At 45.4% G+C, this 72,089-nt stretch overlaps 1 protein-coding gene across 2 annotated transcripts; it reads right to left on the bottom strand.

Annotated features, from left to right (window-relative positions):
* Nucleotides 1–25,079: 25,079 nt before the first annotated feature.
* Nucleotides 25,080–71,123, bottom strand: LOC144132431 (uncharacterized). 2 transcript variants are annotated; one of them, XM_077664838.1, is made up of 7 exons: nucleotides 71,002–71,123; nucleotides 64,074–64,224; nucleotides 60,617–60,768; nucleotides 33,000–33,067; nucleotides 31,785–31,868; nucleotides 29,974–30,061; nucleotides 25,080–25,413 (listed from the first exon to the last, which is right to left on the bottom strand). In XM_077664838.1, exons 2-7 carry the CDS (start codon nucleotides 64,188–64,190, stop codon nucleotides 25,392–25,394), a joined length of 531 nt encoding a protein of 176 aa, XP_077520964.1. In that variant the 5' UTR covers nucleotides 64,191–64,224; nucleotides 71,002–71,123; the 3' UTR covers nucleotides 25,080–25,391. The 2 variants fall into 2 exon arrangements, with proteins under 2 accessions (XP_077520964.1, XP_077520963.1); XM_077664837.1 differs by lacking the exon at nucleotides 29,974–30,061 and having other exon boundaries at nucleotides 25,094–25,413; nucleotides 71,002–71,122.
* Between the last annotated feature and the right edge of the window lie 966 nt (nucleotides 71,124–72,089).

The following is a 72,089-nucleotide window of genomic DNA, read 5'->3' as shown; positions in this document are numbered from 1 at the left end:
ATTTAGACCTGAAAGGAAAGCAAGTTACCTACGTGGTCTTGTCCAAAGGTCACCATGGCACATGAAAGTAAGTACAGCTCTTAAATTTTATATAGCTGTGGTGTAGATAAAAAGGTGACTTCGACAGCACGAGAAAAAAACGTTGTAATTTTGCTTGAAAAGTTTTTCTTTTCTGTTACACTATGCGTGCAAGAATTAAAGTCGTGGTAGCAATTAGCGTATTTTTCGTGTGTAGGTCGAATATAGGGAGAGGGGGGCAGAACACGTCAGAAAGATGCAAATGATCGTTTCTTTTATTTTGCGCTGTTAACATGAAACAAATATTAAATACGTATCTGCTGTTGTCCTGGCATCATGCTTAGAAAGTAGGAAAAGCCCAGATGAAGCGTAATTTAGTAAATATTTATGATAATAAAAGTTAGAAATGTCTTTTTCTCCCAGAACGTGGGGCAAATTGACAGACTTTTTGAATGGCATTACATCACTCATTCTTACAATGAATTCATGCGAAATCAGCTGCATGGTGATCTACACAGCCTTTCTGAAGCTGTCCGCATGGGAAATGCCATGTCCAGTCTGAAACGGCACATTATGACTAGTTCAGCCACAACAGCCAGGCATTTTAAGAGCCAGGCTTTGCATGCAGTCAGGCTGCCCGGTCCTTCTGAATTTCTAGCGTTCGTTGCGATTTTTGTGTGTGTTTTAGTGTTACAGCGGCAGCTTTTTTATTTTTCTGTGTCTAACTGACATCGGATTTATTTTGACTCGTAGCATGCCAACACGAGCTTTTGGATGTGACTGTAGGTTTGTATGGCGGAACACATCTCGCTCCATTGTTAGAATGTTATAAAATAGATGTCTCGGTCGCCGAAATGAGTGCGCTGCTTAGGCTCCTGAAAAATCTCGTGGACTTCCTGTTCATCACTTCCCTTCATTTTCTATACTTTTCTGTGGCGCGCGCCAATAGGGACACCAAAACGGTAGGTGCAACCGCCGCTGCACGATGCGTACCAAGAGCTTTGCTCATATATCTTCTTCGAAGCAATCTGTTTCCCTTCAGTACGATCGGACCACCCTAGAGAGCGACAAAAACAGGTCAGAAGTGAGGAACTTCGGGACTGCTTACCCACCACCATCATAAATCCACAGCCTCATCCCACCCTCCTCCATGGTCACCCTCCACAGGTGCATCCCACCACCAACCAACCTAACAATACCCTGCACAAGACCTCCACCCACAAGAAGTTCAAGAAGTTCAAAGCAAGTTATGAGCGTTATTAGTGCAGCATATCGATTCTTTGCACCGAGCTTCACGAAAAACAAATATGGCAAAAACGATAGACAACAGAACGATAAGAGCGCAGCTTACAACTGCTTTCTCCTAGAAGAGCCAAGCGACAGGCCGGGGAAGCCTTGAATACGTAAAGAACAGCTGGTTATCCGGCGGCCATGGGGATCGAACCCGGCACTCACCTAATGCGAGGCTGAAGCTCTCTCACAGCCTCATGAATATAGGTGTTTATTCGTCCTCCGGACAAACCTTAGCACAGACAGAAATAGTCAGAACAACCAATTTTTACTGGGGAAAATTGCTGCTCTCTGTGTCCCTTGCACAAATTAAGAGTCAGGCCTCAACGTAAAAAGTCACAACTCTATCTGCTTTCTTTGCTGAGAAATCAAGCGCAATGTGCCGCTGCTGACGGCTGGTCATTTCGGTGATTATCAAAATGCCACATTAAAGTGTTGCTTTATATCTACGCACCGGCTAAAAATAATTGTTAATGTGACCACTTAGAAAGCCTTGCGTCTGAGTAGTAGTGCCAAAGATAATGAATAGTGAACGAGGTGGACACGTAAAGCGTCTTACTTCGCTCGCTTTCGAGATGTCCCTAAACGATGTCACGACGAAAGCGAAATTAGCCGTTGTGCCTTTCTGGTGCAGCCAGGACACTACAGAACCCTAGAACCCGTCAGAACTTGTCAATAGACGCGCAGCTGCTGTACGGCAGCATCAAACGTCAAAAAGATACAAGAGGTACCGCGACTGCCGTTACCACGAAGAAAACAAAATTTACCGTACCTGCTTCCAATCAAGGTATTTACATAATATGCATCCCACAGGAAAGAAAAATGGCCCACGACTGTCACTCTAATATGGCGACGCGAGGGAAAAGAATTATATGGCTTTGGTCAAAAGCGGCCATCCCCCTGAAAGCAAAGGCGTTGAAATCGGTGAACCCTGTTCAATCCAGAAAGCCACGACCGCGTGAATTAGTGCGAGCTAAAGAACAAAAAACCAGTCGAAATTAATTCAGAGTGTTACAAACGGTGATTGTTACCCTCTTGTTTTGTGAATAAAATCTTTGCCCTTTTCTCACGTCATTCAAGAAGAGGCTGACGTGTGAAACTAGCGAAGCAGTTGCTCTGCCGCTCCTTTCCTAAGAACAAACTTACTCGTCTATTTCTCTTCGCCTACTCTTCTGCCTCGTATAGAAATGGTGACCACGACATTGCGGACTCCCTTCTGCTGACGCGGGCTTCCCTCAACCGGGGGAGCTTGCCACTAATAGGTATTGCTGTCAAACATAGCGGCTCTTCATTCTGTCCAATATTCTTTCAGGAAACATGTTGCCTTCCATGTTGCCGTGGGGCCTGTGCCGAACAAAGCTCTTTCCACGGAGGATGAGCGTAAGTACCAGAGCGCGCAATCTCCCAGAAATAATAAGCCGTACACCTCCTAGCGATGAATACTTCGTAATCATAAAGCAAAATCACGTGGGAAGATTGCATGGTAAGGAGGACACCACGTTTGGCCAGTATTTCTATGCATGATCTGTACTACCAAAAAAATTACCGGCCGCAGCAATAGGTCGTAATAATCATAATCATCATTCCCCGCATCTAGGTTCTCTGCAGGACACGGACCTTTACATCGTTGATTTAACTACTTTTTTTGTCACCTACAGACGCAGCATGCTGCAGCAATAGGTCGTAATAATCATAATCATCATTCCCCGCATCTAGGTTCTCTGCAGGACACGGACCTTGACATCTTTGATTTAACTACTTTTTTGTCACCTACAGACGCAGTATGCTAGCGAAATTCGTAATTTTATGCATCCACATGAGTTTGGCTACCACGGTCTATATTTCCTTTGTTATGATGTCAGATCCATTGTCGTAAGAAACCTTCGGACATTTCTTCACATTAAATTCCCTGGCAATGCCCATTTCATTTCTTGTACTTAGGCCCGTTTGCGAACGAATGGAGGGGACCGCAATAAAAACTGTCTTACATCAGATTGAGAGGTCACTAAGCCCTTCTGCATATTAGCCTGTGAGATTGAAACACATTTTTTAAAGAAAGAAATACATCAACATCACCATTATCAGCCTCACTACGCCCACTGCAGGACAAAGTCCTCTCTCATGTAACTCCAATTAACCCGGTCCTTTGCCAGCTGCGCCCACCGTATGCCCACAAACTTCTTAATCTCATCCACATACCTAACTTTCTGCTGACTCCTCTTACGCTTGCGTTCTCTTGGAATCCACTCCGCTACTCTTAAGGACCGGCGCTTATCCCACATTCGCATTGCATTCCTGGCCCAAGCCATTTTGTACGACACCTCATGGAGCCTTCAGCGTGGCCACCGTGGCCACCCCTGGTCACATGACCAACCACATGGTTGGTCAAGTGGTGCGGAGCAGCTGCTCCTGCCGGTGGCGCGGCGCGCCGGCGAACCCGAGCTGCAACAGCTGTGCGCAAGCGCCGTGTCAATTTGGGAGGGGGGGGGGGGGGGAGGAGGAGAGAATGAATCCACGTCCAGGGACGAAGATGAAGAAGGAATGCCCAACGAAACTGACTTTGCAATTCGACTGCGCGAGTTCCACTCGGCCAGATGTAACAATCGCGTCACTCCAGGTTTATCCAGAGCTAAACCACAGCCTTTTTTCTCTACATTTCGACTTGGATATCACTAACCCGCGTTTGTTCCCGCACCATCTCCGCTTGCTTTTAGTCACTTAACATTGCAACTACAATTTTTCTTTCCATAGTTCGCTCCGTTTTCGTTAGCCTCCATGTTTCAGCAGCATAGGTGAGCACTGGTAAGCTACAGCTGTTGTACACATTTCTCTTGAAGGAAATTGGTAAACTGCCATTCATGATCTGAGGGCACCTGCCATATACGCTTCATCTTATTCTTCTAGTTATTTCCCTCTCATGATACGGATCAGCGGTCACTACGTGCCCTAAGTAGAAGTATTCCTTTACCACTTCCAGCACTACGCTACCAATTGTGAACTGCTGTTCTCTTCCCAGACTCCTGAACAATACTTTGGGTTTTTCCATGTAAATTTTTAGAACCACCGTCCTACTTTGCCTGTCTAGCTCAAAAATCATTATTTGCTGCTCATATCCTGAGTGACGTAGTAAGGTAATATCATCAGCGATTCGCAGATTACTTAGGTATTCTCCACTACCTCTTCTCCACGACTTCCCGATTCAGGCGCCGGAATATTTCCTGTAAACAGGCGGTGAACAGCATTGGGGAGATTGTGTCTCTGCCTGACGCCCTTGCATGCTGCAATATTATTACTGGCTTTATGGAGGACTATGGTAACTGTGCATTGCTATATATATGTTCCAGTATTTTGACATATGCTTTTCTACACAATGATTCCACAGTATCTGTATGACTGCTGAGGTTGCCACTGAGTCGAATGCTTTCACGTAATCAATGAAGGCTATATATAGAGGTTGGTTATATTCTGCTCATTTCTCTATCACCTGATTGATAGTGTGAATATGATCTGTTGTGGAATATACTTTACAAAAGCCTGCCTGATCATTTGGGTGATTAAAGTCTATGGTTGCCTTGTTCTATGAGCGATTACCTTACTAAGTACCTTGTAGGCAACGGGCAGTAAGCTGATCGGTCTGTGAGTTTTGACGTCCTTGGTGTCTCCCGGGATTGTTATGAATTAAGATATTGAAGTTCTGAGGTTCTGGTACGGTCAAAGTCATATGGCTTTGCATATATAGGGGGGCTAATTTTCTTAATACAATCTCCCATTCGTTCGTCAACACAGCTGGTGTTACCTTATCCTCACCACCTGCTTTTCCCTTTGAAAATCAAAGCCATAAAGCGGCTTGCCGAAAGCTTTGAAGAATGAGAAACAACCACAAAAAAGATTCCTAGCAATGTACTTTTTTCTTGAAGGGTACTAGTAAATTGCCATAAATAATTGGAGAGTATCTCCCAAAACCATTCTACCGCAATCTCATTCTTCGAGTTAGTTCACTCTCATGGCCCGCATCTGTGGTCACTACCTGCCCTAAGTATTCCTTTACCACTTCCAACGCCTTGTTACCTATCGGAAAAATTGTCAACGCCAATGTATGCAGCCCACATCTCTCTGTCTCACCACCCCACATGCCTCAAAGCGGGATTGAGTTGTCCACTGAGCCAGGGAGCCAGTTATGCGCCTTTCCATTCCCCAAGCCACAAATTGCAATGACACGATGTTTTTTCCGCAGCTGCCAATTATAGGCACTTGATTCGAATCTCTGCCGCGAGCTAGGCTCTAACTTAACAAGACACTTTATTCTGCGTGAAAAGTGAATCGTATACGACGCCATCCGGAACATTTTTCGGCAATTAGCCTGATAGGAATGCAAGGTTGGCATCATAAGACTGTATACGCTGTCACGTAACATGACTTAATTGGAAATCACACCCTGTACGATATCTCACTGCAGTACCATTTGTTGACGATCCCTTAAACATGTTCTTTCTAGTTCGACTACACAGCCTCTCCAATATACGTGTAATGAACGGACATTGTAAATCTATTGTTTCTGCAAAAGCCACCTCAACAGAATGATCGTTCCTCTAAAGGAAATGTATGCAAAGACCAAGTTCGCACTTGAGTGGTTCTGATTCTTAGAGCTGTGCTCCCTATTGCCTTTTTTCTAGTTAGGGGTTGCTTAGGTGTGTACTATTATGATTTGTGTTGATTTACCACTGTTTTTCTCATGACTTGTACATAGGCCATGATCATAGAACGTGTCATTAGTGTAATAGATACCACGCAAAAAATGTGACGACATTGACGTGGTCTATTGCAGTGGACAACAAAATTTATCTCATCGCGCCACCCCGGTTTCCAAACTAACTCACGGGCATTAAGTAATTTATTTTACTTTATTTTATTTCAGGTCAAGCTGACTTTTGACGTAAGGAAAGAAATCCACGAAATTCAATATTGGATGCCTTATTGGCGCTCTAAATACGCCTACTTCCGAATGCGAAGCGCTGCGAGATTTCCCTTTCTACCCCCATCGCGGCAGCCTGTGATGTAACTTGTGGGGCGAGCGCTCTCTGAGTGGCCGCGCCGCCTGTGACGTCACGCATGACGCCAGCTTCTAATTGGGTCCTCAGTGCCGCAGCTGTGCTCTTGCTCCTTTTTCCCGTCTCTGTTCGCGAAGGTCAAAGGTCAAATCTGCTTCAGGCATCCGGTTTTTTGCGATAATGCGGGTAGGAGTGCTACTGCACTAAAATATGATTGCTCACCTCAACTGCGCGGGTGAAACTTTCCGTCCGGTCTTCTCAGTCACTTTTGATGGATTTCGCTAACAGCACTTTAATAAAACACGTTGCGGGGCAAGGTGGTGATGCGTTTTTGTTTTCTTGAAATTAAACAGCGCTACATGTATTGAAGAATACAGGGAAAGACATGACAGGACGGGCGCCCTTTATGTCATGTCTTTCTGTGTATTCGTCCATATATGCAGCGCTGTCTAAATTCAAGAAAAGAAAAAAAGCACTTTAATATAGTGTGTTATCTCGAAGCCGCTTCTAGTAAGCAGAACTTCTGATTTAAGGTCTTTTTGTTTCCAGATCCTGATGCCACCGAAACAGCCGAGATGATGTATTCAAACTACGACCAGAATTGTTTTGTACTGCATTTTCTTTACTTCGGAGAGCGTGAGTCGCGCATTTATTTTAGTGACGTGTACACATAACTTGCGCTTAGTAATAACAGTGCCAGTAATGTACCAAGAGGAACCAGTTTCGCGGTAATAATTAATTTGTCTTCCGTTATTATTCCACGAACAGAGCGCTAAGGTGGAACCGATATATTAGTATTCGCTTCTAGTCGTTCTTGCAGGCTGTCGCAATTAAAAAATTGCGACAGCCTGCCTCCTGGCATAAGGTACTTACAACTGTAAGTGGACACTGAACTCTCGAGGAAAGTCCAGTAAAATTGTGTGGTTGCTCAATGGCTTTACAAACAACCCTTGGGAATCAATACCGCTTCTTCGCATTTTTTTCTTCATAAAATCGAAAAAGCGACTAACTATTAAATCAGCAGTTTAAGTGAGCTCCGTAATTATCTAGTGTCTGCTCTAAGTATTGAACAACGCGGCAGAAAGTTGAGTGGATTCGTACACATTCGTATTTGAACTACGCAGAACAACGCAGAGGACGACGCTGACTGGTATGTAACCTGAGTCGCATTTATTTGGTGTGTTTCGACATCGGAAGCTTTAAGGCCTTATGTCGCATATTTATGTCAACTATAAATCTGCTGTTGCATTTACCGAATATTTTATTTTAACCATATTTAAGCAGTTAGCATTGGCGTGTGCCGGAATAGCGCAGAAATATTATCATAATGAGAAGTTTTCACACGTATATCTTAGTGTCTCCTGCCCTGAACAACATGTCTGTGAAAATGGTGTTGAATGGTGAAAATCGTGTTAACTTTGTTTTATATAAATTTTAGAAATGCATTGAATACACCCCCTCAACCTGCATGTTTACTATGTAGATAATTTTTTTGTGTGTACTCAGCTTGTTCATTCTATTCGCCACTGGCTGGCATTCTCACGCAGCCTCCAAGCTCGCGCTGCTATTTGTGGGCGGGTGCAAACAATATTTTCAAGTGATCGATACAATAGTCTACACACAGGACTGTGAACAGATCGTCAGACTCGGAGCAATAATGTTCTCGGATAAGATACGACCATCTTCTAGTTACATTAGCTATGTTAATTAGCATAGAATGCTTGACTACTTTAAATGGCCATCGTTCTCCCCAAGGCACCCGTACATCAAAAATTAATGTTTTTTGCTTTATAATTGTAACACCGCGTTAACTGCATAACCTTAAGCAGTAACATTTTGCATTCGAGAAGGGCATACTAAAAGGTCAATGAAAATATTTCTTTCAATACTATCTCTTTGGAGTAAATATTCTCCATTTTGTAAAGCGCTGCTCTTTCCGTAATGTTCTCGTCTGTGCAAGCGTGCTTAGAAAACGCTTTGCAAAAAATTTGCTCTCAAGTCAAGTTAATGATATAAGGAAATTCGAAAAACGTTCAGGCAGCAAAATGTATTGAAAAAGGTGTTTTCGAGATGAATAACGTTGTTTTTTTTAAATCTGAGCTGGCAACGTCGTTCTCCTTTATGCTTCACTTAAAAGCTCTGACATGATATCCTACTGTTTACTCTTCTGCTTTACTTCTTTCCTCAGAATGCATTCTTTACGTGTCCAAAGGCTTGGAAGACGATGTTCCACAGGACTGTATGGAGCATTTTTTTTTTTGTGGACATCTGTGGCGTTGTCGTTCTTGATTAGAGCAAGGATCTGTGTGCCGACGACAAAGAAGATTTATAGTGCGCGCTTGAGGATGCAATGTTCTCATTGCGCCAGCTGTTTAGAGTGCAGAAGAGTGGTGTTTTATTTAATGCACAGTGATTCGACACAAGACTCTGCCATGCAAATCGGATCCTGTGGGCATCATCAAGCAAAATAAATTTCGTAGATTTATAGCTCAAACCTGCACATTCCTTGGTACTGAAATTCAGCCCAAGCAACAGCACGGTAAATACGTTAGTTCCATGTTGTTTGTCGTATATATTATAATAAGACCACCATTAATTTCTTGCTGAGGATTTCCTGCCTACATAAACTTTATCCGCACTTGAGTCTTAGAATGAAGCAGCGGCCTGAGCGGGATGGGGCTAAGGCAGTGGAGGGGATGGCGGCATGTCTGCGCGAGCAGTACTATCTGCGCCCGTGTCAACTGCTTGCTCCTGCTAACCGTTGCGGAATGAACAGCCGCTTGCAACATGCAACGAGTGCCGTCACTTCCCTAGCTAACCTCTGCTTCCTGATGCCGTATGCAAGATATGTAGGGCTTAACAAGTGGTGGGCAAGCTGGCCTCGGCTTCGATTCTGACTAAAGTTACTTCAGGTTGATTGTAATAAATCGCGCTCCCAGAGTGGGTAAATAGAGCGGTGTTTGCAATAGTGTGCATGCGGTTCCACTAGTAACATCAAAACATCAGGGTAACGCTGATCCATGTAACACTTGCCGTGATTTACGAACATCCGCCATCCGCGGCGGCAACTTGTTGTTTACTTGAACGTAAAAACATCTCTTCTTATGGTGGTATTTAGTGAAGATTTTCAAGACTTGCCTGGGAATCTTTTTAATGCAGACGTTTCCAAAAAGTTTCTTCGACCTTCCCAGACGTTAAGGAAACTTTTTCCCGCAAATATCAATGAAGCGTTTCGGTCTAGCATTTAATCATTTTCTCTATGGCAGGCCGTTGTCGCTGTGCAGTCCCTGTAGATATTATCCAGTACTCTTAGAAATGCCTCTTTTACAGTGTGGTTAGGCGATACCGGCATGACAGGTGGTGTTTGAACTAAATCAAACGCTTTCTCGTAATCTATGGAGGCTATATACCCCCCCAGATTGGTCACACCGCCCATCCCTCACCTACCCTTTAAATATTGTTGCAACATGACTATCCACAGGTAGAGATAATCGGCGAGACCAAGGACTGGTGGCCCAAGACACCTGATCCGCTCACAAGTTCGCATAACAGCGTCATCACCGTCTAAATGAGCACTGTGTGGGTTCATTAACCTCAAAGAGTTAAATAATTCTACTTAGCATCCCCCCCCCCCCCCCTGCGACAAAAGTACAGTGCTGGTGTGTATTGCACTGGCAAGGCAGATTACTGATAATAGCGCTCGAGACGTGCGACATGGATGATCTGAGTATATGGTGTAGCGGATGGGAACTGCGGATGCTACGGTGCAAATTTCTACGTCACTGCGGTCACGAAAGCTTTTAACAAAGGTTCCCAAGGTGTGACGGAACCCCGAGGAATACAAGGGAGCCCGGAGAGTAGTGACATCTAAAGTCGTCGTTCATTACAGGGTTGTAAGAATCTCTTGCGAGCTACAAGGTATGCAGCATCTGGGCAGGCGATGTGGTTCTAAGCATAAGTACTTGTGGCGGAGGCGGTAGATAGTATACACTCTATGAGTGCAGCAATTAGTCGCACTGAAACAGAAGTTTAAAACGCCTAAGGACTAAACTGTGGATGAGCGGAAGCTTGGCCAAGTTCGTACTGCTTCATAATTTTGCAACAGCGCAACACAACGAGGACAAGAGCAAGAAGTGACACAATGACAGCGCTAACTTAAAACTATGTTTTATTGGAAAAACACGCATCAATTTACAGTCCAAAAAATCTACGCACATGCGCATCGTCAGTAAAAGCATGACACCCAGAAGTGTCTATAACGTATAAAATCACCAAACATCAAAGGCGTGTAGACAGAGGCATTATCTACCATGCAGCATGCTCATTTATTTGGCTGATATCGTTGCAGATGATGCACTGGCACACCTTGTTTCCTTCATAATAATGTGTAACGCTTCGGCCAGTTCCCGTTTGCGCCTGTCTGTATGCCGATACGGCTCCTCTGTGTCTACAAAAAACGAACTGCAGCCACAGGTGAAGCGGTGCTTGCCTAGATTAGTTTCCATACTTTCTAATGAGTTAGCATGAACCATTAGCCTCGCATTAATACATCGGCCAGTCTGGCCTATGTAAATACGACCACAAGAAAGAGTAATTTGATACACGGCACCGTTCCCACACGGAACATATTCATTTACTAATTAACATGACATCTGCTCCTCCTGAGTAATTCATACGTCATTTGAACGGCCGCGCCTATTTTTCCTATTTTGTTAGGGGGTCAAGAAAAGAACGTTCGCACCGTGCTTAGCAACAATTTTATTTAATCTGTATGATAGAGCATGTACAGATGGCATGACCACCACTTGCTTGCGCTCTCTTGACGCCCTTCGCCTTTTCAAATCATGTTCCGATGACTTCAATATGCGAATGACTTTGTTCGCACTCGACACCAGAACAGATTCGGGGTACCGCGCTTCTCTGCACCTCTTAATCTGCGATACCAGGATATTTCCCATTTGATGAGGACAGGACCTATTCACTTCATTGCTTGAATAACTTCTAAGAATCCCGGTTTTCGCCACGTTGAAGTGAAAAGGCTTATAGTTCAATAGCGGCTTTTCGCCTCTAGGAGAATGCTGCAAACATATATGGGTTGCCTGAACTGTCAGTTTTAAATTAAGGAACTCAAGACACCTTCCTGCGGGACTTCGTGGGTGAATATTAGTCTCGAATAATTGCTTGCAATAACGTCCAGGGCCGTCGTCACATCTTCATCCTTCAAGGACTCAGCAAGCACTATATAATCGCCTCCATAACGGAAAATGCGTAAAAGTTCCCAACAGGTCACTTTCAATCTTCTTATCAACCTGGCTTAAAAAAATGTTGCTAAAGACTGGGGTTACCCTTGGCCCTATGCACACTCCGGACTTTTGCATGAAGATGTAATCATCCCACTTGACGTAAGTGTTGTCGAGGTAAAACGACAGCAGTTCCAAAAAAGCCTCAGTTGTGATCCCGCGGTTATTTTGAAACTAGCATTCATCATTGCCGCCGTCAATACATAGTCTTACATACTTCAGGAGTTGACTCTAGGGGAGTGAATAATGCATATCAACCACATCTACACTGAGGCAAGTAAGGGGTGCAGGTATATTATCCAATAAGATCTTTGTCACAACTTCGAAATTTTCAAGAGTGAAATTAGCCGAGCCAGTTCGTTCATGACACATGATTAACAGCGCGACAGATGGTACAATAAGGAAGAGACACAAACACGAGCGCTGACTTGCAACTGAAAGAAATATTAATGCAGCGAAGCAATTTGTATTCCGTGGTCAAGCCCACAGCATAAAAACAAAAATGAAAAAAAAAACATTTAAAAACAAACAGCATGATTCCCCGCGTTCTTAGCAATCAAGGGAACTAATCTCTTTTCTTTTCAAAGCTATAGAAGGTGAGCTCACGCACTTCACTCCTTTTTTATTAATGACATGTGCTTCGAATAATTTGCGCAAAACCTGTTCCTTATCCCTCTTGAGAACATTGCTCTTGACAAGATTTGCAGTGCACTTGCAGGTGGCCACGTCTTCAGGCAGATTCTTTCTCGTGCTATCTTTGATATCTCTGCTATGTTCTCGAAGCCTATCATTTAAACAACGTCCAGTCTGTTCGATGTAGGATGATCCGCAAGACAGACACATCGTAGACCTTTCTTTTTTACATTCGGTGCAAGGCCTCTCGTGTTTCTTTTCGCACTGTTTTGGCGTACTTTCTTCCCGACTGACTATTTTGCAAAGTTTCTCTAGTTTGTTAGGTGCAGTAAAAGCCACCCTTACGTTGGACCGCCCCAAAGCTTTCTTCAAAGGATGACTCACGCCATGCACATACGGGATCACAAAAGTTTTTTCACCACGACGACACGGGAACAGAGGAACATGAAAAAAACATTCTTTTATTGGCATGTTCAATGTCCATGGCTGTGTGGTGGAAGTCGCTGACTGAAGAGTATACCGAGATGTGGGACAAAAAAAATTACTCATCCTCCGGTCATAATGACTTTCTATAGTTAACAGGTTATCAAAACGCATTTTTTCGATAGATGGCTCGTTTTTTTTTTCTACTTCGACTGAGTTTAGAGATAGCGGGGCTTTATACTATTAGTCTCGTTTGAGAAAAACCATGCCTCATCTACGAGGATATCTTTAAGTTTATTGTAACAGATAAGAGGAAGAAAAAACTTTATTCTGAAAGGTTTTTCGATGGGAGCAGTGTGGTTGTTTCCGATTTATTTCGTCTAGTCCATGGCACCCACTAAAACAGCCGCCGCACAGGCTGAACTGGTGATCTGGCCTCCAGGACTGTGCTGTTCAAGGCCGCTTCCTATGAGTGTAGCCCTTTCTCCTCAACGTGGAGTTCTATCCGCACAAGCGGTGGGATGAATTTTGCTATGAATAGGCATGGAAACGTGCCTGTCTAAAGCTGGCGCTAGCGTGTCGCCTCCTCATTGCTGAGCTAGAGGGCAAGGTGGTGGGTAGTCTCCTATTGCCCCTTATGTGCTCCAGCAGAAGACGACACCATTCCGGCCGCATCTATCGACACAAGATACGCTCCTTCAGCTGAAAGATGTGATAGACCTTCCTTGTAAGACTAAGCTCGTGCTGTGCTGGTCTTAGACCTAAAGGGGGCCTTCGACAACGTGTCGCATGATGCCATCTTGGCGGCCCTAGTGAGCTCACACTGTGGCCAGCGCACTTACGGCTACGTAAGCGCCTTCTTCTCAGATCGAACCGCTACCCTGGGCATAGGAGACTTGCGCTCCGAACCAATCCGCCTCACAGGTCGGGGCACCTGACAGTGCTCGGTGCAGCCACCCACGTTGTTCGACGTTGCGATGACTGGTATTCCCCCGCTGCTCTATAGAATTCCTGGTGTGCACCCTGCCCTTTACGCCGACATCAAGATATGAATGACGACAGGCTCGGACGGCCACATCCAAGATAACCTTTAAGAAGCCATAGAGGTGACACAGAACTATGCGACTGAGAAAAGGCTTACATGCGCAGCTGAAAGTCGGGACCTCTCGTTATCCGCCCCACTCGAGAACCCAAGCAGTCGACCCCAATATCACCCTCCACCTTGAAGGCACTCCCATCCCTAGAGAAGACAGCCTGCGGGGGCTGGGCCTGTACCTGCAATCTAGCGGCCGAACGACCTGCACTAAAGCTGCTCCAGAAGCAATCTGCTCAGGCAGCACACTAGATCCGTCGCATCTCCAAGTAGCGCGGGGGGCTCAAAGAAAGTGGCAACATGCGAATCGTGCAAGCATTTCTACTGCGCCGTCTTACTTTCCACGCCCTTTATCAAAGATTCAGTCGAAGCGAGATGAATCGGTTGAATGTCCTCCTGTGATCGGCGGCCAAGACAGCCCTCGGACTGCCCCCATACACCTCGACACACCGCTTGCTCCAGCTGGGCCTACACAACACGACAGAAGAGCTAGTGGAAGCTCAATAGACAGGCCAGCTGAAGCGTCTTTGAGACAAGACAATAGGCTGGACCGTTCTGCGGCGTTTAGGCTACCTGGGTGCGACCTCTCCATTGCAGCACCGGTACCACGCCACCCCGCCCCCACTCGCAGCTAAGATTAGAGTCGTGCCAGTCTCGAAGAAAATGGACCCCGCTCACTTCACCGGCCGCAAGACTGCCAGATTCAAGTCACTCATGCGGCAATACGGCTCTGACCAAAACGTATAATATGTCGTTGCTGGCAAATACCCGTCCGGCACAGATGCTATGGGGCTAGCGGTTACAAATGCCACTGTCTCAATTCAGATGACGGGCTCCGTTCGAGGCGCTGACCTCGAGCACGCCAGCCTAGGAGACGGCTATAGTGGTAATACTCGCTTTTATACACCACACAGCCATACGTGACGAGCACCACACCAGTCTGACATACACTGTTTACAGACTCACAGGGTACGCGCCGCGCGTTCGCGAAGGGCGCATTATCTTTGCAGGCTGCGCGCGCACCATCACCAATCAATCTTGATATATTCCCCACTATGCGCATTCTCTGGACCCCTCGTCACGCCTTCCTTCCAGGCACCTTCCGGATGCTTTCGACGGAAGCGGAAGAAGCAGACACTGAGGGCGCCTTCGTGGCTCTGTACACTTACACGTATAGGACCGCACACAAAGAACACTGCCAATACCCTATTGAATTTTGAGCAATTCGGAGGCTGTGGCAAGGCGTGAACTTCAGACTCACACGTATCCTAACCTATATCACAGGTACTTGTTCTTCTCCACCGTCTACCTGGACACACGCCCGAGCTTTCAAGAACACCGACCTCCACTGTACCATTCTGCTTGGCCCTGCACAACACCGCCTGGCGACGTCCCAAACATATCTTTCTCCACCCCTTCCTTTTGGGAAGATGTCCTGTCAATCAAAGGGCCGACCGACCAGCGCCGGCTCATCGAGGGTGCCGAAAAATTTACGCTGGCAAATGGGGCTATAAATTGAGAGCCCTTCTTGAGACCGCTCTGACCTGCACGAACCTGCAACACTAGCGACAGCTGTGTGTCGGGCACTAAGGATTGCTGCGGCTCATTGAGCCTTGCACTCAGGGCTCCACTCAAGAGGACGAGATTAAAGTTTTCCAATTAATGTTTTTCCTCCTCCTTCTCCTCCTCAGCAGATAACGAGTATCACAAACTCCCCAGCACGTTGAGGATTGTCCCTCTTTCGATTGACAAGTGCATTTGTTAATGACGATTTAAGTGCGAAACATGGGGGCAGATGGGAACAGAAAGCATGGAATACGCTGAGCTGGCGACGACTTTTTGTGAAACCTGCATAAGAAGCTTATGTTGCCTAGCACATCCAAACAATAAATGAAAATCTACCTAAAAAATAAAACACTGACCCTCCAAGGAATGCAAATCAACTTGCATGTCGATTTGTGCACTGCAGCACTGTTCACGATCTGGAAGTTTCATAACATCTGGTGTGCGTCCGTGCTTTCATTGTTAGATATGGTTTTCTTCTTACCTATAATTCCTCATGTAATAAGAAATGAAATCATCCGATCAGCTCCTTTAGAGGGTCGTGATCATTCGGAATAAGTTTCTTGTCTGGTTTCGCAAATTTCGTGATTTCGTGCATGCGTTTGCGGGGATATTAAGTGCTCATGTGTCTTCCGCCTTCGTTCCTCTAGTCTTGCTGTGCGCTGCATTTTATTGTCTGTCGTGTGCATATCACCGCGAGTAAGGTACCTTGGACCGTTAAGTCTGGAATAGCAACCATGTAGACGCTATCTTGACCTAGTTAGTGACTTCCTCATTTGGCCGAATGTTTGTGAACTGCGTTGGCGCCGTAATGCAATTATTTGCTTTAATCCATGCTCCAGAATTCTGAAGAATTCTGAACGGACTCTGCATTTTAAAACATTTAGGCACACTTGGCTGCTATATTAAAGGGGTTCGTGTGGAAGTATAAAAATCTATCATAGACATTTCGCCAACACGATCAAGCTTGTTATTCTTCATGCTTCAGAAGATCGCTGTGCAGCGAACTACTATGTTTCCAAAATTCTCTTGGCTTGCATACAGAGTTATACGCAGATGATTACTTCTAAGTAATTACGTTTATTTAAATGCATCTTTTGTAATTTTGTTATCAAATGATTACTTTTCTCAAACGGTAACGTTTGTAGTAATTCAGTCACTGTTAATGTGTAATCGATTACCCGTAATCAATTACTTTCTTTTCATAACAGGCTACCTGGTCGAAGTATCCGTGACGTTGTGGTTGCGTCAAATAGTTCGGCAGCAGTTTTTTTTTTTTTCATCCATCAGAGCAACTGTGGTCAACACCCTTTTCCCAAGCATCTCACCCAGAAGAGCCGAGCACCAGGCCGGGGGAAATCTTGTACCCATTAAAAGCCGGTGGGTACCCGGCGGCACTGGGGATCGAACCCAGCACCTCCCGAATGCGAGGCGGATGCTCTACCATAAGGCCACCGCTTCGGACCGCAGCGCACGAAGGTCCGCAAGGCTGCCTGACGTGTTGCGCTTCCCGCGGCCTTCGTTTCTGGTGTAGCTATAGCGCCATCTATGGATGCTTCGTGCAATAGCCGTGCCGAGCTAGTTCGTTGTAATAAAAAAAAAAACTGCTAGTTCCTTGAACTGCTAAAAATAGAGCAAAGATGGCGAGGACGATGCGAAGGAATACTTACGAGATGGGCGCTGCCTGCTAACTGGTTTATTTAGTTTCAAAGCGGCATATTTTCTAGGTACAACCATCACCCGTGTACATCTACCAAACGATCAAGCAATAAACCTCATTTCTCCGTACAGTCATTGCTTATTAAGAGCACACGCCACAGTTTAAACAGCAAGAAACAAGAAAATAATAGAAAACAGGCATATTACGCGGAATAAAAAAATGCCTCTGTTTATGAACGAATAATTGTATATCTCTCAGTCAGGCTGCGTCAAAAGAGAAAAATGAAAAAGGGAAAACAAGAAACCAGTGCAGACAGTGGAAACCAATCGAAGCACAGCAGTGTGAAAAATCAAAAAAGGCGATCTCAGTCAAAGGATCATCGAGACATAGGAAAATCGCTGAAAAGATGGCAGTTGTCACCTTCCACAAAAGAGAAACAGCCTACACGTGTCTGTCCGGAAATCGCAGCTCTTTCTCAAAAAGGAAAACCCACAGTGTGCTGATGAACTTTTCTCTCGCTTTAGGAATAAGAAAAGCTTGCATCCTCTCGCTAGAATTTGTGTTTGGCATATGCAAGAAATTTGGTTTGGTTCAAGAGCGATTTACAACCACTCTCTTTGTGGTATACCAAGAAACTGCAGGATTTATTTTTTACGTTCAAGTTGTGTTCTCTGGCCTTGTCTTCATAGCATCTTACATGTTTGTCCAATTCAGACACCATTGCCTGTGAAGGGGATCTTATAGATAAGTTTACTGCTGCATTTTGTACACTTGGTGGCGTGCTTCTTAGAGCGTGCTTTGTGCTTTCGAACACCAAGCATTGCACAGACCCTGCCAAGCTTGTACAGGGCAGAAAAAACCACGTAGATGTGATAACTATTTGCAATCTTCTTAACATTGTGCGACAGCCTGTATATATACAGAATAACGTGGCTCTTCGCTTCAAGCTTCGCTTTTCTGCCCTTGTTTGTTCTTTTGTAAAGCAGGCTTTCACAAATGCTGCGAAGAAATGCACTTGGATAGGCAGCTCTAAATACGAGAGCCACTTGGTGATCGAAGCTTTGGCTCCATAGGTGCGGGCAAGATTTATTGAGAGCTGCCTGAAGATTAGGGCTAGATACAGCCAGTTTTATCAGCTTAGAATGAGTGCTATCAAAACGTAGCGCACTTTTCTTGGAAGTGGAGTAGTACATTCAGAACACTTATGACTCAGAGAACTGGACGAGGACATCCAAAAACTCTATCGCGTTGTCAACAGGAAGCTCACAAGTGAACTTCAGTCCGCCTGTCAATGTGCTGTAGATGCGTAGGATTCCAATAGCAGTAGTCACTACGCTGTGAGGTTGCGCGTCTTGTAACAAGGCAAATTAATCGCCTACGCAGCAGTACACCTTCTTCACATGTAAGCCATTGAGGTTGTCTTAAATTCTTTGGTCCATCGCTGGTACAGCTCGCACAGCACTGGAGGAACGGAGAAAACTGTACTTATTCCGGACTTTTATACGTAAAAGTATCAGAGAAGCTGATCGCTTCTAGATAGAATCAAAGTATGCCCATAAAAGTATCGGAACTAAGCGCGGCACTTCATAGAGATTGTAGAAACTGTCATCAAAGCATTTCGAAACTACGAGCTGGTGCACAACGTCTTGCCATTTAGCGCTTACATCGAAAGTGTTCATTGAAGCGGCTGATGTCCTCACAAAGAAATGTAGCAAAATCAGCGCTCTCAGTTTTAAAAAACAGCTCTTGTTCTAATATGCCACCATGTAGAAAAACATCAAGCAAGCCCCACTAGTTCATTGTAATTTGGGTTTTTGTAATTACCACAAAGTTGGAAGAAAAGTAACGCAATAGTAATCGATTACTGTTTTGTAATGAATAAGTTACTTTTCTGGGTCGTTAATTACTGCAATCGGTTACTTTTCAAATGGAATAATTATAATGTTAATCAGTTAATTATTTTCTCTAACATGTACAGGACTGGTTGCATATATGCACGTGGTTCGAATGAAGCGGTAATTATTAATATGTCATCCTTTAATTTCCACCGCCACCTGCAAGTATAAGTGAAAGCTATGCACAAGGGTGGACTTTTTGCATATATTGGAGTTGAAGCGTTATAAAGAGCTTCACTACTTGTACTTCACTTTCTTATTACGCTCAAGCGCAGAGTTCATGGTGGCCTGAACACACAACGCGTCGTAGGTGCTTCCATTATCACAGACATTGTATCCGTTAGCCCGAAAAGAGCAGTGCACATAATCGTCAAGAAACAGGCCACCACGATCCTGGAGGGCAAGTGAATGCACTTCTGCCCGATTTTCCAGCATCTGTTTTCTGGCTGTATTACGGAAATGGTCTTCTAAACTTTTATTGTTTGCCTAAGCAGTCCTAAGTAAGAGCATGGGTAAAGCCAGTAATTTGTTTGTAAACAAAAAGTAACGATCATAATGACTCCTCAAAAAGTTGCTGTACTGACAAGGGGGTGAAGCTTCCTATGCCTCCCAACGGCCATAAATTACAGACGCTAGCGCCAATTCCTCTTTTAGTTACGTTCAGAACGGATGGCGGGCGAGTAGAGGCGCATTACTCTCCATGACAACGGACGACCGAAATACGCTGGCACGGGGGGTTCTTCGCTTGGCATCTTCTTCTCGCGTGGACTACTTCAAAATAGGGCCCGCTAGGGAAGGTGGGCCGATGCATGTCTGTCCGCCTGCTCTTCGCGCGGATGCGCGCCGCGTTTTCCTTGGATTCTCGTATACCATTTCTTTGCTGCTGCAGCATGTTAAAATTGGTTTCTTCGCTGGTCAGCAATGTCAACCGCAGCGCTAGACTAGTTTAAGGAGAACAGAGGATATATCCATGGTAAAACAGCGCGCAAAAACACGAGGACGGAACAAACACGACGACTCGAGCGCTGTCTTCTAAGAGAATATACTTCCCTTAGAATGTACTTCTGGAATTTACTTAGAAGAGAATGTACTTCTAAGAGAATACATTTCCGATGGTTTTATTGACACATATATCTTCCAGTTGCTTTCAGTCTAAAAACGATAGCTCTCAAAATACATGTTACAGCATTCCGCAAGATGAAGATAATGTGTCGATGCACCAGAGATGTTAATTTTATCTCAAACGGTGCAGCTAACATTTTCAGTACATCATTTCGTACATCATTCAGGCGCGACACACGTGCGATCGTTACGTTCATGCTGTTCAAGAAATACAGAAGGATCATTCTGTGCACAGGTAGTGCACGCACTTTAATACATGCACGACGTACATTACTGTCGTTGATAATTGCAAAAAAACTCTTTAGTATTTATGTCAACACGTGAAAACAAACCACTTTCAAGAAATGGCCTTCACTGTCCATGCTGATATATGCGACACAAATTGAACTAAATTCACGTACAGTTGCATAATTGGTTCCCACGATGTGCCGGCGCCTCTCCGGACCAACCACTGTGACTACTTCGTCAACATTAATTTCTAAATCGTAGTTCGTGATCCAACGCGCCGAAATGAGCGGTGGCTCCCGAAAAAGCGTGTGCAGGTGTAGGTTCTCGCGTTTCCGCGCAGGTCTCCATTCACTCTTCGCAATTTCGACGGTCACGAGCACAAAACCAAGCCCCACCGTATCTACCACAGCACCGCCATCACTAACGCATCATCATCATCATCATCATCATCATCATAATCATCAGCCTGACTACGCTTACTGCAGGGCAAAGGCCTGCCCCATCTCTCTCCAATTAACCCTGTCTTTTGTCAGCTGCGCCCGCCGTATGCCAGCAAAGTTCTTAATCTTATCACACACCTAACTATCTACCGACCCCTGCTACGCTTGCCTTCTCTTGGAATTCACTCCGTTACCCTTTTACCAACGCTTATCTTACATTTGCATGACATGCAATGCCCAAGCTAATTTCTTCCTAATGAATTCGACTAGGATGTAATTAACCCGCATTTGTTCCCTCACGCACTCTGCGCGCTTTCGGTCTGTTAACGTTAAACCTATCATTTTTCTTTATATAGCTCGCTGCATTGTCCTCACCTTGAACTAAACCCTTTCCGTTAGCATCCACGTTTATACCCCGTAGGTGAGTACTGGTGAAATACAGTTGTATACTTTTCACGTGAGCAAAGCTGGTAAACTGTCATTCATGATCTGAGAGAACCTTCCAGACCCGCTCCACACCATTATTATTCTTCAAGCTATTTTCCTCTCATGATCCGGATCAGCGGTTACTACGTGCCCTAAGTATTCTTTTACCACCTCCAGCATCCCGCTACCAATCGTGAGCTGCTTTTCTGTTGCTAGACTGTTGAAAATTGCTTTGGTTTTCTGCGTGTTAATTTTTCGACTCTCGGTACTGCTCTGCTTGTCTAACTCATTGATCATGCTTTGCAATTCATCCTCGGAGCGGCTCAGCAAGTCAATGCCATCAGCGAATCGCACATTATATTGGTATTCTCTATTAACTCTTATCACCAACTGCTCCCAATTCAGGCCTCGGAATGTCTCCTGTCAACAAGCGGTGAATACCATTGGCGAGATCGTGTCTCCCTGCCTGACGCCCTTCCGTATTAGAATTTTATTTCTGAATGTATGGAGGAGTAGGGTACCTGCGCAGTTGCTATACAACTCTTCCGCTACTTAAACTACCTTATCTATATTGCTAATGACTGCCCTCCTTTTCTCTTAACACATAGATCTGGTTTTTGCCTATGCCTAGTTCCCCTTCGTCGCTTTTTAGCTACCTCCTTTGTTTAGAGCACGCTCGATTCTCTCCGTATTATTCTTCCTTTTGTCGACTACCTCCCACTTGCGCTTATTTATTAACTTCGATAGCTCTGGTGGTTCTATTTTGTCTCTAGGGCTAGACGCTATCGTGTTTTTGCGTTTTTTATCAGCTGTTTTGTCTCCTGGGACAGCTTGCTGGTATCCTGCCGAACCATCTTACTGCCTACTTCTACGGCGCACTCCGTAATGATAGCAGTGAGATTATCATTCATTATTTGAACATTAAGATCGTCTACCTCAGTTCAAGCGGAATATCTGTTAGGCAGCCAAATTCTGCATTTCTCCTCTTTCCCTCTTACCGCTAACTCGTTAACAGGTTTCCTCTTCGCTAGCTTCTTCCGTTCCCTCTCCAAATCTAGTGTAATTCGATACCTTACCATTCTGTACTCGCTACACCGCACCTTTTCGATGACCTCCACATCCTGCACAATGCCAGGGGGCGCGCATAGTATGAAGTCTATTTCATTTTTAGTCTCAGCATTGGGACTGTTCCAAGTCCACTTGCTGTTCTCTCGTTTGCGGAAGAATGTATTCATGATCCGTAAATTATTTCGATCTGCGAACTAATAGCTCTTCCCTGTTATTCTTAGAACATATCCCATAGTCGCCTACCGCCTCGCCGCCAGCTTGCATCTTTCTAACCTTCGCCTTGAAGTAGCCCTTCACTACAATATACTGTGATTTTACTTTGTTCATTGCAGATTCTACGTATTCGTAGAAACTTTCAACGATCTGGTCATCATGGCTAGATGTAGACGCGTAAGCCTGCACCACCTTCAGCTTGTACCTCCTATCGAGCTTAATTACAATAGCTGCCACCCTATCGTCCATCCTGTAGAACTCCTCTATATAGCCAGCTATGCCCTGATTGATGTGAAATCCTACACCTACTTCTCGTCTATCCGCTAATCCGCGATAGCATAGTAGGTGCCCGCCTTTTGTTACTGTATGCGCCTCACCTGTCCACTTAACTTCACTAACCGCTGTGACATCCCATTTAATGCTCGCTAGCTCCTCGAGCAGCACATCTAAGCTGGCCTCGCTGACTAGGGTACTAGCTTTAAACATTGCTGGGTTCAAACTCCAGTGGCAACCTGTCCATAACCAGCAACATTTAGCACCCTCCGCTGCGTCACAGGTCTGACCACCACCTTGGTCAGTTAATCCGCAGCCGCTGGGGATTGAGGGCCAAGGGTTAATTGGCTTGTTCATACAAGGTTAGGACCAAGTGCTACACCAGGTTGGCCAAATTCTGTTCTGATGAGGGAATGCGTTGTCGGAAGGAAGGAAAATTACTTTAATGGAATAGGAGATGTCTGCTTGGTTGTCGTCTGGCATGCTACTCCAGGCGAGGGGGAAAGAAGAGAGGGGTAGATAAGAGGATGGTGAAAAAGAAAAGAGAAAAAGAAAGGGTGCATGGTGAAATCAAACACACTCGCGCACTCACAAACACATACGCACACACATAATTGTGAAATAATGTCCACCAAGCCCGTGTCTCTTAAAAACACTAAAAATGCTTTTGTCCAGCGCTCACCCGAAGCCGTGTTCCCCCGGGGTCCAAGGACATGCTTAGTGAGCACGGGGCCATCTTGTGGGAGTCGTAAAACACATAAAAGTGTCATGTGATGGTTGTTGAGGCGTTTGCAGAGGGAGATCAAATGTGGCAGATCCTCAGACACACCACATGTGGGGCACAGAGGGCTTCTTATTGCACCAATTTTATGTAAATAGAATTTAGTGAAGGCAACGTCCAGGCGAATTCGGTGGAGGCAATTTTGATCACGTCTAGTTATATTGCGTGGCATGCGGAAGTCACAAGTGGGGTCAGTACGAAAAAGGGGTCTGTATTGATGTTCCGGATCGCACCACAAAGAGCGTTGCGTGCGCCAGGATTTTGTAGATAGAAGTCTCGCGCCATCACTGCGAGAAAACGGTATAGGCAGGACCAAGGTGGTGTCGCCATGCGCCGACCTCGCTTCACCGTAAGCGTGATCGTTGCCTGCAAGGCGACAGTGAGCGGGTAACCACTGCAACACAACACAATGGCCAAGCTCACAGGCCTCGGAGTGGAATCTGTTTAAGTCATCGATGATCAGCTCTTGAAGGCGTCCTGATGACATTATGGATTCTAATGCAGCCCGAGGGTCACTGAAAATAACCCACGCTGTTGGGGGTTGTTGAAGAATGTAAGTGAATGCTGCTCGCAGAGCAGCCAGCTCAGTAGCAGCAGTCGAGGTGCGATGACGGAGCAACGCCGAAATTGTGGTGCGCGTTGATGGAACCCAGACGCCAATCGCTGATGAGACGGATGTGACAGAGCCATTAGTGTAGATGTGACGGTATGCACTGTAGAAGCCATAAATGTGTTCAAGGGCAAAATATTTACGTGCAGGGCCAGGGGTGGTTATTTTTCTTTTGATGCCAGGAGCCGTTGTTTTGATTTGCCATGCTGTGTACCTCCAAGGTGGGGAGGAGGTCGTGACAGGGCGCTGGTAGTGTAGTGGGAGAATGTCAGAAGCTTCCTCTTTGAAGTGTGCTGCGATCACAGTTGTCGGTTCTGGTCACAGAGATAAGGCCAAACCTGAGGCCTGCATGAATATGCAATTCCATGGACACGCAGAGTTCTATTTCAGATCAGGTGGAGAATTGCGCGGCTCTGGGATTCGAACCCCGGTCCTCTTGCACGCGAGGCGGATGCTCTACCTCTACTCCATCGCTGTATTCTTTTAACACTAATGCATGAAGCAACACTATCTGTGACCGGCGCCGCAAAGGAGGCGACAGCGCCAGAGATAACGTAACTAACGGAGTTCGCATAACACGAACAGGATGAACGGTGGCTAGAATCGCCGCGCGAGTCAGAAATTCAAAAAGGAACAGAGAGAGAAAGGTCTTTACTCCTTTCAGAAACTTTATGCGGTTAGATCTTGCTCTTTATCGCAATTCCTCTTTCAATTGCGATCGAGTCGGTTGGCGGCGTAGTTACAGCTTCAGCGCAGGTTTCTCCAATTAGCCCCCATGGAATTAGCTCGCGCTTTCCTTTCCCGGGTACTGAAATAGATGCGTATTGACTGACTTCTTTCTTTCTATGTTTCATTTCTGTATTCAGTGATATTGAGTGCTTTCCGGAAGCAGCAATTTGGAAATGGAAATGTGGGAAACCTCGCGCATTCTTTTCGCGCTGTCAGTGGAGCTTATTAAGAGAACCAGGACTTATTTTCAGCGCAGATATTTAATGATCAGTTACGTGCTCTGATTTTCAGAACAAATGAGTGTTATGAAAGTACACACGTGCAACGGCTTTTATTATGCTTCATCGTAGGCCGGTGCATAGCAATTTCAAATTCTTTCCCCTTCAGACCCGCGTGCAGCGTGCGTTGTTCACTGCAGAGCGAAGTTCTTCGGCGTGAGTATGGCATTCATAAGCGCAGATATTCATAATTCTTCTTCGTCGTTAGGACACAAATCCCGGCTGTACTCGGGAACAGCAACTCCGCAGATATCCCCGAATTGGTCTACACATTCCTCAGGCACTTCATCCACCACCTCTTTAGACACGTAGAGAATGCACTCTGTAAAGTGAAAACGTGCAGACAACGCAGTTATATAATATTCGTACCAGTGCTTTAATAAGCCGGATATTGGCGAACTTTCGTCGAAGAAAAGGTAAGCAATTCGCTTTTGGACCTCATTTTTGTTTTTGAACATTCACATGTTTTAATTGTCCTTAAAGTGGCCTTTAAAACAATTGTTTAAGTGAGCTCGCAGCAACAGTAATACGAAGACGGCACGACCAACCGGCACAGAAAAGACGCACAAATGACAGAACAAGCGCGTACAAGTGTATTATCTATTCAAGTTGATCGCGTCATTTTCATATTACATTAACCATTAACCAACTAGCCCGTAATAGAGGTTTACTTAAGGGCTCCGTTTATTATAAGCAGAAGTGGTGGGGCTTTAACGTAGCTAAACCGAGTAGACTTGAGAAAGCAATTGTTAAGCCTGTTTGACTCAATAATTTGCTTTCCTGGGTCATCGGCACGTCTGGCCACGATATTAGACTCAGGTGAAGCACTGATAATGTTTAAGCTGATCTGATTTGCTCGCTCCGGAGATGGAAGTTGATGAACGCGACCATGTGGAAAGCACAGCGCGAGAATGTGTTGCAAATTAACACGAGGCGTGGTCGGCTACGGCGATAACATATAGAGAAGCCGTTCTGAACGGCTGTATTTTGAACTGCTTCTAGCTGGGAACTGTACAAACTATCGAGTGTGAGAAGTGGCGGTGCCCCGGAATGGACCACATGGAAACAGCGAACCGTGAAATCTCGCTCACGCTCAAGGACGGAGTGCCAGCAAGTACAATTCTTCACACGCTCAACGTTTTCGGGTTACAAGCTTTAGTTGTGATCCCGGGCAGGCCTGCGCTGTGTCTTCGTTCTAACCGTGTGGGCCATGTACGGCGCCAGTGTCGTACTCCTCGAGTGCTGACGCTTTGGGCACACAGTAGACATTTGTGTTATGAATTATGCTAAGTGGTTACGCAACTGCAACTGTGCACATGAGGATGAAGTGGTGTCAGAGCACATTATGGATGTGTCGGATGTTGTGGAACCGTCGCGTGAACTTAGCCGTGAGCTCCAAACAGAAGATGGACCAAAAGCTTGTGAACCGAATAACGGAGACGGTCCGCCTGCAAGTATGGAAAAACAGGAATCCCCGTCTCTAGACCAAAGCCACCGGACCCGGGTCTGACCGGGTCTGCTACTCTGAGTCCTGTGCTTGTTGCTCAAGAGCCACCTGTCGCCCAACGATCACGAGAACACACCACTACTGTAGAGTCAACGGAGGCGCTTCAGCCAGTGAATGTGCGACATGCCTTCTGCGCCGGTGATGCCCCTTCGTCGCCGGAGTGCAGCAGTGTGTCGCCTGAAGTGTCTAGTGTGTTCGGTGCCCCGTCGGCTCTTAGCATGGTTGCGAGTTACATGGTCCACAAGGCTTCATGGGCCAAAGCCTTGGCTGTCTCAGATGAGGCGATGGACAACAGCCTACGTTTGAAGCGTCCTGCAGATTAATATGTGTGTGTCGATGGCGATGAGCAGAAGGCACCTGGTGTAGTGGCATTGGGAAAGGTCACCCCAAAACGCCGGGCGATGTCTGCCCTACAGGCCGCCGATTTGCAGGCCGGCCACCCTAGTACAGGGGATGGCATTCAATAAGACAAGCACCAAAAATGGCGGGCTTCACAGCATTTCGGGTTGCTACCCTTAACATTAGGGGTTTGCTTAATCGTCGAAGGCAACATCAGTTACGGAATGTTTTAAACAAATGAGGTGCGAGTGTGGCAGCCATCAAGGAAACCGTGCTGTCCTCTGATGAGGAGACTGAAGCTGCTGCCGAGTCTTTTTTGTCAGAATTCAATGTTCTCGTTAGTCACTCGAGAGGCTTATGAGGTTGGCGCATGCTATTCCTGGCCAACACACTGGGGATTACTGCCGTGTCATATAGCACAGATGATGACTAGCGACGACTTATCTACTGTGACTTAGCAATTTCGTGTGTACAGTGGCGAATTAATTGTGTTTATGCCCCTGTAAAACAGCGTGATAGAAGGCTATTTTACCTGTCATTAGTCGACCATTTTTCCACGGACCGTAAAATTATGCTACTGGGTGATTTCAGTTGTGTTTGTAGGAATGAACACCGAGCAGTGTTAAGCAAGCGATATGACCGTAGTCTGCTTTAATCACTGATTTGGCATGTGAATAAAACCTGGTGGATGTTGGGCAAGATAAGGGACATAACATTTATTTCACTCTTCTTCTGTGCTCATCTAGTGCTCGGCTTGGCAGGATTTACGTTTAAGCAGAAATGTTATCTAGCGTTTTTGGTTACTGGTTGCGGCCCATATTCTTCAGTGATCACAGCATGGTGTCTCTTAAGATAGGAAGCTACAGTCGGCGCATACTCTATCCTCGATGGGAGGTGGGGAAGCTGAATAGCTGCCTGCTCTCAGATGAAATCTTCAAACGTGCTGTATCTACTTGCTTGAAGGACACGTGGTCACGCGATGATCTCTCAGTTTTGCGAAAATTGGACTTATTTAAACAAGAAGGAAAAACATTGCTATTGAAGCCTCAGGAAGAATCGCGATTTTGAAGAGACTTCATCTTTGAGAGCTCGGCCGTACTTTTGTTGAGTTACATGAGTTAAAGAAGATTAGCCCAGATGCCTATGCAGAAGATATCACTGTCGTAAAAGCGGAGTTTCAGCAGTTTGAAACCGAAAGATGCAAAGGGGCCTTGATAAGATCTAGGACCCGTAGATTTCTGGATGAGCAACCATCTCGTCGGGCCCTGAGTGATGAACGGCAGACAGCTTTAGCTAAAAAAATATTGAAAATTCAGTACGGTGGTTGCACATACAGCGATGGTCCTGGTATTATTGAGGGTTTCTTTGACTATTACCGGAAGCTGCTTGGTCGTTGTGCGGGAACAAATGGGACATCAAATTACAGCCACTTATTCGAAGCCTCGCCCCGACTTGACGAAGAGCAGCGTGCTGTAGTGGAGGGGCCTATCACTTTGAACCAAATTAAATCTGCCATTTCTGACCTGACGGCTCAGAAATTTCCCGGGCCCGATGGCATCACTAGCGAGTTCTATAAAACATTTTCTACTTGCCTAGCGCCTGTCTTGATGGAGGTTTCCCGGCTTCTTACGATGTTGGCTTTATGCCCCCCCCCCCCCCCCCCCCCCACTTTCTATTCTGGGCATGCTATATTAATTCCAAAAAGCACAGATTCAATTCGGTTGAAAACAGTTGAGGGATTTCGTCTACTTTCCCTTTGTAATGTAGATTACAAACTTTTTGCAAAGGTTCTTTCCAATCGCCTGCAGCTAGTTGTCGCTCACTTAATAGGCAAGCATCAGGTCAGCGGTATCAGAGGCCGAAGCATTAAAACCCATATTCATATTTCGCGTTCAGTAATAGAGACTGTATCAGATGATATCGGACAAGAAGCTCTAATTCAGATTTACCTTGCCAAGGCCTTTGATAAAGTTCGTCATGATTTCTTGTTTGCGGTCTTAGTTCATGCAAATATCGGAGATGCTTTGCTTAGGGGCATAAGACTGTGCTATAAGGAGTCCAATAGAAAAGTAATTGTTAACCGAGAGCTATCCAAACCTATTCCATTGAAATTATCTTTTCGCCAAGGCTGTCCTTTATCGCCTTTGTTGTTTGCCCTATAACTTGAACCCCTTTGCCTCAGTATTATTAACTGCACATCTATCCGTGGTTTCTCCTTGGCGCAGTGTGAAATTAAGGTTTTAGCCTATGCAGATTATGTCGCCGTCTTTTGATCTGAAAAAAAAGAGTGTGCTTGAGGCATTGCATTTGAGCAGTTTTGCGATGTATCAGGTTCGGCTCTTAATCTAGATAAATACAAGGGGTTTTTGTTGGGCCATTGGGGTACAACGCCAAGTCATTATAGTGGCATAAGCTGGGACTGTGGGCCCCTTCACTACTCAGGGGTTCTTTTTCACCAAATTCGCAACAGTGGCGCCTACTGGGATTCGCACATAGTCTTTCTATCATTCTAGGACTTTCTCAAAGCACTTTCAGACAACGATTCCCTGATGAAGCGTTAGAAAATGGACTTCGGACACACTCACTCCTGCGCGACCTCCATATATAATTTTATATTAAATTCATTCCGTTAGTTGTTGTACTTATAACCAACTCCGAGTGCCAGTGCGGCACCCCTAAAATTTGTAACCTCACGATCCTCCTCCCATGGACATCTAAGGACGCTGGAGAATGTCGTCTCTTTCCAAATCCTGCCCCCTAATGCTAAATGCTTCCCCTTAATGCTAAAAGGGGGAGGGGGTTGCTTCCAGGCCCTCTAAGGGCAAAGTTTTGGGGTTTTCGCCGATTGTGCCAAGGCTCTTTGCCATCTTGCGAAGTGGCCGTCTTCGCTAACGCGCACTCTGCTGTTTCGACTTTCGTCTCTTGTTTCCATCTCTCCTCCCGCAGTTACTTCAACTATTCACGGCATGTGGCGTTCGTTTGCATTCTTTTTGAGTCGCAAAACACAGGAACGCTAGCTATTTTATGTGAGCTTACGCTTGAGCGCACCTCTGTCTGTGCTCCCCAACTTCGTGTGCATAATATAAAATTTTTCTCGTTCTTCCTGTCACATACAATAGGGAGTCTGAAATAGAAGTATGAACTAAAGAGGTTTGAAGAAGACGACAAGGATGGCGATAAGAATGATGTGTATAAATCCAAGAATAAAGAAGATGAAAAAAAAAGTACTCGGTAGATGATTGGTGGAGAAGAGAAGAAGAAGAGGACGACGACAAGGATAACGTGGACCAACGCCAAAGTTATAAAAGCGCAAGGGAGAGCGAGGCATGAAGAAAAAAAAAAGAGAAGCGGTAGCTCCGGCAGGTCAAGAAACCTCGGCTAGAAGAGAGCAACGCCGGCTATTGCTCCGGTGAGCTCGCGCTCTACGGCTTCGCATCGTGGACTTCCTGCCGTTCCTGAGCCCGTTCCGCGGATCCAACGAATGACGCAACAGCCTGCTACGGCCAGGGGTGCCCCTAGAGCTGTTGCCACCCATCCGGATGGTGCCCACAACGCCAACATCGCCAGCATCCCCTCCACGGGTGCTTGGACCGGGAGCTTGTACGACGGAGCCAAAGACACCGCCAGCGACGCCAGCCTGAGCACTTCGAGTGCCACCTCAACGCCGGCTACTAGACCCACGCGACGCTGCATCAGCACCGAACCGTGAGCAAGACCGCCGACCGCTAATAGTATAACGCTAGTAGTAGACGCTAGTAGCAGTGTTCCCGGGTCGTGTGTATTGGAAGTCTTTCTGTTTTGTGTTAATAATAATTGTTTTTTTTTGGAAAGGAAATAGTTTTGGTAGTTTTGTGTGCTAGTGTTTGTGCCACGTAGGGTGTAATAAATGTGTTTCTGTGTGGGTACATCTGTCGCCTAGTCCATTCTTTCGGTCCGAGCGTTCTCCGGGGATCCGTGACACTACTCTCCTTCGCTCAGGAAGGACTCGTAGGGTTCACCGGACGTGATGCTTGGGCCCCGTTCTCTACGCCTCAAATATTATGTTCCACTAAAATTGCAAGTCACTGCGCTACTCAACAGACCATATCGCCAGAAGATAAATAATATTTTTTCATCACACGCATGTAGCTACGCACTGTTTGCTAGCTTATATATTGGTCTGTGCATATATTCTGCGCGTTTTAAATACTGAACAGGCCACTCTGTCCCCCATGTCTCTGCAATTCATCCATGTTGTGGTGATCCTCACAATTATATTGTTTAGGAGACACTAGAATGGGCGAGTGAAGGCGTAAAATACACTAAACTGAATCTTCACTATTCCGGCATAAACCCAGCTCTTAATGAAAAAAAATGACGCGCCGTAAAATCAGCAGCAGTTTGGTGGCATCAGCTATGAGGGCAATGAAAAGAAGTCTCAATGTTTTGCCTTTTGAAAGCAGCTCACAGGCGAGGATTGACGACGTGCATGGGCAGGAACTTCTTGATTAGCACTTGTATCTTTACGATGCTTCAGTATGGACATTTAATGACTTACCCACATTTTTGCCCTATTTCTCGAGGATTAACGTCAATAAATGTGACCCTAAGCTACGTACTTCGTCGAATTTAAGGTTGATAAACCGATGATAAAAAAACTTGCCGAGAAAAATTCAGCACAAAAGTACACAACTTCAAGCCCAATCATAAAAAGTGAGTTCAGCTTTGATAACTGTGCCAGAAATACAGCAACGGAAGACACAATAAACCTTGTACTAAAGAAAAAGATGCTCAGCACGATGGCTCGTAATGTCATCAGGAAGAACACAAGAACTGTAAAGTCACTAAATACAGTGTGCATCACTCACGTTCTCCGATATAGGGAAAATGCACAACAAAACAATTCCGGTGATTTGTGTAGGCAATCTCGCCTGTTTGCGGGACGTCAGGATCTGCAAAACAAGACGGTGCAACTTTTCCGTAAGGACGACTCAGTCTTGGGAGATTTCAGGACACGAAATGCCAAATTAAAATTCGCTACGCAAAATACCTGAAACATGAGAGGCAATTATGGAACTTCGTACGAAAGTCTAGCCCAAGAGAGGTTTGCTGAGCATACATGCATTTCACGTCTGCCCCAGGTTTCATAAGCCACATACCAAGCGAGTGGAAATGCGAGATCACCACATGAGAAGTGAAATTTCTTACAGGACGACTTCTTCTACAAGTGGCCTCCACTTACATCTCGGGCTGAGGCCGCAGTAACTCTGACTTCTTCTCCACACGCTAACTTTGTGCAACAACACTGTCGCCCCCAAGAAAGGCCCTTTGAAAGATCAGTATTAGAGCGGAAAAGTTATGTCGTTTGACCTTTCTTTTGCTCGATAAGCCATTGTTGGAAGTTAGCGCCGTCAAAGAAAAAAAAACGCCGTGTCCGTTTGTGTGTGTGCGTTTGTATGCGCGTGTGTGCCCTATCTCTCCGTGTCTTGAACGCGCTACTTATTTCTAGACACGTTACAGTAATATTTCTCATCCAGCGTGAAGAAGAAAGTGGTGGCCGGATTTTTATGGATGAAAAATGCAATAAGATAGCGAGAATCTTCATAGAAATTAGTGTGCGCTATACAACTCGACGTGACTGAATTGAATCGAGAGTCCTCTAATACGGCGTTTGTCGCATCTCACTGTGTTCTTTGGCGCATACAAATATTCTCGCCTTTATCCATTACGTAATAAGCAGTGCGGTATCTCTGCGGTCTTTAAAATTAAATTCAAATCCGAGTATGCTTCAGTAAACAATAAAGCCATTTGCATTATTTTGACAGAGAGATGAGTGCATGGGATGAAGCGGCTGAAAGTAAGTCATACGCAAGCGTACCTCTCGTTTTCCTTACGCACGCATATCTGCTGCCAAGAAACGGTGCGTCTTGAAGTAGTGTTTAATACGACCGTCCGTATTTCGCTCAGCCTTACTTAAAACCGCTGTATTTACCAAGCATATGATTATGCTCTGGCTCGGCGCATCGCATATTCACTACGACGACGTCGAAATACGTGTTATCAGCATAAGTACGCGCACTTACGCTCATCATCTGTGAACAGAATCGTGTTTGGCGTGGATCCAGCGCTGACGTAGAAGGCAACATGCTTCCTGAAAAAAAAAATGCGCAGCTCTTTAAGGATCGCACAGTTTTTTCGTAGCGATAGCTACATTACGGCGGCATTTCCAGCCTTCAGCTTGGCGCCGCCATCCTGTGGCTGCGCGGCAGCGATGTCACGTGGTTGGTCACGTGACCAGCCACGTGGTGCGGAGCACCTGCTCTTGCCAAGCACCTGCTGCGGCCAGCGGCGCGGCGAGCTGCTACAGCTGTGCGCATGCGCCGTGTCAAGTGAGATGAAGATGAAGTAACGCCCAGCGAAACGGAGCGGCGAAAGACGGACTTTGCAATTCAACTGAGCAAGTTCCACTCGGCCACCTGTAGTTATCGCGTCACGCCAGGTTTAACCAGAGCTACAGCACCGCCATTTTTTTTGTATTTCTCTGGTCCGAACATAATTAATACTCATTCATCTTTCGGTGATAAGTATGGATTACGCGCGATAAAATTAGGTGATGCCTTTGTAATTAGTTTTATTTCTTTAGGCTATTTCAACGACGTCTATCGCTCTATGATTACGGAATACGAATCGACCTGAAGGTACGCGGCGCCGGAGCTTGCTTTCTGTCTCTGAGGAAGCAATATTCTTAAAATGGTTGTGTCAAGCAGAAAACATTATTGGCTCCCTTATAGAACCTGCCGCGGTGGCTATGTGGTTAGGGCGGTCGACTACTGAGTCGGACTATCCCGTTTCGAACCCCACCGCGGTGGCAGCGTTTCAATGGACGCGATATCAGTGCACGTTAAAGAGCCCCAGGTGGTGGAAAATATCTGGAGACCTCCACTACTGCACCACTTTCTTCCTTTGGTCTTCGCTGCCTCCGTTATCTCTTCCTTAGTGCGCGGTTCGAGTGTCCACCGAGATACGGGATCTTGTTTCGGCTCCATTTCCTTAATTCAAAAACCAAATTTTCTTCCTTGTAGATTGCTTTAAAAAATACAGGAGGCAACTTTTTCAATCTGTATTCGTAATATCCTCTTGTTTGCGTCTACTCGTCAGAACAAAAATACAGCTTTCATACCCAACCATTTTGGGCAAAATCATTTTTGAGCGAGAACCCGTTTATGAACACAACTTTTTGATGTAATGTGAAAGTTCACTATAGCAATTAACATATCCGCAGGTCACCTGACGCCAGTCTTGCATTTTTTTTTGTTAACGTTTTTACTCTCGTCAAAAGCGTTCCCGATTTGGTTTTCTTTGGCAGTCTTAAATTTTCGATGAGATGGATTGACAAACTTTATTTATTTATTTCAGAATACTGCAGGCCACCGCTTGGCCCAAGCAAGGAAAGATTTTGCTGCATATCATAACAACTGAGCATTACTTTAAACATCTCCTTAAGAGTATCTTACAATCATTCAATTTTCAAAATTTTTGTCCGAGAATGTTGGACAATGACCGAAAATGATGCATGGCATGCATGATTTTCGGGCCAATAAGGATGCGATCATAGGTTAGAGAGGAGCATATAGAGAGAAGTTCATTAGGTTAAAAATATTTGTAATGGGCTCGAAGTCCTGGAAAAACGCTTAAGACTTAATCGTGGCTATGCCTGTTCAGTGAGACTGATGTACTGGCAATGTATTCTGGGGTAAATCTCAAAATTCAACACGCAGCTGCTTGTGTTCCCGTGCCTGTTCGCTGTCTCCGATCTACTTAAGATCGGAGACAAGCAACGCCAAGAGTCCAACATTGATCGCCTCAACTGTGCCAGCCCAGATCGTTCACTGCTACCTTTCGTCCTTCGGGATGGCATCCTACACCGCCGCAGCTTTTGTCCTGACGGCCCTCCACGCCTGCTTGTCGATCCCCAGCGCCTCCGTTCATCTGTCCTAGCGGAACTACACGACCTACCGACCGTGGGTCATCTGGGTGTCTCCCGTACGTACGATCGCGTCCGACGCCGCTTCTTTTGGCCCGGTCTGTACCGTCGAGTCCGATGTTACGTTGCTTCTTGTGACGTCTGTCAGCGCAGGAAGAGATCATACACATTGTCTGCTAGTCTCCTACAACATATTGTGTATCTCAAGAACCCTTCTATCACGTTGTAGTAGACCTTGTCGGACCATTCCCGACGTCCCATGCCTGCAACCGTTGTATTGCTGTTGCGACCGACTACGCGACCCGATACGCTATCACTTATACATTACCAACAGGTCGCCAACTGATGTCCCAGATGTCCTGTTGTGAAATGTAGTCCTTCACCGCGGCGCTCCACAGGAATTGCTGACGGACCGGACCGCGGCCGCTAATTTTTGTCCCGAGTAGTTAACGATATACGCCGGTCTTGTGCCACCCAGCATACGATGATTACACCCTACCATTCACGGACGAACGGGCTTACCGAGTTCCTGTAGAAGAGCCTTGCTGACACGCTATGTATGTGTCACCTGACCCCTGCGATTGGGACATAGCGTTGCCCTACATAACCTTCGCCTGTAATTTGTCGCGGCATGAAATCACGAGATATTCGCATTTCTTCCTTGTGTTTGGTCGTCATCCTGCACTGCCCTTAGATACATGCAACCGACTTCTACTCACTCAACCACGGTGTATGCACGTGACACCTCTCCCAAGCAGCTATAGACGCCATATCGCTTGCGACCGGCTCTCCGCCGCCAAGACCTACCACAAATTCTTTTACGACCACCGGCACCGCCCAGTTTACTATTCAGCGGGCTCACTCGTCCTCGTTGGGACCCCTTCACATCGTGTCGGTCTCTCTGAGGAACTTCTTAATCAATGCAGTGGCCCGGATGAAGTGCTCCGTCAGGTGACCGATGTGACCTACGTGATTACTGCCCTTGATTCTTCGACGTCGTCAACCCGACCTGCGACTGACATCGTTCATGTCGTTCGCCTCAGGCCCTACCAATCGCCGGCTGCATCCTCCAGTTAGCATCGGGAGTTATGTTACGGCCGCCGACGCGAACCATATGCTCCGATCATGCGTGCAACGCGAAGAGAACGAAGTGAAGCGAACAGAACGAAATGCGTTGGTGAGGCTGAGCCCACCTTCCCTCGTTGTTCGGTTGTGCCGCACTGTGTGCTTTCCCTCTGTAAATATACTCCCTGTTTGTGTTGGATGTCTTCACGTTACACTACCAATAAAACCTCCACGCAGATTGAGTCCACCATACCTTCCCGCTCTCCTTAGCACTAGAGCACACACTATAAATGCGCTACTGTTGATTGGCAAAAAGCGAGACAACTAGCCAGTACATCTTTTCTTCTTTCACGTTGCTGCTGTGCCGTCCGTGGTTTTAGAAACTACAGGCAAGAGAAGATCAGCGCTGCATTTGAGAAGCGCAAACGGAGAAGTGTGCGTGTTATTTCGTTTTAACGCGCTAGCGTTAATGCTCTCTTTCTGCGGAATACCCGGCGTCATCGTCCTCGGCGTCATTGGCGTTGTGAGAAAAAAAATCCCCGGAGAAGACACTTAGATGGGTCAAGTAGATCGCGCGACTTTGTGGCGTCATGGAAATCTGCCCACCGGATTGTCAGCAAACTGACCATCGTCGCAGGTGGCAGTTAAAACAAAAACTAGTGATGAAAGGTTGCTCGCGGAGAGAAACCTGGCTCTCACAAGTCCCATCGGTAGCGGCACCTGCCATACCAGGGCAGTGGCGCACCGCTTAACCGCTGCACGACTGCGCCACGAGTGGCGAGAATAGTCAATTCAGTTTTTTTTTCATTAACCCATGAACTCTATCGCGTCATACCATTAAAGGGGAACTTTACTGTACCCTCCATTTTATTGTCGGCGGCTAAATCGTTAAGAATTGAGAAAGGGTGTTTATTTATTTGCTATAAAAACCCAGAACGCACCAGGACTGAATTTTTCAGTGTCCTGCATATAGCTGTTGTTGCGATATTCCAATTTGCTTTCTTTCGCTTTTTTGTGGGCTGTCTGCTTAGCGGAAAGATATAGGAAAAACTGAAAGGTGAGGAAATCAAATACTTTATGTTTGCGCGATCTGTACGCTTACTTTGCACACAGTATTAGCTATGGGGCAGGAATAAGAACCAACAGCTTTTTCATATAATATAGTTCCGTTTTATCCGGTGTCTTTTAAGTATGAAATGCGTCTAGCTCTTATCCAAGCAAACTCAACCGTACATCACCTGGAAACCGCGCGGAACCTGAGGCCGATCATGAAGCCATGCTAAACCGAAAACTTGCGAATTTTTCTCCTCGAATAATTTTCAACGGACAAAATATCAGCCCCTAGACGGATTCGAAACACTACTGACGAAAACAAGGCAGCTTCTTTTCCCAATGCGTTAGAGCAGTTGTCCATCGCCGCCGCTCTTTTAAATACAGTATTTGATACGATCATACAGTGCTCTATGTATATGAGCTATTGCATAACGAAAACTTCCGCAAATTGGCTTTGCATATATTTGCACGTACACAGATGATAATTTAATGTTCATGACCAGACAAAAGCTGCATGATGGTGTCGGGAAGAGTTTAGAAAATTTTGCCTTCGGTGATCAAGGGCTACAGTTTACAGCCGAATAACCTGATAATGGGGGCTTTCAGTTCCTTGACCTGAACATCACAGTGTCAGCGAACCACGTTTGTTGGACGTACGCTCCATGTACGGCGAAACCTCTGCTGAGGTTTGCCTCGACACATTCTAAGTTGGTTGAGAATCAATTTCCCTTTCTTTGCTTATATCGGCAGTAAGCAAGTCTTGTGGGCAACTGGTTGAAAAAGTTTTCCTTGAAATGTAACAAGGTTGAGAGAAGCGGGTTACCGTGATGTAACAACAGCTCATCTTTGTGAAGAGTTGGCAGCCAAGCTCAAGGAGGAAATGTACAATCCCGAAGAGATAGCAGGTCTGACTGGGCCGAAGAAATTTGCAGGAATCCTACACATTCATTTCAATAATGATCACCTCAAAAAAAGTTGCCTGCAGGTACCATGACGTCAACGTTGTATCCTCGACTGAAAAAAAACTAGGCATAATTTGCCAAGCTCTTCAGCGTATCTGGGATAGAGGGGAACGGCATAACGATAATGATTGCACGATAAACCATCAGCATTCCAAGAAGCTTAGTGTATAAGATTCCTCTTTACTTAGGCAGCAGCTATATCCCACAATCAGGGCACTGTCTAAATGAACGCCTCAGCGAGAACAAAAGCCCGTGTGGCGCAACACAACCTGGGCATACTTTGTAAGGAACACAAATGTCAACCAATTTTAGCAGGCAGTGAAGCTGCCTTCCTAGACTCTAATCAAACTCTTGGGAGATAGTAGAAGCCTTTCGCATTCATTAGGCTGGCGCCACACACCTTCTATCACACTACAGGAACATGAGATTCCGCTGTTAGCATTTTGTGAACTCGGCTGGTTTGTCAGCTTCATTTTAACATGCACTTAATTCCATTCTGGTTGAATAAGCCTTCCGTTCAAAGTTAGCACTGGTCTTCTTGTCTGTTATCCTCGTTTTAGGTTGTTAGTTTAGTTAGTTATATTGATTTTAGTGGCGCGAAAGCAACTGTTGCTATGATGCTCCAAACCTAAGGTAAGAGCTTTTGTTAAACGTTAAGCTTTTTGTACCAAGAGTTTGTTTAAAACATTGGCTACTCAAAGAAACTTAAAAATACTTGAAAAAATCAACCAGTGCTCGATCACCCAACAGCAACATGGGGTGCAATAGGATGTATTCATTGTAGAATGTTGTAAAATATTGTTCCCTTAATTGTTCATGTTTTGTATATGAGAGTAAAATATGGCTTACGGTGAGTTCATCCCCACAAATCTCGCAGAGAGGTTTGTCTTGTTTTGTCAGAGTGAAGTTGTGTTTAAGGTGTGTGTGTCCAATGCGTAGCCGACATAAAGTAACCTCGGTAAAACGTTACAGATATCTACGTGACCCCCATTCTCCTAAAACGGGCTTTATAGAACGCAGTTTGCTTTTTGCCTGTTCTTCCGATGCAATCTGCCACTTACTTCTGTGTTAACTGTGCAGTAGTTTCAAAATATCTCTGTGTTGTTTGTTAACTTGTTTTATTTGACCAATTCGGAGCTTGCGCTGCGCATGAATCTGCTTTCTCCACTGTTCCAACGCGGCTAGGTACCCTAGAGAATATAATGTTATGTGGTTGTTGTGAGATTTTAACTATGTTATGTATGATGTTTCCCATTATGGGTTCAGGAGCATTTCCAGAGTGCAGTGTTTTGAGCATATCCAGGGAATCTGTGTAAATGATGCTATTTTATAAGTTTTCCTTTACTATTTGTTCCATGGCTACAAAGATCGCATGACACTCGGTAGTAAAAACCGATGGATACTGAGGCAGTTGCCTCATTATTTAATTTTTTCTTTGAATTACTGCACTTCCAACGTGACATTCTCTTTTTGAGCCATCAGTGTAAAATTTAATGTAGGTGTCATACCTTTCTTGTAGTGCAAATAATTCTTGTAGTATAAGCTCATGTGGCGTTTCTTTTTTGTGTAAGAGTGTCAATGTGAAGTACATACTCAAAGGAGGCTGTACTATGGTGGGAAATATTCACATCTTTGTGCAATATTCGGTAGGGCATGTAATACAGAATCGATCACATTTGTCCAGAGCGCTCGAGCGGGGCAGTCGGGTGGAAATAAAGCGAAATTATAAAGTAGGTAATGACGTTCATTGATAATACTTTCGCTGAAGAGCAGCCTAATATTCATGTATAACACACACGCGCCAGCGCCTTACCCCCAGCAAAGCAGCTGCGATAAGATTTAACTTCATTTGATCCGCAGCACACTGTTCCAGCGCTCTAGACAAGTGTGATCGACTCTGTACTGCTAACTCTGCATTTATCTTGAAAGCGCGTTATAAGTGGCCTGATAAATTGCGGGTTGTGTTGAAGAATCTTTTAGATGGGCACTTGGTAACAATGCGATGGCAGAGATGCTTAGAAAGAGAACGCGTTTTTAGGACGTATGCGCATGTAAGTGTGTCTCTTCTATCCTCTAGAGCGGGCTCATTAGCTTCAATGTAAAGACTGACTACTGAGGATGTTCTATATGATCCAGTTGATAGGAGCAGACCAAGATTATGAACAGCGTCCAGTCGTTTCAAGTAGGATGCTCTTGCTGAACCGCATGCTATGCACCCGCAGTCCAGCTTGCAGCGCACGAGAGAGAGATTCTTTAAGGCATGTTCTATCGGACCCCCACCGTTTTCGCAATAGCATTTTTGAAACATTGAGGGCTTGGGATGCTCTTTTTAAGGTTGTTAATGTGTGATAGAAATGTGAGTTTCTTGTCAAAAGTGACACTTAAAAACTTATGTTCTTGTTTAATTGGCAGTGTGGCTTGTTTCAGATATAAGTTGGAACCGCTCTGTAGGCCTCGTCGCAATGAGAACAGAACAGCCACTGTTTTCTGAGGAGAAAACTCGAATCTAATTTCTATGCCCAAGCCGCAAGTTTATTTAGTGTGATTTGTATTTGACTGTCGCTGGACGATGTGCTGCAGTAAGTGTAAGCAATCTGTAGATCCTCTACATAAACGGAATACATTATGGATTTCGGTATTACTTTAGCAACAGAATTCAGTTTTACTGCGAAGAGTGTTGTGTTAGAATGCACCCCTGGGTAACACCGTTATCTTGGGTGAAAGCCATGGATTGAGTTTCTCCCAGGCGGACTCGGAATGTGCGGTTTGCAAGGAAGTCGTCCAAACAGTTGAGCATCCTGCCGCGGATACCTAGTTTAGTTAGGTCACGGAGGATGTCGAACTTCTACGTGGTATCGTAGGCCTTCTCCAGGTCGAAGAAAACCGCTATACAGTGTTGCTTATGGATGAATGCTTTTTAGGAAGACAAGGTGATCAGTGGTCGAGCGCGCTTTTTTGAACCCACAATGATGTTTATCCAACAGTTGCTGAGATTCGAGTGCGAAGATGAGTCTAATGTTTATTACACTTTCGACAGATTTCGCAATGCACCTGCTGAGGGCTATTGGTCTGTAAATGCTAAGACTTGGGGGTGGTTTTCCGGGTTTCAGAAATGGTACTATGACAGCTTTCTCCACTCCTCAGGTATTGCGCCAATTATTCATTTTATTGAATAGTTTCAACAGTGCCTCTACTACAGCATCAGGATGGTTGGCAAGCAGAGTGTAATGCACATTGTCTGGGTCTGGTACAGATTTTTTTACCGGAAGATAATACTGTTTTTAATTCTTGCATTGTGGTAGGCTGGTTGTAGTCCACACGCATGCCTGCTCCAAATGGAAGCTTTTGTTTTTCAGCTATTGCTTTGTGTTTCTGGAATTTGTTTGTGTAGTTGAATGATCTTGAGACTTCAGAAAAATGCTCGCCGAATATATTGGCCTGGTCTTCTAAATATGTTTGTGTACTGGGTGTTGCCAACCGCGAAATTGTGAAGGGAGTATGGTCACCATTGAATTCACAAACTTGTTTTCACATTTTCTTTGATGGAATTAAACTGTTAATTGAGGACACATATTTGTGCAAGGAAGTTTTCTCTGCTTTTCTGCGCACGTAACGCGCTCTCGCCTTGGAATGTAAGTTCTCTGCCGTGGAGTACCGAGGGAGGGCGCACCATGCTTTCTTTTGCTGTTTTTTTTAATAATGTGCATTCTTGTGTTCACCATACTTTGTGTTTCTTCTGTGCGAGTTCTGCTAAATGTGGTATAGCGATCGAGTGTTGCGGCCGATACTATGCATGTAGTAAACATTTCATTAATTTCATTTATGCTGTAGTTTTGAGAAAATTATTTTTCTAGAGTGGCGCTTTCTGTAAGAAGTGACCAGTCGGCGAGGTGAATTTTCCAGTGCCGCGGACATGTGGGGATGACTGGAGCAGAAGATGAGAGCCTGATGACAGTAGGAAGGTAGTCACTTCCCAGAGGGTCACTAAAAATCTCCCATTAAATTCATTAAAAAGAGATGTCAATGTGAAAGCAAAATCGAGGAAGTTCATTTTTGCTGAGCCTGGTCAACAATATGTGGGTTTTCCCGTAATTAAAAGACAGACATTATTTGCGAGGATAAAATCTTCGATTATTTTACCCTTAGAGTCACAGCGTTCGCTTCTTCAAAACGGGGAGTGAGCGTTAGAATCGTCAACTACCAGACATGGTTCCGGCAGTTCATCAATCAGGCCTTCGAAATCTTGGATTGTTAATGTGAGGCGTGGGGAAGATATAAAGAGCATATTGTTATTGTTTTACAGATAACGACGCTAACCGCAACTGCCTCAAGTTTTGTTTTAAGTTTGATTTCTTGAGCAGGGACGCCGCTTTGAATGATAATTACGACGCCTCCCGAGAGTCTATTTGCCTCCTCGCAGTCGCGTCGAAAAATTTTTAAATGTTTTAAGATATTTGCATGTTGCGGAACAAGACTGGTCTCCTGAAGGCACAAAGCAATGGGCAACATTGATCCTGAAATATGTGTTATGTCACAGTAATTTCTCAACAGTCCTATAAGGTCTACGGTACCCCAAAAAGCCATGTTTTTGTTTTAGGGTGGGAATGGAATAGAAAGAATTTACTTTTCTGGGCCCGTTATCAGGACTCTCTGTTTTTCGCTCGACAGAGCTGCTCCGCCCTTGTAAAGCAAGCGAAGTGGGAGTTACAACCATCACCTCACCATAGGTGCTAGAGGACCGCAAAGCCGCGGATGTGTTGGTTTCAGGCCTCCCCTGGCGGGGGGAAGTCCTGCGGGGTACTGACCCATGGGCTGGTGCTCCCTGCTTTGGATATGGCAAAGCAGCGTTCGCTATGCGTGCCTGGGGAGTGGATGGCACTGCCATAGGCTCAGTGAAAGTGGCTTGGGCAGATGCCGGAGTGTCATGTGATGCACCACCCCTGCGCACCACATCAGCAAAATTTGTTTTCGTGGAAAAGTTGAAGCTGTTCTTTGCGTGAAAGTGTCGTCGCGCTTCCTTAAATGTTATATCTTGTTTTGTCTTCACTGTGATAATCTCTCTTTCATTCTTCCATCGTGGACATAACCTTGAATAGGCGGGATGATTCCCTTTGCAGTTTGCGCAGCGAAGTGCTCCTCCTTCACAGTTTTCGGAAGCATGCTTTTTTGAGGCAGGCAGTTTTGAGCCCATGACCGTACCGTTGAAATTTGAAGCATCTACGTGGATTAGGTATGCAATTCCTCACGTTTATTTTGAGATAATCGGCTTTTATAGACTCGGGGAGTGCTCTGGAGTTGAACGTCAGGACGAGATGTTGTGTGGGTACCTCTTTGTCTTCCTTCCTTATTTTAATACGATGTACATTTATGACATTCTGTTCTTTTAGACCATCAAGCATATCTTCCTCAGTGAGGTTGTGAAACCGGATTCAGAAATCACATGCCAGACGGTGTTTAGAGACCGGTGTGATGTAACTGACACAGGGATTTCCCCAGTAGACACTAGGCCGGAAAGTTTTGTGTATTGGACTATGTCTCTGAGCTCAAGCAGCAGATCAACACTAGACATTTGGAGCAGTTTGTAACCTGGGCCCAAGAATTCGGTTATGCATTTTGACACTAGGAACGGGGACACGGTTCCGTCGGCTTTTTCTGTTCCTTCGCTATGAAGAACATGGCACTTTGGGAAACTTTTGGTTCTTCAAAAAACTGTGCTCTTCTATTAGTCCGCCCTCTTTTGTCAGGGCGATCGTTTTGTTGGAGGGGGAGGGGGGAGCCATAAAATGGTTTTGTTGTTCGGCTGTGGTGCCAGCCACCCACCAAGAGGCGCTACGAGAAGACGGGGCAGGAGCTTGCTATAAGTCCTGCCCACGCCAGCTGTACAGCTCAATATAACCCATTATGATGAAACTCAGGGTGGTTGTCCACACAAGGATAACCCTTGCCGCCACGAAAAAAGGAAAAACCAAGAAGTGAGTGGAAGACAGGATAGTTGTGAGAAAGGGGTAGGAAAGTGAAAGATAGAGGGGAGGATAGGAAAAGGCTACTGCCGATTTCCCCCGGTCGGGTCAGGCCGGAGGTGCCGTCTACAGGAACCTGGGGCCAAAATGGTGTGTTGCCTCCACCGAGGGGCCTTAAAGGTCCAAACGCCCGGCATCGGCTCAACCACCAGGAACCCCATTTTCCCCGGACACGGCGATGCCACGCAGGTTTAGGCGCGGGGGCTCGCGTCCATGGTACAGCACTGATCACCATTATTCCCCTGCGGGATGTCCCTGCGGATGCTCGGGAACCCGTGGTGTCGCCACTGACCAACATCTGCACGTAGCAGACGCCCCCCTGCGGGGTCTCGTCCTCGTTTTCGTGCGCTACGTTGTACATGAGCTATTTTAACTGACTTCTGGAAGCGATATAAAAATCATCTCAAAACCAAACTCATCGATTCAATACAGCGCTAGAAAGGGAGCAAGAATGAGCAAGAGACCAGGAGAGATTCTTCTTTGTGCTTTGATGTTCAGCTGGTCAAGCAGTTCTTGAAGACGAATCAATTGGCTGCAATGTAATTTTTTAAAAGAAACTCCAGAGAGTGTTTATGCATTCGAATTATTGCGAAAGCAAAGATTTGTGCTATACGCAGAAGGCGACAATGAGCGGGACAGCGCTCGCGCTTGGCCAGCTGCGGGCACGTAAAGGACGAATTCGCTTGGGTCAGAACCACCGAATTAGTGCCACATATAAGACGTAGGCCAGCTGCGAACAAACAAAAGAACCGAAAAGGGCTGATTTTGCTCGGGAGTGGTGCGCATCGGATTAGTGCTTACGCTCTAAAACAACAGATTCACAATGCCGGCCCATCATGCAACCTTTCCATTGGCTGGGCAGTGCAGTTAGGAAGAAAGTCAAGGAGTAGTTATAGATATGGGAAACCAGTAAGGTACCGCACACTAAGTTTGCTTCTTGAATGCCCGCTGAAGAATATAAAAAGCAATATTGCGCCTCTTCAATGAACGAAGCAGTGTTGAGTCACTGTTGAGTATCTTACCTGCTCGCCACATGGAAGGCAGTTAATCGACTACACCAATATCCTTTTTCTAGAGTCACGTCATAATGAAAAGTTCTCGGCGTGCAGCTTGTAAACCAATCTGGGTGTATGGTGAAGCTGGCACTTTATGTACCCGTACAAGTACACAATTTCCAGTCAGCCAAGAATACACAGCATTTAAATTGGCGGAGGGGAAAGGAATGAAATCAATTCGTTGCGCAAGGCTGTCGCTACACTGAAAATGAAAATTAATTTTGAAAACTGACTGCTAGAAATCATAAGGAAAATATATATATCGCACGCATAAATTCCCTTATAAAAGGACGGTCTCAAGACGCAATCAGACTGGGCAAACCATACACCAAATATCTGCAAGAAAGCGCGAAATATCAGAAGTCATCCGCCTCAGAAGAACATAAAGTGGGAAAAATCTCCCTCACAAAAAGATGGACTAAGCCACGCCTAGCAGCTCTTAGATTGGTTTATGGTTTATAGGGGTTTAACGCCCCAAAGCGACTCAGGCTATGAGGAACGCTGTGGTGAAGGGCGCCAGAAATTTCAACCACCTCGTGTTCTTTAACGTGCACCGACATAGCACAGTACACAGGCCTCTAGCTTAGTTAGTTAGTTATATTGATTTTAATGGCGCAAAAGCAACTATGGCTATGATGCGCCAAACACAAGGTTAGGTTCTTGTTAAATGTTACACTTTTTATACCTAGAGTTTGTTTAAAACATTGGCTTCACTAAGAAACTTAAAAATACTTGAAAGATCAACCAGTGCTTGATCACATAAAAGCAACTTGGGGTGCAATGGGATGTATTCATTGTAGAGTGTTGTAAAATATTTTTTTCTCAGTTGTTCCAGTTTTGTACATGAAATTAAAATGTGGTTTACAGTGAGTACTTCGCCGCACATTTCGCAGAGAGGTTTTTCTTGTTTTGTCAGTAAGAAGTTGTGTGTAAGGTGTGTGTGCCCAATGCGTAGCCGACATAAAATAACTTCAGTGAAACGTTCTTGATGTCTACATGATTTCCATTCTCCTAAAACGGGTTTTATAGAATGCAGTTTGTTGTTTGCCTGTTCTTCCCATGACGCCTGCCACTTAATTCTGAGTTTACTGTGCACTAATTTCAAAAAATCCCTGTGTGGTATGTTATCTTGTTTTATTTGATCAATTCGAGCTTGTGCTGCGCATGCATCTGCTCTCTCATTACCGACAATTCCAACATGGCTGGGCAGCCAGCAGAATATAATGTTATGTTTTTGTTTTTTTATTTTAATTATGTTATGCATGATGTTTCCTATAATGGGTTCAGCAGCGTTTCTACAGTGCAGCGCTTTGAGCATACTCAGTGAATCGGTGTAAATGACGCTATTTTTAATGTTTTGTTTTACTATTTGGTCTACGGCTACAAGGACTGCATAACTCTCGGCAGTAAAAACCGATGCATACTGTGGCAGTCGTATCATTTTTTCATTTTTTCCTTGAATTACTGCACTTCCAACATGACTTTCTGTTTTTGACCCATCAGTGTAAAATTCAGTGAAGGTGTCATATTTTCCTTGCAGTTCAATGAATTCTTGTAGTATGAGCTGATGTGGCATTTCCTTTTTATGTAAGTGTGTCAGTGTGAAGTCGCACACTGAAGGCAGGCTGTACCATGGTGGTAAATTTTCATATTTTTGTGCAATATTCGGCAGGGCATCCAGTACTCCTAACTCTTCACATTTATCTTCAAAGCGCATTATTAGTGGCCGGATGGATTGTGGTTTATTGTTAAATAATCGTTTGGATGGGCACTTGGTAACAATGGGATGGCAGAGATGTTTAGGAAGAGTACGGGTTTTTAGGACGTATGCGCATGTCAGTGTGACTCTTCTATCCTCTAGTGCAGGCTCATTAGCTTCAATGTAAAGACTGTTTACCGGGGATGTTCTATATGCTCCAGTTGATAGTCGCAGACCAAGATTATGAACAGGGTCCAGTCTTTTCAAGTAGGATGCTCTTGCTGAACCGTATACTATGCACCCATAGTCCAGCTTGGAGCGTACCAGAGAGCGATAGATGTGTAATAGGCATGTTCTATCGGACCCCCACCGTTTTCGCGAGAGCACCTTTAATACATTGAGGGCTTGGGATGCTTTCTTTTTAAGGTTGTTAATGTGTGGTAGAAATGTGAGTTTCTTGTCAAAAGTGAGTCCTAAAAATTTATGTTCTGGTTTAATTGGTAGTGTGGCTTGATTCAAGTATAGGTTGGGATTGAATTGTAGGCCTCGTCGCAATGAGAACAGAACAGCTACTGTTTTTTGAGGAGAGAACTTGAACCCATTTATCTCTGCCCAAGCAGCTAGTTTATTTAGTGTGATTTGTATTTGTCTCTCGCAGGACGATATGCTGGAGGAAGTGCATGCTATCTGTAGGTCATCTACATAAACCGAATACATTATGGACTTGGGTATTATTTTGGCTAACGAATTCATTTTTACTACGAAGAGTGTCGTGCTTAGAATGCAACCTTGGGGTACGCCATTCCCTTGGGTGAAAGTCATGGAGAGAGTTGTTCCTAGGCGGACCCTAAATGTGCGGTTAGCCAGGAAGTCGTTCAAGCAGTTCAGCATCCTGCCTCGGATACCTATACTTCGTCTCACAAGATGTTTGCAGCACTACAGAAGGTAGAGCTCTCTCGTCCAATCAGGGCTGCATAAACGCAGAAAATAGTCCCTCGAATATTTGAGGAGTGTATGACTATTAATCAAAACAATAAGCATTGCAACTAAAACATGATTTGGACAGGTATACTTAAATGGTAGGGAGTGTTTCAATCACTGGTGAAATTACCAGACAAAGCCCGTACGGACACAGCTCTGCGGAGGCCTGCTGCGAGGTAGTGATGCGTCGCCACTTTCCAACATGGCGTCGGACGAGTCTGTTGTGTCTCCTGTGTGCTCTACACCGACAGTGCGCTGTTTCCCCAAGCAGGCGAAGCAGGTGGCTTTAAATGTTCTTGAAGCGCTTCGCGTCGAGTGCGGGGGCAGTTGGAGTACAAATGCGCTCATCAAGAGGACGGCAAAACTATGGCCTCCGAGATCACCCGATGAAGAGCGAGCGCCTGCGTATAATCTCGGAGGCTTTAAGTGTGGAGGCGCAGGTCGCTCTGAGGGCGCCAGATGGCGCCAGGTGCCCAGCAGCAAAGCGCAAGCCTGCCGTATCGGGACCAATCAGCGCGTGCTCACTATAAATAGAGGTAGAAAGAAGCCACCTGGACATCAGGTGGATCGAGCCACAGGCGCGTAGGAACACACTAATGTAGTGCGCGCCATCCTGATTGGACGAGAGAGCTGTACCTTTCGTAGTGCTGCAAACATCTTGTGAGACGGAGTATAGCTCTGCTAGGTCGCCGAGGATGCCGAACTTCCACGTGGTATCGTATGCCTTCTCCATTTCGAAGAAGACCCCGATACACTGCTGCTTGTGGATGAACGCCTCCCGTATGGTGTTCTCTAGGCGGACAAGGTGATCGGTGGTTGAGCATGCTTTTCTGAATCCACATTGATGTACATCTAATAGTTGCCGAGATTCGAGTACAAAGGTGAGTCTAATATTTATTACACTTTCAAAAGATTTAGCAATGCAGCTGGTGAGGGCTATTGGTCTGTAATTGTCAGGACTTGTTGGTGATTTTCCGGGTTTCAGAAAAGGTACTATTACTGCTTTCTTCCACTCCTCAGGTATTCTGCCAGTCATCCATATTTTATTGAAGAATTTTACCAGTGCCTGTACGGCTGTATCAGAGAGATGGGCAAGCATATTGTAATGCACATTGTCTGGGCCTGGTGCTGTCTTTTTACCGGAAGATAATACACTATTTAATTCCTGGAGCGTAATGGGCTGGTTGTAGTCTTCCTGCATGCCTGTTCCGAATGGAAGTTTTTGTTTTTCAGCTATAGCTTTGTGTTTCTGGAATGTGTTTGTGTAGTGGGATGACCTTGAGACTTCAGCAAAGTGCTCGCCCAATAAATTGGCCTGTTCTTCCAACGATGTTTGTGTACCGGGTGTTGTCAAAAGTGGAAGTGTGAAGGAAGTACGGTCACCAGTGAATTTACGGACTTTGTCCCACATTTTCTGTGATGGTATTGAACTATTTATAGAGGACACATATTTCTGCCAGGAGGTTTTCTCAGCATTCCTGCGCACGTACCGCGCTCTCGCCTTGGCCCTCTTAAAAGTGAGTAAGTTCTCTGCAGTGGGGTACCGACGCAGGGTGCCCCATGCTTTATTTTGCTGTTTTTTTGCAAATGTACATTCTTGTGTCCACCATACTTTGTGTTTCTTCTGTACGAGTCCTGTTGTTTGTGGTATAGCGAGTATTGCAGCAGATATTATGCATGTAGTAAACCTGTCATTAATTTCATCTATGCTGAGGTCTTCAGAAAATTCTTTATCTAGAGTGGCACTTTCTGTAAAAAGTGACCAGTCGGCGAGGTGAAGTTTCCAGCACCGTGGTCTTGTGGGGATGACTGCAGTAGACGATGAGAGGCTGATGATAATAGGAAGGTGATCACTTCCCAGAGGGTCATTTAAAACATCCCATTTAAAATCGGTAAAAAGCGATGGTGATGCGAAAGCTAAATCGAGAAAGCTCATTTTTGCCGAGCTTGGGCAACAATAAGTTGCTTTTCCTGTATTTAAAAGACAGATGTTATTTGAGAGGATAAAATCTTCGATTGTTTGCCCTCTAGAGTCGCAGCGCTCGCTTCCCCAAAAAGGGGAGTGAGCGTTAAAATCCCCAACTACCAGATATGGCTCTGGAACTTCATCTATCAATTCTTCTAGATCATGGACTGTTAATGTAAAATGTGGAGGAATGTATACGGAACAGATTGTTAGTGTTTTATAGCTGACGATGCTGACTGCAACCGCCTCTAGTTTTGTATTGAGCTTTATTTCTCGAGCAGGGACGCCGCTTTGGACGACAATTGCGACGCCTCCTGAGAGTCGATTTGCCTGCTCGCGATCGCGTCTAAAGGTTTGATAATGTTTCAGGATATGCACATGTTGTGGACCAAGATTGGTCTCCTGAAGACATAAAAGTATGGGTAACATTGACCCTAAAATATGTTATGTCACTATAATTCCGCATAAGTCCTCTGCAATTCCATTGAATTAAAAAAGCCATGCTTGTGTTTTTAAAAGAAAATGAAAGGAGATTTACTTATGTGGTGGGCCCGTTATGAGGGGCCTGTCTTTTTTTCGCTCAACAGAGCTGTTCCGCCGCTGTAATGGAGGCGGAGTGGGTGTTGTATCCATCACCTCAACAGAGGTGCTGGAGGACCGTGCAGCCGCGGTTGTGTTAGTCTCAGGCCTCTCCCGACGGGGGGAGGTCCTGCGGGATGCCGACCCATGGACCGGCGGTCCCTGCTTTGGCAGTGACAGGGCAGCTTTCGCTGACCCTGCCTGGGGCGTGGATGGCCCTGCCATAGGCTCGGTGGGAGCGGCCTTGGCAGGTGCCGGAGTGCTGTGCGGTGCTACGCCCCTGCGCACCACATCAGCGAAGTTTTGTTTTGCTGTGAAGGAGAATGTGTTTGTAAGCGCAAAACGCCTTCTCGCTTCTTTAAAAGAAATGTTTTCTTTGGTCTTTATGGTGATAATTTCTTTTTCTTTCTTCCAGGACGGACACGCCCTGGAGTATGCAGCATGTTCTCCTTCACAGTTTGCACAGCACAGGGCTGCGTCACATACATCAGACTGGTGATCGTTAGAGGCACATTTTGCGCAAGTTTTACGACCGCGGCAGCTCTGTGAGCCGTGGCCGAACCTTTGGCAGTTGAAACACCTGCGAGGGTTTGGTATGTATGGTCGTACATTGATTTTCAAATATCCCACGTCGATTGTGTCGGACAGGGTGCTGGTGTTGAACGTCAGGATCATGTGTTTTGTGTCTATTTCCTTGTCCTTCCGGATTTTGATTCGGTGGACATCTATGACGTCTTGGTCGATGAGCCCTTCGAGCATTTCTTTTTCAGTTATGTGAAGAAAATCATTTTCCGATATTACGCCTCGGACAGTGTTTAGTGAGCGATGAGGAGTCACGGAGACCGGGATTTCCCCTATGGACGTTAGGTTGGAGAGCTTAGAATGTTGGACATTGTCACACAGTTGGAGCAATAAGTCGCCGCTGGCAATTTTTGACAGCTTATAGCCAATGCCTAGGGTTTCAGTCAAGCACTTTGACACAAGGAAGGGGGATATTATTCTTGCCTGTTTATCTTGTTGTTCACTGTGGACCACATGATATTTGGGGAAAGTTACTTTTCTTTTTTGAAAGAAGTTGTCTGCCTCGATCCGCCCTCTTTTGAGAGAGCTATCAGGTTTTGAAAGTTGGGGAGCCATAAAAAAAACTTTGTTTTTCGGTCATGGTGCCAGCCACCCACCACGGAGTCCAACAAGGGGACGGGACAGGAACTTGTTAGCAAGTCCTGCCCACGCCAGCTGTACACCTCAACTATAACCAAATATGACGCAACTCAGGGTAGTTGGTCACACAAGGTTAACCCTCGCCGCCAGGAAAAAAGGAAAAACCAAGAAGTGAGTAGGATATAGGAGAGTTGTGAGACAGAGATAGGAAAGTTAAAGATGAAGAGGAGGATAGGAAAAGGCGACTGCCGATTCCCCCCGGTAGGGTCAGGCCGGAGGTGCCGTCTGCAGGAAGCTGGGGCCAAAGTGGTGTGTTGCTTCCGCCAAGGGGCCTTAAGGGTCCAAACGCTCGGCATCGGCTCAACCACCAGGATCCCCTTTTCCCCGGACAAGGCGATGCTACGCACGGCGAGGCGCGGGTGCTCGGGTCCGTGGTGATGCACAGTTCACCATCATCCCCTTTTGGGGATGTCCCTGCGGATGCTCGGGAACCCGCGGTGTCGCCACTCACCGTCGCGACGCCTGCAAGCTGCAGGCGCCCCCCTGCGCGGTCACAGGCCTCTAGCATTTCACCTCCACCGAAATATGACCACCGCGGCCGTGGTCGAACCCGCGTCTTTCGGGTCAGCAGCCGAGTGCCATAATCACTGTGCCACCAAGGCGGCGCCAGCTTTTAAGGTCGTAAAAATCATTACGTCTCGTGGCTCAAAGATCTAAGGCCACAAAAAAGCGCCGTGGAAGCCTGCTGGAGAGAACCGGCAAGCGATGAATGCGTCTGTAGGCCGTCGGTGGCATTATAAAGGAAGAGCTACATTTTATGGTGTACGCTAAACGTGGAAGTTTTAATCTGTTTTGTACGTCAACTATCTGTTTTGTGTTCAGTTGTGTATGAGTATATATATTCAGGACCTGAAATAGAAGCTTAGCTGAAAGTGAACATTTGTCCTGTCTCTTATCTTGTCCTCGTTCTATTGTGCTTCTGCGTTGTTTTCATCGTAACGATAAATTACCAAGATGACCAAACCTATTCACTAATGAATGTGAAGCCCGCGCAATGAACTGTCTGCAAGACATGAAAGATTTTTCTTCCCAGAAACTTGTTAGAAGCAGTAGCCTTGAAGAATATTGATAGACAATGTGGTACGATTGATTCACCAACTTTTGTTTCATCAGAAAAGACGTTTCTCCCCGCCCCGGCACAGTGACCTGGGAGACGCGGAGTTGCACGTCCGCGTTTAGACGCTGGCTGACAGTTCCAGACTGGTAGCGGCCTCTTCCGCCAGATGGATGGTGCTGCGCTTGAGTTCGGTGTCCGGGCTTCTGAGCAGCGTCTCCCAGGATTTTATACTACCAATATTTTTGCCCGGCCCGGGAAAAGTTCGGCAATCCAAAATTATGTGGTCGAGGGTTCCTCTCGCCCGACAGTGTGTGCATCGATCATGCGACCTCAGCTTGGGGTGCACGTTGTACGCCAATACAGGTTCATATATGCGTTAGTCTGTAGCCGTCTCCATGCTACACATTCTTTATTATTTAATTTTGGGTCTGGTAGGGGTTGTAGCCTACGTCCTAATTTCTAATGCTAAATAACTTCACCGTAAATCTGCAGACGCTCCTCTTTCACCAAGCACTCAGGGGGCTCTACGGCTACTCGGAAGTAGAGAAATCGGGCTAGCTCGCGAGCCACCTCGTTACCGGGGACTGTCCGGATGTCCAGTTTAAATGAATTTTACTATCCAGCGGTCGTTGGCTAAGGATCTTGGCCGCTTCTGGTGAGATCCTGCCTCTTTCAAAATTTTGAAATTCACTCTTACGGAAACAGGAGGTCTAACGATGACGTCGTAGAGCCGAAATGCAATTTTTCCAATGGCTTGCTCTGCGTCTGTAGGCGCTTAATTAGACGCCAAGGTACTTAAGCGGCACAAACATTCAAGGAGAACTGTGGCTGTACCAAAGTACCGTGAATCCAAGTGACGGCAAGAAAGGATTTATGAAACCAATGCCAAGCTGCTGCAAGGGCTCTGCCAACAACATTCTTCTCAAAAAGGAGAAGCGGTGGCAAAACATATAAAAATGCTCTATGGATTCGGGTTCATATCGTTATGCGCAGACAGGAGAAGGCGTTAAACCGGATCTTTGCGGATAGAAATTTAGGACCAGTTCTTTAGAAATTTAGCGATGCGGCATGCAGCGCAGTTTCGTCACAGACTTCAAGCTGTCTTTTCCAGAAAAATTTCCTCCTGCAGGAACGTTGTAGATGATGATAGAGAGATGTTACGATGTTGAAAAAGACCCGTTTTTCTCGCTTAATAAAGTACGTCTCCACAAAATAGCTATTACAAAATATGCTGCAACCAAGAGGATAGGTTACACGGCGCCACTTAGGGACTCCTTTGCCAGGTTATTCTCATTTCATGTCACTCCACTGAGACCGAGATATGAAGTATGACATAAAGTATGAATTATGAAAAATGTAATATGAAATCTGCAAGGTTCAGTTGTCGAGGCAGACAATGAAATGGGCCTATGATGGGACAGTGAACAAACGAACTAAGTTACGAGGACAGTGATAAAGAATCAGCAATGACGGCAACTGCGCAAAGAGAGTGGTCTTGATTGCGCAAGGAAGGCACTACCGCGGGAAAATCTGTTTTGAAAATTGTAATCCAAGAGACGCAGAGGAAAAGATAAATCTAGGGGCGGACAGAAGATCCCCTCATCTTGCGCATCTTACGCATTGCGAGAGGTCAGTTGCTATTGTAACGTTTGTAAGAAGCTCTATAAACTGCCTTGTAATAATGCATTGAGGATAAGGGGGTGTAGAGGTTTTTCATTGTTGGGAAAACTGTCAAAAATTTTCAACATAGGACCAATTTATAACCGGAAAAGTGTTATAAATTTACAAATTTAAAGGATTAACTATGGCTAGCAGAAGTATGACCTATGCGGTATGGAAACGAGGCCAATGAATGCCAAAAAAAAAGAAGGGCTAGCAAGAGAACATGCACTGTGAGCGGTGCATGCACAATTCATACATTATGAGGTACGCCCGCACTGTCGGAAAATGAAACATAAATCAAAGAGTTGGAATGCGGGCTTTAACGTCCAGCACATTGTTAGCCACTAAGTCCAGAAGCCGAAGCCACATTCGAAGCGCTTTGCGCGGCAAGAAAACAAGAGGAGGAAATTTTTAAGCAGGTGCCACCGCATGGTCTTCGCCACGTGGACGGCTCTTGTCCCGCGGGTGACTACACACCAATAGTGGCTAAGGAAATTGAGCGAGCTGTCTATCCAAGTAAAGTGGCTGATGGCGGAGGTTCCTCGAAACTACGGTGCAGCTACCTATCTACGAGCCGCCCTGGAATGCACTATGCGTTTGCTGCATTGCATTTCATGGTTACATCTACTCGCAACGATCCAACAATAAAGTTGTTTTTTCTCTCTCTCTCTACTCGCGACGATTAGACAGACTGCCAGTTTTTGCTTTTGTTTTACTGACACGTGCTGCCAAAATCTTTGGGACGTGCAGTCTCAAAGTACGAAAATGCAGGTGTGCACACATGTTCTTTTGGATTTATTTCCTTCACTTCGCACAGATACCTTCAGAGGGACCATTCGTTTGGCGACGCAAGTCATTGGACAGCTGTGGCAAGACCCCGTGAACGAAGCAGTGTAATAAACGTCGCTGCCAGCATTCGTGTAATTGAGTTTTCAGGCTGGCAGCACGAAGTGAAATAATGCATGTACTGCTTTCGTGGTTCGCTCGGTTATCATTGTCACTTTCTCGTGGACTAGCCGCCGCCCGCGGCTGTGCGGGCAGCAATATTTCAATCTCAGGTGCTCAAATTCTGGTGTGTTCCAACCCAGGCGGCGCACCCTGAAAAGTAGGGCAGTGTTATAGCCGCATAGTCCCCACCGCCATTTTAGAATTGTGGATGAGCCTGGCCCTTTACCGATTACCACAAGTGCACCTGCCTGAGAGGTAAACGGAGCGCCAAAAATAAATAGTGATATAATCAATTTCGCGCATTGCAGGCTGGAGACTAAAAGTCTTACATAAATTTCCTTCTGTAGTAAGTTACGGAGCTATGATACATTCAGTTTCTATGCCTGCTTTCTGCGCGAACGGAGCATGAAACGGGGGTGTAGACGCCGTTTCGGGACTTGGTGTCTCTTCCGGAACATAAATTTTGACCCTCATAGATGTTTTACAGCACTATGCTGCTGTTGGTGGCCCAGCCGCATGCCTGGCCTGACTTTCGTGCTTGCGGCTATTTTGGCTCCTGGTCGGAGCACGAAGCGGTGGAGGTACAGCCACATGGCTGTACTGGGCGGCGTCATTTCGATGGTGGCACTGCGTTCGAATAGTAATTCTCGCTTCCTTTACTACTTTCAAGATACTCGGGGTTTATTGCATCCATCTTTCTCTCTTGCCAGCATCAAACAGGCAGGCGTGCAGGTATATATTGACTTGTCGCGGGGGCCGCGCTAGCCCAGAAACAAGTTACATCACTCATTTCAAACTCACTCATTTTATTTAGGCTTATTTTAAATTTTCTGGTTTTGGTGAGTGAGTGCTTTACTAGCGTTGTAATCTACTTTTCCTGTGCGTACTGCAAATCAGCTTGTTTCTTGTTCTTCTGTCCTTGATAATTCATAACAATATATTATATATATTGTGTTGTGTAGTGTTCTCTTAACATTTAAGGTGTTTTTGTTCTCTGATTAATGTTACTTTTACTGATGCTTGTACTTTGTTTTATATGTTGTGTACTGTTGATGTTTCTTTTATGTTATGTTGAACTGTACATCGTCGGAGCAAGTGATTGCTACTATTTGGTGAAAAGGACCAGCCGGAGCTTCTATGCAGCACCAACCTCTCCTTTACTTTTCATGTAATAAAAAAAAAGCTGTATCAAGCTCGGAACTCGCCACGGATGATAACTTTCACGCGGCCAACAATGCCTAATAATAAACACATCCACGTGAAAAAATGCGAAAAAAATAGTGTAAACTATGCTGATCGCACCTTCTAAGTGCGATTTCAGCAATTTGTCAAAACGTTAGTACATTATTGCAGCATCACTTAACGATTCGTGATGCAGAAGCCTTTCTATTGCTATACAGGGTGTTTCACCGAAAACTTTCCAGGATACTTAAATATAGGATTTTTTCAGTCAGAAAAGCGATTTTTTCGTCACGTTATTATCAGTGGTGTAGTACATGAGAAAACAGCCAAGACGTGCTAACTAGCAAGCTGTCTAACTAATGCTGAATAGTTAACTATTTAGCTATTGCTCTTAGGCCCCTTAATTATTGAGAGGCAAGTAGCACACCGGAAGCAATATAGATATCAGTTCCTAGAATAACGAAAACGCGTTTACCGTCGACGCTGTGGCCCAACAAATTTTGGCAGCGCGGTGTTCTTTTTAAAATGAGTTGCCAACTCGCCCAAGCGTAAGTTTTAACAAATTTGGGCTACATCGCGCCAACATACATGCGCTTTCGAGAAGCTTGCAGGCAAAGCAACCTCTCCAGTGAACGTAACTCGTTGAAATATCAAAAATTTGTTGGGCTACAGCGCCGAGGGTAACCGCGTTTTGGAAATTCTAAAAAAGTGACGCGGATATTGCTCACGTTGGGCTACATGCATGCCAATAGTGAAGGAGCCTAACTACTAGTTAAATATTTAACTATTCAAGATTAGTTAGCAACCTGCTGGTTAGCAACAGGACTTGTCGGGCTAGTTGGTTGATCATAATGCAAAAAAGACGAACTGCGCAACAAGAACACGGACGAAAGGGAGGCAGACACACACTAACGCAGTGTGTGTCTGCCTCCCTTTCGTCCGTGTTCTTGTTGCGCAGTTCGTCTTTTTTGGTTAGCAAGTCTTAACTGTATATTGACGCACTACACCGCTGACAATGTTATGCCGAAAAGAGCGCTCTTCTAACTCAAAAAGCCTTCTTTTTTATTGTGTAAAGTCTTAGGTGAAGCATCTATATATAGGACACCTATGGACCTCCTTCACCCCGCGACGTCACGAAGATGCGGTGGCGCTGATGTTAGCAGCGACTTTCGCATGGTAGGCAAAACAGGTTCCGCTTGCCCGTGCCTACCGCAGCTGCCGCAGTTACCGGCGGCTGCTTCAAGCCTGTGCACTGCAGAAGCAGCATATATTGACCAGCTGCGTCACTGCTGGATCCGCGTAGTAGCATAAAATATATTAAATTAGCCTCGATAGGTTTCTCGCGCATAAATGCCGCATTCGGAAACTGGCTAACAGGCATTGGGCCACGGTAGTAAAGCGCGAAGTCTGGGAGTCGATAGGCACTGTCACTCAATGCACTTAATGCATGCAAGTTACTGCGTTCATTCACCTGAACTTCAGGATAGTAGGCTGATAATTGCTCAAGGAAAAAAAAGACATATGTAGCTGCACACGTACTTATCACCTTGAGCCGGAGTGCACGGGGCGCCGACAGGTTCACTCGCCCCCAAGGAATGCGTTTTTTTGTTAATAGCACACCATGTTTAAATGGCGCGTTTTGTGACATTTAATAGTTACTTGAAACTGTTTCTTGATATGACGACGTAATTATTTCATTCGAGTAGAAAGAAGTCTGGTAAGTTGTGTCAATCTTGCGCGGTCGCGTTGGTGTGCTTAGAATAGCGTACCTTAAGTGTGCTAAAAGCCATATGCTTTTTCATTGCATCATGCATATGTCATGTTTCATGAGGTAGTACATGACCGCGAAGCTTGTTTGGAAAGAAGCAGCCGCAGGCGTGCTACTAACAGACACGTGGCGAGATTGAGAGGGGACGCGGCATGAAAAGTGTTTTCGTTGTAACTAAACTTGGTGCAAATATGAAATTCCTACGCTAGTTTCAGTCATTCCTTTTATTTATGGTTATACCTGGCGCAGTTCTGGGTAAATATAATTAACACCGTCGTCAAGTCCCCCCAAGCTAGGTCTCTAATTGAGTAGATAGTGCGCAGTTTTTTTTTTTTATGCCAGCATGTGCATAAAGCCCTGTTCTGTATGATGACGCGATTAGTTGTTTTTCTATATGATCAGTACTTATGCATGCATAGTTACATGAAAACGTTTCTTACAAAAAATAACTAACACAATACTGCACGTGTAGGGAAAAAAATCGAGAGATTTATTACGCTCCTCAATGTCTCAGGAATAGTTTGCGACAAATGGAATCAGTTGATTTTCATGCGAATTACGAAGGTGAGTGATCCAGTCGCAGAAAATGTGAGAGGTCAGAAAACGAACCTTAAAGTTTATTCCCTAGAAATCAAAAATTTTCACCAAATCGACCAACTTAACAAGAGGACAAGTCGGCCTGGCTTGTGCGTGGTCATGCGGCTAAAAACAGCGCTAAGCGAGACAGGAGATCGGGGACACGACTCTGTCCCCACTTTTCGCGCAGCGCGACACGTACGTATGTCAGCAGACGATGAGCGCATGTCTGCTCCGGCGAAACAACGCCAGCACTTCCCCTCACTAGTGTCCCGAAGTAAAATCATTCCGGCTAGTGCAGAGTGTCAAAACTTGTTTTATTCAATGCCTAGCGCATAAATAAACGGCAGGAACGCTTTCTACATGTTTACTACTAACCATATATACAATACACAGTGGCAAACTATTTCTCTTTATAGGCCGCACGTGGACAACGCGAGCTCGTGTACTTCGACAACTTACTAAGTTGGAAGCATCGACCATTGCTGTGATTCGCAGAAACTGGAAACGCGCCTACAAGCCTTGAAAACCCGCGCACAACACATATCCGCGACGCCACTTCCCGACCTTTTGCCTACCACGAGCTCGCTAGCGACTGCAGCGCCACCTCGTTTGTTTACAAACATGCAGGAGGTCCATAGGCATTGTCACAATGATGCTCGGATGCCTAACGGCATATTATACATTAAGCAGTCTCGTAGGCTACCAGGCAACATTGTGGGTGACAATACGAGTGAAGTTCGTTTCTTCTACATCTGCTACAGCAGCAGCTATGCGATGAGCCCTCTTCGTGGCCTGAGATATCTCTCTTCTCGTAGCACGTCGCTCAAAAACTCCCCCCGCTCCCTCTGCCGACATTGTCCGACTTTCCCACAGGTACATACGTTTGTTGGTCGGAGAGTGAACCTCCCCTAGGATGTGCCTCTCCAGTGATATAATTAAATGAGCCCAGAGAGCTGAGGCATTTAATGACGGGGTAAGGCGAATCGGTTATTCAAGCACCACTGTAACTTCGCTCCTGCGGTAGATGAAGGCATTTTTATTTTTGCTGCAAATCGGTTGATTCATTATCACTTTCAGGAATTGTGCCCCGGATGCGCAATTCCTAAAATTCATAAGTGGCTGTATATGAGAACGGGTACCTTTTATTTTTACATTTTTGTTGGTTACACATAGTTCATTTTTGAGCACATGAAAGAGAACATACTAAGAACAGGGCCAGCTTAGAGACGCTCCTTGGAGGGGAGATCATGAAGCGGGGTGTGCCTACTTGCCCATTGCCTTGCTCTGCGCATCGGTGAAATTGAGCTCGTTACGGTTCTTGATTGAAACATTTCTCAGTTACCAGGAACGGTTATTTCACCGCACTTTAAATCCTCCACTCCCTCTTTAAGGAAAAATTGGAGGACACGTACACTTAAGCTCCGCCTGAAGGGAATGAGACGTGATAGCGTTAACGGGTTACTGCCATATATGCGGAATTGGCCGTTCTCTTCATTAAATTCATAGATCCCTGGGAGTCCTCAGACCACAGCTTGTTCAGTTGTGCAGCTGTTAAACGTTGCGCCACTGCCCTGCTATGGCAGGTGCTACCACGGACGGGTCGGGCTTGTGCGGCCCGGGTGGCTCCTCCTCAGGAACCTCTCGACACCAGTGCCACCTGCCACGTGGTCACGTTTTCTCACAATCCAGTGGGTAAGTTGTGATGACGTCACAAGGTCACGAGATCTTGGTTGCCAACCTCAGTAACTTCTCTGGGTATTTTTCGCTCACAATTCCGACGACGAAAGCGCCGAATACTTTGCTGAATCGGAACGTCAAAACGTTTCAAGCAAACAGCTGATAATAAATGACTCTCACTTGCGTTACTGGTAACTAGAATACCTATATTACGGCTTCTGAATGTTGCATGGATGACTCACTTTTCTGTCCCATGGTGACCTTTGAACATCACTACGTAGGTAACTTCCTTGGCTTTTGGGTCAAAATGAGTTCGCTTTGCCGATAAGCATTCAAAAATTGTGTCGTTGTTTGAATCGGAGATGGCGACAATGTGCGGCATGCGGGCGTACACCTGCAGAAAAGAAACAGGTGGCCAAAATGTGACAGTGTGAGTAAAAAAATCCCAAAGCAAATACAGCAAATGGGTTCACCGATTCAGTGAACAACAAGCCCTTCGGTCTCAGTGGGAAGCTGGTCAAGCTCCACTTAATGCTTGCGGTGGCTAGATGAGCCACTTAGTACGTTTCCGTAAAAATCTGCCCGAAATACGAGGCCAATTTCATGACTTCAAACTCACACATGCTCACCATCTGGCAGGCGGTCGGCAGAATGCTCTTCACCCTGTGTTTACCAGCATGTTGTGGCATAACGTTAACCAATCTGAGAATGCTAAGCAATTGGTGGGCTTAAAATACAACAGAAATACCCTGCCAGGGTGGCAGGGTGGGCACGCTGCCTATGCAGTGTGCGGAACGCACTCAACGTTACAGACGCCAAGCGGCGTCTGCTCGGCTAGACGAACAATCGGCTGGGCGGCGTGTTGAAGACACGAGATGCGTTGCTATGACAGCGGCGCAGCAATGACGCTGAAGGTCAAACTGCAGCCCACGGCGAAATCGGTGCCGGGAGGCCAGTAAAGCTTTCGGAGATTGAGATATCGCCGTACACTATAAGCTTCTTGCCTGTTCTGAAAGAATCCGGGATTTCGTACGATCTGTTAATGCTGAATGGACTTTTTAGCCTGTGCAAGAGCCGCCTGATGGATCGACACGCAGAACTGCCTCTGCTCAGTGAACAGTTCGCCTTGGTGCGGGGGGTTCATACTGTGCCGGACCGGCTGCCTGAATGATTGATCGTTCTTCACTCATGTGCATGTAGCCCGCAATATTGATGTGTAAGTGGAGTGCAGCGTAAGAATACATGAGAATATGTGTCTGCATTGCGGAATAGTAAGAGTGTATGTAAAGATTTCGGTAGCTCAGCGCGATTGGTTTCCATGCATTAAAAAAAAAACTATAGCTAAAGCCTATTGTTCTCCTGCACTGGCCAGCGAAGGTGATCTGTTCGCGCCGCTGGTGGTTCGAATCCCATTTCCGACAGTATTTGTTGAATTTATTTTTATTGATTTATTAAAGCGAAAGCCTTACTAGGCTATGCCGGTGGTGTCATCAAAACTTGTTCGCAGCCATTGTGGGGAACAAGAAAGAAAAAACGTCTAAAAAGTGCTTATAATCGAAGCAGGATGATGTGAGGATGCTGCGCAAGAAATGTGCGGACGATCGGATGAATAGCTAATAAATTAGAACCAAAAATGTGGAAAAAGTGTCCGTGGCAGGGCAAAAGTGGCGCCAAATTTAAAACGCCGGAAGTGTGGTACCACGTGACCGGAATAGTGGGCGGAGTCAATTCGCAGCGCCGAATTTGAAAGCTTGGGACGAAGCGTGGTGGGAACTGGACGAATTGCAGACATTCTCTGGCAAACAGGGGCAACAGAGGCAAATAGGAGCAAATAGAAGCGACGAGTGCCGAGGAGGCGTCATTTCTTTCGCATTACTCCATTTCGGGTTATCGCAGTGATCTGGAATTTTTTCACTTGGTACAAGCCCCAAAACATAGCAAGCTCAGCGTTTGCCCGTAGGAATAGTGCTTTCGCACTAATATCATTTCATGGTCTCTTAAAACCCTCCAGGCGATCCAAATTATCCGGAGCCCTCCACTACAGCTCTAAAAAACGAAAAGACCAATGAGTATCTTTCTGTTCCGGTATTGTTGTGTTGATTGAATGTTATCAGACAAGGCCAGTGTTTACTGATGTCATGCTTATCTTCTGGTCAGAGCACTATCTGTCTTTTCCGTTTCTTTCAATTGGCAAATGAAATGGGAACGCTTGCGACTATTGCTCTAAATGTGCTCCTACGTTCAATGTTTACGTTCGCTGCCACCGTGCGTCGTAAATCATCGAAACCACGCGGCCAATTATAAGTTTAGCTGAGCTTACAAGCCGGCACCTTACGTCAGGCAATCCAAGGTCGCCAGGGCAGCGCCACGCTTTTGAAATCAGCACTTGCGAGACTCTGGCCAGAGTCATCAGACACGTTTTAACTCAGTAAACAATTGTACAGGACTTCGACAAGTGTCATGAGAACAGTCGCACCACCAGGACAACTTTCCTTGGCTTCATCAAACTATATAGCTCTATTTTCTGGGTCGTACAGTAAGCGTGAGCACACCGATCACTTCGAGTAATGCAGGAAGTAGGGCGAGTTGGTGATCTCTCATCTTAAACTTGGCACCAGTGTAGAAGAGGAGGACATAGTCACCAAATAGAGATGAAGACGAAGGCACCTGCGTGCTAAGTTTAACATCTATCACATTTCTGTATGCACAACGTACAGCGAATTTTCAGACGCCATCCGTGGCTGCTAGTTTTGTGTAGTGTGTGCAAGTGCTGTTTATAGGAAAAGTTTTTATGACAAAGGCTTCGAATAAGCTGGTTTGTAGGACTACGCCACGGCTGCGTGTAGTGTGAAAGCAGCCACAAGCGAACCATATTTACTCGATAGCATTAAAGGCCCCGGTCGCAGAAAATCCGGTGTCGGCGTTGTGAGCGAAACATGGTGAGCATGGCTCTCCTTAGTGGTGCCCAGATAGCAACTCAGGAGGCAGGTGGGCCACCTAGGTAGCGTGCCTTTACGGCGTCATCACAACTTGCCTACCGGATAGTGCGCAAATGTAGCATGTGTGAATTGAATCATAGTCCTTCAATATTTTTGATTTAATTAACGATTGGTCACTGGGGAATAACAACTGGGAGTTCCTGCCGTCGAAGGGCAGTGACACATTCCTTAACCGCTGCACCACTGCGCCAGGAGTGGTATGAGAACTCGCATGGATCAGAACTCGCATGGATCAATGAAGTTGAGAGTGACCAATTCCGCCCATATGCATTAACCGTTACCCTTATGGCGGAGCTGGAGTATCCACTCCAAGTTTTTAGGCAGCAGAAAAATTAAAGGACAAATGCGCTCCCCTTTTTGCTCATGTTTGTTTAATAGCGTTCTCGACAAAAACTAATCGAATGGCCTTGCCCGCTTTTCTGTGACGCAATACTGGCAAAAATATGCGCCACTGCGGTGGCTCAGTGGTTATAGTGCTGGGCTTTTGACCTGAAGGACGCAGGCTCAATTATGTCCACGGCAGTCGCATTTTGATGGAGGCGAAATGCTATAGGCCCGTTTGCTTAAGAACCCCAGGTGATGGAAATTATCCGGAGCCTTCCACTACATCGTCACCCCATAGCCTGAGTCGCTTTGGGATGTTAAATCCTATGACCCCATAAACCATCACAAGTCACTGGTGGGGAGAGAATGGACATACCTCAAAGGCATCTGGTATCTGACGGTGAAGCAAGTTAGGTCCATGCACCGCCGCTGTTGAGTCCAGAAGCAGAAGGAAGTTGAAGGCAAATATGACCCCCTTAAATAGTACCGCCATTTTGGAGAGCACGGGGATTCTTTCCGTTCATATGCTGGAAAACACAATTGCGCCCATTCATCGAAATCCCAACTTCGATACGCCCTTTTTGCGTTCTGCTCTCAATGAACGACTCAAACATTTAGCCTACATAGTTATGACAGTTATGAAGAGTATGCCAAGTAATTTCATGTGTAACATAAAATACCGCCACATATCTAGGAATCAACGCACAGCAACGTGCGCAAGCATACGATGCCGGGCTCCTAGGTGCAAGGACTCTTGGGACAGCAGGTAGAGACGCAATGTAGGGGCTGAATAACAAATAGAGGTCGGTTCCCAGAGGCGGCTAATATATGCTTCTCTATAAACAAAAATTGTCCCCATTTACGACAAAAGGTGTTGGTACATTGTTTGCGGACGCTTTTCGTAACTTTAAAACAGGGGTGTCGTAAAATTTATTCACTCCCCCTAGAAGAAACAGAGGAATGTGCTGTACGCACAATGGAAGCTACATAAAACGCAATACTGAGGAATACCATAAGAATAATGAGCGCTCCTTAAGATAGTTACGGAGCATTAATTTTTTATTAACTGAAGCTGTTCCCTAAATTTTTTGTTCTTTATTCAGTTGCTTCTGGACAAGGAGATAGACGCAGTGGGCAAAACGCACATAGAGCTGCAACATTATAAGCGTTCTCTAAATCCTATAACGACTGTATGTTTTTTATACGTTATTGCTCCAACTACCATTCGGGGGCTCTCATGCTGGGGCCAAAGGGGTTTCCCATTGATACCAGATATTTCATTTAATTTCGACCTATGTGATAGCGTAGACGATGTATAGCGTAGACGATGTATGCTCTCTTGTAGGTAGAGCTCCTGATTGGTCTTATAAGAACCATACTAATTCTGCCTTGCTTGCCAAATGTGAAAACGTTTACAAGACCGGCTAAGCTCACCGGTTAGCAAAGACTGATCAATAACCTTGCCAGGCGGGCACGCTTAACCGCAGTTACAATAACCACGGTATTTGTTAACGATGTCTACTACTGTTCACGTGGTGGAACCGGCAGTGGTTATCGCGATCCGAATATGGCGACCCCGGTTTTTGTCGTTAACCGAGAAAATAACGACGTCTGCGGACGGAGCGTGCCGGTCAGCCTCCGAATCTAGTACGAAAAGCGTACGTGCTGGCCTGCTTCAATAACGCAGATTTTTCACACGAAACCACGTTCCAAGAGTAACACCAGTGTCTAGAGTGCACTCCAACGGCGCTTTTATACAACCTTTGAGCACCTTTCTACACAGCAACAGCGCACTGCAGCACTGTCCTACAGTGTATAAGCTACGTGTTCGAGCGCTATAGCGACGAAGAACAAGCCCGATCCTTGCCGCGTCATGGTGTAGGCGACAAATTCGCAACACTCACAGCACCGAATGCCGCCAGCTTACCGCAATTGTGCTGCCTTCGAGCGCGGCCGACACGCCTTCTCTGGCAGTGCGCTACTACCCAATCGTTTCTGAGCCTATTGTTTCGCATGGAACACAAAGCGGGCAGTGCTCTGAAATTGGCCAGCGCTAGAGTAAATGGTCTGCTCATGGTGCTGACATATTGTCGTTCCAATGCCTCATAACAAAATAGGGATACGATTGATTTTAGCCATGCCGTATCAGTGGAGATAGTGTAGTTTATCAAATGAGTCACGGCACACAGACGGCACCTGCTTTGCGGCTCTGAGCAGAGAATTGCTTGTATTACAGTTATCACGTTTACCGGCTTCTCGGTACGGGTGAGCGATCCACAGGAAGGATTCTTTTTGTAGCGATAGTGACAGTACGCCAGCCACTTCGCGAGGTCAGCGTGGCTGCGCGCTGAGCCGTGGCACCACCGCTCCGCCAACTCTGCGCATACGCGGAGTGACAGCACAGCCCGCCACGGGCTCGCGCCTCGCCACTGCGCCCATGGCGGAGCAGATGCCACCCGCCTCGTCAGTTGTGCGCGTGCTCGGAGTGACGTCAGAGCATGCCGCTGGTGTGCCTGCCGCGCGCCTACATTACGCTAGCATTTCGAGCCTCCAGCATGCCGGCGCCGTGGCCACTATGGCAGCTGCCGGCGGCACGGCGCGCCGGCGAAACCGAGAGGGGAGGAGTGGAGAGGGGAGAGCGAGAGTGAATCCACGTCCAGGGACGAAGATAAGGAAAGTCCAGCGAAAGACTGGGCCTCTTCCAATTACACCGCTCGGGCAGCTCGTTGGCTGTCAGCATGTTCGCCCCTGACAGGAAAGCGCATCATGGTCCCATGGGCTGGCGGCCACCGGAACCAGCCGGCTGGCAATCACGGCGGCAAGCCACGCATGGATCACGGAGGGCAGATACTCTCCATAGCTTCGCGTTCTGCAGCGCCTCGTTGCTACGCAACCGTGCGGCACAGATCGGACGCTTCAGAACGAAAACAACGGCCTGAAGTTACTGAAGGCTGATGCAGAGTGCGGAACAAACAGTTGATCGTAATCGCAGCCGCACACATCGGCGGCGACAACGCTAGCGCGTGCCTTCAGTGCACAGTGTGCTGTGTAAGCTTGAGAAATCCTCAAAAGCATGCGATAAGCAATCGCAATCTAATGTCTTTCAGCTGACATCACATCTGTCTCTCTGTCTGTCTATCTATCTATCTATCTATCTATCTATCTATCTATCTATCTATCTATCTATCTATCTATCTATCTATCTATCTATCTATCTATCTATCTATCTATCTATCTATCTATCTATCTATCTATCTGTCTGTCTGTCTGTCTGTCTGTCTGTCTGTCTGTCTGTCTGTCTGTCTGTCTGTCTGTCTGTCTGTCTGTCTGTCTGTCTGTCTGTCTGTCTGTCTGTCTGTCTGTCTATCTATCTATCTATCTATCTATCTATCTATCTATCTATCTATCTATCTATCTATCTATCTATCTATCTATCTATCTATCTATCTATCTATCTATCTATCTATCTATCTATCTATCTATCTATCTATCTATCTATCTATCTATCTATCTATCTATCTACCTACCTACCTACCTACCTACCTACCTACCTACCTACCTACCTACCTACCTACCTACCTACCTACCTACCTACCTACCTACCTACCTACCTACCTACCTATCTATCTATCTATCTATCTATCTATCTATCTATCTATCTATCTATCTATCTATCTATCTATCTATCTATCTATCTATCTATCTATCTATCTATCTATCTATCTATCTATCTATCTATCTATCTATCTATCTATCTATCTATCTATCTATCTATCTATCTATCTATCTATCTATCTATCTATCTATCTATCTATCTATCTATCTATCTATCTATCTATCTATCTATCTATCTATCTATCTATCTATCTATCTATCTATCTATCTATCTATCTATCTATCTATCTATCTATCTATCTATCTATCTATCTATCTATCTATCTATCTATCTATCTATCTATCTATCTATCTATCTATCTATCTATCTATCTATCTATCTATCTATCTATCTATCTATCTATCTATCTATCTATCTATCTATCTATCTATCTATCTATCTATCTATCTATCTATCTATCTATCTATCTATCTATCTATCTATCTATCTATCTATCTATCTATCTATCTATCTATCTATCTATCTATCTATCTATCTATCTATCTATCTATCTATCTATCTATCTATCTATCTATCTATCTATCTATCTATCTATCTATCTATCTATCTATCTATCTATCTATCTATCTATCTATCTATCTATCTATCTATCTATCTATCTATCTATCTATCTATCTATCTATCTATCTATCTATCTATCTATCTATCTATCTATCTATCTATCTATCTATCTATCTATCTATCTATCTATCTATCTATCTATCTATCTATCTATCTGCCTGCCTGCCTGCCTGCCTGCCTGCCTGCCTGCCTGCCTGCCTGCCTGCCTGCCTGCCTGCCTGCCTGCCTGCCTGCCTGCCTGCCTGCCTGCCTGCCTGCCTGCCTGCCTGCCTGCCTGCCTGCCTGCCTGCCTGCCTGCCTGCCTGCCTGCCTGCCTGCCTGCCTGCCTGCCTGCCTGCCTGCCTGCCTATCTATCTATCTATCTATCTATCTATCTATCTATCTATCTATCTATCTATCTATCTATCTATCTATCTATCTATCTATCTATCTATCTATCTATCTATCTATCTATCTATCTATCTATCTATCTATCTATCTATCTATCTATCTATCTATCTATCTATCTATCTATCTATCTATCTATCTATCTATCTATCTATCTATCTATCTATCTATCTCCTACCTACCTACCTACCTACCTACCTACCTACCTACCTACCTACCTACCTACCTACCTACCTACCTATCTACCTATCTATCTATCTATCTATCTATCTATCTATCTATCTATCTATCTATCTATCTATCTATCTATCTATCTATCTATCTATCTATCTATCTATCTATCTATCTATCTATCTATCTATCTATCTATCTATCTATCTGTCTGTCTGTCTGTCTGTCTGTCTGTCTGTCTGTCTGTCTGTCTGTCTATCTATCTATCTATCTATCTATCTATCTATCTATCTATCTATCTATCTATCTATCTATCTATCTATCTATCTATCTTTATTACATTATTATTAATACATTAATACATTATTACTGATCCAGTGCAGATTCGCTTGGCGCTTTTTGACAGAAACTGTCGTTTTACACTTGTCACAAATATCTGAAAATATTTCAACGAAATTTTTGTAGGCCGTACTCGGACAAGTAATAGAGCCTTAAGAATTCCAATCATACTGCGAAACTAATCGGTCACGCTTAGCCCTATCAGTTATTTCCAAACATTTATTGCATACCGGTTGAAAACATGGATCGCGAGCAGAATACATTTTACATCCAGCAAAGTAATCACCTGCAAGCTTTTGTGTGATTAACACGGAGTTTACACTCATACATCCTTCAGACCGGACTAGTACATGGTCAGTGCACGACACTACAGTTCTGTCGCAAACAATTTGTTCTCTGATTGCTTCATGGAGTGTCAATTCCACCCCATATTCAGCTAATATGTTTAAATAATTGTTAGTCAAACCTTTGACCAGTTTTGAAGCGTCGATATTAAAGTCCCTAATTAGATATAAATTGCTAGAAGATGGTAGAATCTCTAAATTTTGCCTTAATAATTCTAATAAGGACGGGGCATGCTCAGATGGTGGCCTGTAGAAAACTTGTGTTATGGTCCTTCCAGATGACTCAAGATCAAGGACAAGTGACTCAGCTGTCTTAAATGCTAGCTGAGAGGTTACGGATGACCATCGCGATTTATAAATACCGCTATGCCGACGCCCCTTACTCTAGGTCTTGGAATGTAGTATTGTTGGTTCTCTGGAAGGCTGAACTGATCTGTTATGTTGTGCGAAATGTTTATTTCTCTCAGAACAAAAACTGCAACCATGCTGCATAATGTCTCGGATAGAGACTAAAAAGTGGTACCCGTATTTCTTAATATGGCGTATGTTAATTTAGATTGCATAAAAAGACGTGAGGTTTTTTTTTCAAACACCAAGCCAAGAGCGGTGCAGTTGGGAATAGAATGAAACCATACAGTAATTTTAGATCTGTTTCCGGATATCCTCTTTGGTTAACACGTTTTTTAAAGAACTGCCATCTGCCTTTCTGGCAAAAAGCTTGGCATTCTTTGTACACGCATATTTGGTTCCAATTTCTTTCGCCTTGGTCCGAGTCATCCAAAAAAAAAAACAGCTCATTGTTCGCCTGTGTCAAGTTCTCGTCTTAGTATAACACTGAGGAGATAATCTTTTCTTCTGGAAGTGATCGAAGCTTGCTTCGAGCGAGAAGCCATGTGTCGCGAATGGTTGGGGCGCAAAATGAACAAGAACAGATGGCATCTTGTTCTTTTTGGCGGGGGGACGATGTACCGCTACTATGTCTGTATTAAAATTGCTCAGCTCCTTTTTTGTAGCCAAGTAGGCCATTGCAGCTTTCAAGTTCTCGCCATTGGTGACACAAAGACTATGCAATTCTAAGTTTGAAAGCCTGCTGTACTGCTGTGCATTATTTAGCTCACCGCGAAGCTGGCTAATCACATCACACTGGTATGACACCGTTTTCATACACCGTGCGGCAACATTCTCTTCAAGGCTTCGTTTTGCAGCATCCTGAGCTGTGTTCTGAGCGACCAGATAGTCATAAGCTGATGACATGAACTGCACTGAGTTCAGGAGGTCTGCGACCACTTCCTTCAAGTTTAGGACTTCATCGATCCTGTGTTTTAGAGCTAGAAGTGCATCCACCTTTCCCTGTGAGAGTAAGAGGCCAACTATGGTATTGTTAATGTTTTCCAGCTGCCGAAGCTTCGCTGTTAGCTCTCGGTCTGCAGAAGTACTGTCGGTAGGATTATTAGATCCAGACTGTGCGAGAGCAACGCTTTTACCTTCCAATGGAGATGATCTAAAACCTCGCACTTCCAAGAGTCTTTTTTCGCTTGGCCAATGGATATAAATGTATTGTCAACAATGCCTGAGCATGGTTTTCAAAGATGATAACCGTTTCTGCATTCAGCGCAAGCCAGGTATATGCCGTCGTTAGGAAGAGCTTTTGAACATGCAGGGCAGGTTTTCACACCAACCATGACCGCAGGAAAACAGAGAAAAAGAACAAAAACAAAAAAATGAAAAATTATACAGCGCAAGTGTCTCGTTTCAAAAACACACAGACCACAGGTGCAGTCGGCGACAGGTCAGGAAAAAACTAATATCGGTCTGAAAATGCTCACCTCTCAAGCAAGAGCTTTTCCGGTCAGTCAACTGCGCAGAACTGCACCGACTGCAGAGCTGTGCTGCCTTTCCGAGACCTTTATACGCCGCCGGTTGATGGTGGCGTCCTCTTTCGATGCACCTTTGACTTGTTTCCTCGCGTGTCGAGGGAGGGTGATGCAGCCGGGCAGGCCCGGGTGCAGGCTTGCAGCTTCTAGCAGTCCTGGCTCAGTGAGACTATCCTGGGGTAGATCACGTGTCTTGGTAATGTTGTGAATAAAAATAATAATGTTTATTTAGACCAAATGTGTACCTAGGATGACGGAAGATAGCAGAAAAAACTGTCGTGGTGGCACCTTTACAAACCCGCAGGCCCCCAAACAATAGCAATGAAATCCTCACAGTCATGGTGCAAAATAAATGCAGTCAGAAACACCGCACTACAGTTAATGTGAATTTGAATTTGCAGCGAACAGCTAGACGTTCTACTCAAGCAAAGCAAAAAGAAAACTCAAAGCTATATTACACCAGAAGTCTCACCTGCAGACAGTGGGACTCCCTTGAAGCTATCAATCGTGAGGCTATGCGCGCCATAACATATCTTCCTCGTTTAACACCCATACCTGTGCTACAGGAGTTCGCCCAACTTAATGCACTCAGTGAACTCATCGACCAACGGGCGGCAAACCGAACTCGAAAACAGTCTCTCCAACTTAATCGTTTTGAGACAGTTCCTCTGTGGTCATATTGCCAGCTCAGTGACAATCGCCATACTGTTTCCCCGTCGGTATCAGCCGCGTACCTGCCTGAAGGGTGCATATTGTGCACGGATGAATCCCATACTGCAGAGAGGGGAGTTACTGCTCTGTATAGTCCATCTCATCCGCATCTTAACTCTCGCGCGACGTATACCGCGGATACGTGAACTCCCCTGGCATTGGAACATCAAGCCATTTATAATGCCATTGCTCCCCTTCCGCTGGTTCTAACATTCAATAGAGTTCATATTTACACCGACTCCCGCGCCTCCCTTAAACAGCTTAAGGCTGTTTGACGTACATTTCAGATTTCACAATCAGTTCATCCGCTCTGCGCAAAGTATTCATGT

Source organism: Amblyomma americanum, chromosome 5 (genome assembly GCF_052857255.1).
Source record: "Amblyomma americanum isolate KBUSLIRL-KWMA chromosome 5, ASM5285725v1, whole genome shotgun sequence".
NCBI classification, from domain to species: Eukaryota; Metazoa; Arthropoda; class Arachnida; order Ixodida; family Ixodidae; genus Amblyomma; species Amblyomma americanum.
Note: the sequence above shows the minus strand (reverse complement) of the source record. Positions and strands in the feature narration are given on the sequence as shown.

What these genes read in the sequence shown, in the direction of transcription:
- LOC144132431 (XM_077664837.1), bottom strand. Translation starts at nt 64,190, where the DNA reads ATGGCGGTACTATTTAAGGGGGTCATATTTGCCTTCAACTTCCTTCTG. An exon ending in GGTCACCATGGGACAGAAAA is followed by an intron (nt 33,068 to 60,616) that starts GTGAGTCATCCA and finishes TTTTTTTTTCAG; the next exon opens with GAAGCATGTTGCCTTCTACG. An exon ending in TCTGTTCACAGATGATGAGC is followed by an intron (nt 31,869 to 32,999) that starts GTAAGTGCGCGT and finishes CTTGTTTTGCAG; the next exon opens with ATCCTGACGTCCCGCAAACA.